At 43.0% G+C, this 70,826-nt stretch overlaps 3 protein-coding genes across 6 annotated transcripts; 2 read left to right on the top strand and 1 right to left on the bottom strand.

The window, feature by feature from the left end:
* The first annotated feature begins 748 nt into the window (after window positions 1–748).
* Mynn (myoneurin) lies at window positions 749–24,719 on the top strand. Of its 4 annotated transcripts, XM_038347523.1 has the most exons (9): window positions 749–1,354; window positions 2,164–2,455; window positions 10,756–11,135; window positions 11,229–11,549; window positions 12,586–12,745; window positions 17,972–18,150; window positions 19,036–19,119; window positions 20,187–20,273; window positions 22,851–24,719. In XM_038347523.1, exons 2-9 carry the CDS (start codon window positions 2,190–2,192, stop codon window positions 23,111–23,113), a joined length of 1,740 nt encoding a protein of 579 aa, XP_038203451.1. In that variant the 5' UTR covers window positions 749–1,354; window positions 2,164–2,189; the 3' UTR covers window positions 23,114–24,719. The 4 variants fall into 4 exon arrangements, with proteins under 4 accessions (XP_038203451.1, XP_038203448.1, XP_038203449.1 ...); XM_038347520.1 differs by having other exon boundaries at window positions 10,756–11,549; XM_038347521.1 differs by lacking the exon at window positions 19,036–19,119 and having other exon boundaries at window positions 10,756–11,549.
* A 7,850-nt stretch (window positions 24,720–32,569) lies between these two features.
* Window positions 32,570–52,354, bottom strand: Lrrc34 (leucine rich repeat containing 34). The gene is made up of 10 exons (XM_038348137.1): window positions 52,245–52,354; window positions 49,967–50,088; window positions 49,803–49,867; window positions 49,247–49,330; window positions 42,756–42,884; window positions 40,410–40,505; window positions 37,194–37,348; window positions 36,326–36,481; window positions 35,413–35,539; window positions 32,570–32,773 (listed from the first exon to the last, which is right to left on the bottom strand). The coding sequence occupies exons 1-10, from the start codon at window positions 52,352–52,354 to the stop codon at window positions 32,570–32,572; spliced, it is 1,248 nt and encodes a 415-aa protein (XP_038204065.1).
* A 3,533-nt stretch (window positions 52,355–55,887) lies between these two features.
* Window positions 55,888–69,877, top strand: Lrriq4 (leucine rich repeats and IQ motif containing 4; the record flags this gene model as incomplete). The annotated part of the gene is made up of 5 exons (XM_038346920.1): window positions 55,888–56,928; window positions 60,885–61,058; window positions 64,036–64,174; window positions 64,975–65,171; window positions 69,749–69,877. Coding segments are annotated over exons 1-5 (1,680 nt in total), but the record flags the coding sequence as incomplete, so codon positions are not given.
* Window positions 69,878–70,826: the final 949 nt, after the last annotated feature.

The following is a 70,826-nucleotide window of genomic DNA, read 5'->3' as shown; positions in this document are numbered from 1 at the left end:
TTGCCACCTGAGGAAATACGCTAAGAAATCTCTTTTTACTCAACTATTTTAATGTTGAAAACAAACACCCCGAGAACACCAAGCAAAACGGACCGATGAAATGGCTGTTGATCCACAAGCCAAACAAAACTATTAGCTCTATCGCCTCTGGAACACTTTTGTATTAGCCACTTACTTTTTCCTCTCGAGATTCCGCTTTCCCTTCCATACCAAACTGTGTTTTAATCTGTATGACAAGTTCACTATATATTTCAGAATTAACCCGTTATCAAAAGGAGCCCGACAAAAGGGCAAAATTAAAAATAAATTTAAACTCAGAAATATAAAATAAAGTAACCTCAACATTATTCTTATTAACACGTCTATGGTTTTATTCACGAATTCTTACAGAGATGTTATAATGCAAAGATTCCGGTAGGGGAAAAGTCTCAGGTTTTCTGAGACTGTCTTTTAAAATAAGTCATGGGTAAATTCCGTAAGGTCCAAAAACAACTTTTTTTTAAACCACAAAGTTGTGGTTTTTAAGATTTAAAACGTCCGCAGAGTCTAGGGAGGAATCTACCCGAAAACATCAAAACTTGCTGTCACTTTCGTGCAGTGCAGCGATAACTGTGCGCTTCTTCCTTTGCTGCAGAAAATCTGAATTCTATGTAAATAATTGTGCTAAAATTGTCCTGGTTCAGACGCTGGAAAACCTTTTTCCGGTAGAAAGCCCACCTTCCTCTCATGTTGCGCATGCCCAGCGCGCCCGGCTGGTTTGGTTGGCTTTGGTGCTTCTCTGCCTTCTGTCTGCAGGTAAGGGCCTCCTGGAAGATGAGCGTCAGCGGGCCGGCTCAAGCAGAACTCTGGGGGTCCCAAGAGCTTTCGGGTATGCAAGAGAGGAAGGAGTGATTGGTCTCGACTCAAGCACATCCCTCCCACCGGCCACAGTCAAGAGCCAGGGTGCACAGCGCCGTAGTCGCCACTGGAGGGGCGCTAATGAAGAGAGGATGACAGGAGAGGAAGAGAACTACAAGTCCCAGCATGCAGTGCGCAGCGCGGCTTCCGCAGAGGCCGGCTGTGCAGTGGAGCCGGGGGTCGGCCCAGATGCTGCGGGCTGACCAGGTGAGCGTCTGGCGTAGGATGTGAGTGAACACTGGAAGTGTGCCCCGGCGGCCGGGCATGCCGGGACGGTAGGCCTCTGAGAACCAGCTCGCCCGCCCTGGCGGACCTCTGGAGCCCGTGTCCACCCCGGACCGTACGTCCGGACGTGACGCCGCAGCGGAGGAGGAAGGGAGAGGCGGGGCGCCGCGGTGACGTCCTCCCAAGATGGCGGCGAGAGAGTGAAGAAACTGTTTCCCTTGGGCGGCTACCGGTGAGTGCCGCCCTCTGCCCGGCCCGCGGTCCTCGCGATCTTGGCTCCCGAGGTCCTGCGTGGCCTGGCGCCTCGGAGGTCGAGCGCGTTTCGGGGTGAAGGAGCTGTCCTAGGAGGGGCAGCGTCCGCGGTGGCTGGAGCTGCAGCCCGTGCCGTGGGAACTCGCGGGACTGCGAGCTGGGAGGAGGGCAGGGCAGCGGAGGCCCGGGCGGACTGGCTGGGGCTGTCACCCGGCGGCTGCCAGGCTGGCCGCGGGCAGGCGAGGGGTGTGTCCGCCTCTGGGGAGTGGCGGGGCCTTTGACAGCCCTGGTGTGGTCGGGGCGTTCCCGCCCCCCTAGCACCTGCCTAGCGCTAGGGAGGAATCGCCCCGTCTAAGCCCACAGGTTTCAGTGATCAGAGAGCAATTAGAACATCTCGCATCGCGTTCTTATCCCCGCTGCCTCAAGGAGTCATTTCTTAGTTTATTTGTTTAGGCACCTTCAGGTAAATATTCCTGAGCTTGAAAGTTTGAGGGGTCAACTCTAAAAGTTTAGGATTTTAAGACTTTTTTTTTTTTTTTTTACAATTCATGAAATTGACTTTGTTCGCCATTATTTATTGCATTGGCGTCCTAGTTCAGTAAAACAAAGACAGTCACTGCGTGTGTTTGATGAGGCTGTGCGGGAGGGGGATGGAGGCGCAAAGCAAGAGCTCTCTCTGTTAGTCCTGTTTAGCCTTTGACCCTTCTCCACCCTCCCCTACCTCTGCTTGGGTGGATGTCTCATGAAAGCTGATGCTTATTGACTTCACTGTCTCTTCTTGTCTTTCAGATCAAGGGTAAAATTCTGATACCAAAATGCAGTATTGGCACCACTGTGAGCGCCTTTTAGAGAGACTGAACAAACAGCGGGAAGCGGGCTTTCTCTGTGACTGTACCGTAGTGATTGGAGACTTCCAGTTTAAGGCGCACAGGAATGTGCTTGCCTCCTTTAGTGAGTATTTTGGTGCGATCTACAGAAGCACTTCTGAGAACAATGTTTTTCTTGATCAGAGTCAGGTGAAGGCTGACGGATTTCAGAAACTGTTGGAGTTTATATATACAGGAACTTTAAATCTTGACAGGTAAAGTACACGTTTTTTCCTCAGTTATGAAAGCTAGTCAGATGGTCTTTAGAGCTACAGTGCATTCATAGTTTCCCATTCGCTGCACACTCATCCTCTCAGTCTTGATGTGCACCATATATACATGCACGTATATATGTGCTTATATGTGTGTATGTGTATATATGTGTGTATATACGTATACATAGTATATACAATACTCATACACTCACATGACGTCAGTAGCTCTGTTTAGGATGAAAAGATGTTTGATAATCACAAAAAACACACCTTAACATCAAGAGTTCTGTCCAACGTACTTATTTACTCAAAAAAAGATCTTTATTTGAATTTTGCAAATGTGAATTTTAAATGGTAGATTCTGAGTGAATTTCAGTTTCCCATTGCTTTTGGGCTTCATGGTTCTCAGGCCTTCTGCTTATGAGGTGTTTGGAGTAGAGTGTTGAAAGGACCGCCTCTGGGCTCACATCCTGGCGCCTTCCATTGCAGCTCTAAATAGCCTTGCACAGAGCATCCTGACAGTGGTTCTAGACCATCACTTTGTGTGACGATGAGGAACATGAACTCTGTTGCTGTTGTTAACCTACCCAAAGCCTAGTCAAGCCAGAGGTTTGTGTGCTTCTCTAAAGACTCTTAAATATTGGGCTCCAGTGGCGCCTCTAGTGGTCAGGTGCCAGCCATGCCAGCATGCATAGCTGATTTTGGGTCCCCAGCACCAACACTAAAGCATTTTTGTAAGAACAGTGTGCTAGGGTGGGCACAGGTGGTTCTCTGGAGCCCACTAACCAGCCAGCCTGCCTAGTGGAATCTGTGAGAGACCCTTTCTCTTGTGAAGGTGAGGAGTAGCAGAAGGGGACACACAAACACACGTGCATCTGCATGTATGCGTGCACATGAATGCACAGGTACTGCTGTGTCAGAAGATGCTGCTGCCCCTTCAATAGCAAGTAGGTTCTTTTTTTTTTTTTTTTTTTTTTGTTTTTCGAGACAGGGTTTCTCTGCAGCTTTTTTTTTTTTTTAAGAGCCTGGCCTGGAACTAGCTCTTGTAGACCAGGCTGGCCTCGAACTCACAGAGATCCGCCTGCCTCTGCCTCCGAGTGCTGGGATTAAAGGCGTGTGCCACCAACGCCCGGCCAGCAAGTAGGTTCTTTAGAGTCTTATCGTATAGTTATATTGTGTCCTTCTATACAAATTAGACTAATAGTGATACATTCCTAGTTGTGGGAAAAAAGGTAGAGAGGGCAAAAACAAAGAGAATTTGGTCAGATTATGCATGCTTTCTTTCCTTCGTTTTTTGTAGGAAGCATGAACACGAGTAGAGTATTGATTGACAGAACAGACTTACAAGTCAGTCATGGTGGTACAGGCCTTTAATTCCAGGCCAGCCAGAACTACTAAAAGAAAAAAAAAAAACATTGCCGGCATTGGAATTAGATCTTCCTGGCTGGGTGGTCCTATATCTCCTTTAATAAGCCCTTTCTGGGCCTCAGTCTCCTCGTAGCTGTGAGGTGGTCATTACTATTGGTATTGCTTTAGAGGTGAAATGAAGACTTAACTTGAAGCCCCACCTTGCAACAAGCGTTAGTTTACTTTATATTTTATCTTCTTTCCTCTTGGCCCTGTTTGCTTCTACATTCCTCAAATGAAGATTAGAAGGGGAAGAACTGTGAGATTCTGCTGCCTACTGGAAAGCACTGTTTTTGTACAGACCACCTCTGCAGATGTATGCATGTACACAATTGAGATCCTTTTCTTGTGTCTTGCAGCTTATTATGAGAATGTACTTTTTTTTTTTTTTTTTTTTTGGTTTTTCAAGACAGGGTTTCTCTGTAGCTTTGGAGCCTATCCTGGCTGGCCTTGAACTCACAGAGATCTGCCCCTGCCTCCTGAGGATTAAAGGCGTGCGGGGAGAGTGTGCTTCTTATGTATGCTAGAACCAAAATGCTGTTTAATTTTTTTTTTTCTGAAAAGGAAGTATTCATGTTTTTTACTTGTTTTATGGGAATAATAAGCAGTGATAAATTAATCTCCCACAGTTATTTAAAAGTGGTAAATGGTTAGTTGGACGTTTTGATTGATTGCTTCTGGTTAAAGATTGTAGTATATTTATTTAGTAGTAACTTCAGAGCAGTAGATTTTGACTTTAATTTTTACCTTTTTAGTTTCCTTTTAACTTTTTCTTCTTGTTTTGTTTTTGAGACAGGATCTCATTCTGTGGCTTAGCGTGGCCAGAAACTAGCTCTGTAACTGAGGATGACCCCAAATACGGTCCCTAGAGTGCTAGGATTATAGACACACTCCTCAGCCTCAGTGCTGGGATTAAAGGCATATGTCACCATCACCTGGCTGGTTTCTCTTTCTTGATTAACTATTTATTAAAAAAAATTCAAATTGACTTGAACATACTGGGAGCACCTTTCTTTGTGCCTTCATGCAAAGAACCAGTCTAAGAGAGCAAATGTTTATCTCTCTCTCTCTCTCTTTTTCTCTTTCTTTCTTTCTCTCTCTCTCTGTGTCTCTTTCCTGGTGAGTGGTGTAATATTGTGAACCCGGCCTGAAGTTTAAAAGATTTATGCTAAAATAGAAAGGCCATAATATTTAGCAATTAATTTAACAGGGCTGGAACAGTTAGCCAGGGTTCAGCAGTTAAGAACAGGTACTGCTGAAGGACTCTAGCAGGTCCAAGCATCACAAGGCACCAGCAGGTCTTGACCTTCCCCCTTCTGTCTCTCTTGCTAAATCATTAGAGTACATTCCTAAAGCTAGCCACCAAGGTCCATTCCCTTATTTGGCCACTTCCTTATGCCAAACTCAGTCCTGAGGCTGATCATTGAGATCAGCAATCCAAGTTTATATTTGTCTACACAGTCAGGACTTACCAAGTCACCCTAGTACTAATTTCCCATTTTTTCCTTAAAACCGCCACTGCAGAGACACCTGCTGCTGTCTTTGCCCCATCCTGAGGCAGACACCTCCCCCATCTCCTCAGGGGTAATAAGATCTCCTTTGTACTGAGAATTTGTTCATGTGTTTAGTGCCTACTCTGAGGTCCCCTTTTCATTGATGCCATGACTTGGTCTGGTTTACAAGCTCCCCTCTCCTGAATTAGTTCTCGCACTTTCTGAACCATCTGGCACCTGCCCTCTTCATCCAACAGCAGCCAGTTGGTGAGTTTTTTCTTTTTTTAAAAAAAAAAAAATTTACTTATTTATTTGTTTATTTATTATGTATACAATATTCTGTCTGTGTGTATGCCTGCATGCCAGAAGAGGGCACCAGACCTCATTACAGAGGGTTGTGAGCCACCATGTGGTTGCTGGGAATTGAACTCAGGACCTTTGGAAGAATAAGCAGTGCTCTTAACCTCTGAGCCATCTCTCCAGCCCCGTGAGTTTTTTCTTACTAGCCATCCTGACCGTCTCCAGGACATCAGGTGATGACTGTGGACCATTCTGTGTGCCTGCTCTGCCTTGTGGGGGTGGAAAGATGTACCTCATCATGCTTTTTTTTTTTTTTTTTTTTTTTGGTTTTTCGAGACAGGGTTTCTCTGCAGCTTTAGAGCCTGTCCTGGAACTAGCTCTTGTAGACCAGGCTGGTCTCGAACTCACAGAGATCCGCCTGCCTCTGCCTCCCGAGTGCTGGGATTAAAGGCGTGCGCCACCACCGCCCGGCTCATCATGCTTTCCAATATGGCTGGCAGGCACATTCCATTCAGTTTAGCTTGGCTGGAGGTCATTCTGCAAAAATCCGGTGTCTGTTCCTAACAATTCAACAAATCTGTCGATGGGTCCCTGGATTTCTTTTCAGACCATTGTGCCTCCTTCTTGGTGGCAGAGCTTGGGTGACAATCCCTTCTTCCCAATGACCTCCCTATTAACCACACAAGACCCTGGCTCACCAACCACCATTAGTGATGAGATTGGCTCAGGAATTTCCCGCTCAAACCCAACATTACTGCTGCATCGTAGCACTCAAGAATGGCCCTTATATCCCCTAGATTATCAACAGAAGGGAGCTTTGCAGTCTCTGTGGGATGGAGAGACTGAAGGAGGCTCCCTTTCACTCTTCTCCCTCCTAACCTCCCTCAGAGATTCTGCGAAGCCCTCTTGCCCTTACACCTTCTGTTCCCTGTGTTACATCCTATTGGCCATCGAAACTGCTGCCTCCTACCCAAAGCCAAACTAAACCTTTGGTCCCACCGATAAGTGTTCCCCCCTCCCCACATTCTATCCTCTCTCTGCTTGCAGCCACCTTCTGTCCAGTCCCTTCACCTTCCCCTCTGCCTCTCATCTTGACCCAGGCTGCTCCTCTTGGTTGGCACCCTCCTCCCACTCAGGTTCAATTCTGGATTCTCCTAGATGTCCTGCTTCTTCCTATTCTCTCCCTTTTATCTACAGTAAACCTTCTCTTCCACCATACCTAGGAGCAGTCATGTCCTTCCTTTTTTTTAAAAAAATTTATTTTCATTCAACTGCTCTTGCAGAGGACTCTAGTTAATTAAGTTCACAGCACTCAGGGTGACTCACAACTTTCTGTAAGCTCAGCTCTAGAGAAATCGGATGCTCTCTTCTGTTTCTGTGGGCATCTGCACTCAAATACACTTTCTCTACACATGCACATAATTAACAAAAATATATCTCATTAAAAACCTTATTGTTTCATGTGTATGGGTGTTTGTTTTAGCCTGTGTGTATGTCTGCATCACTTGCATGTCTGGTGCCCCTGGAAGCCAGAAGAGGGCGTTTGGATCCCCTGGAACTGGATGAGCCACTCTGTGGGTGCTAGGAGTGAAACCCAGGTCCTTTGGAAAAGCAATCAGTGCTCTTAATTGCTGAGCCATCTCTCCAGCCCCCCCCCCCCCCCAAAATGAGTGTCTTTCTTTCTCTCTGATAAAAAGGGAGGGAAAGAACATAGTAGAAAATTAAGTGATTGTAAGAGCTAGTTTGCCCTGGTTGTTTCTTGGTTCTAACAAGTTACTTAATTTCTTTGGATCTCTTGGTAGGGGTGGGAGCGACAGAGGGGGGTGCGGGGTGGGGAGTGTGGGGGGGGTCAGCAAGGGAAGGAGGGAGGGCGGGAGAGAATGTGTGTTTGTATTGATTAGGATTGAACCCAGTGCTTCTTGTTAAGCTACCCACGCATTCTCCCACTGAACTTCCCCAGGCACAGCATTGAGAATTGTTTACATAAGTAACTGACCTTCAGTGACTATCCAAAAGATGAAAAGGAGTTTGGGAGCACTGTAGCTTAAAACATAACAAAAACACCTTTAAAAAAAAAAAGATTTGTGCCAGGCTGTGGTGGTGCATGCCTTTAATCCCAGCACTTGGGAGGCAGAGGCAGGCGGATCTCTGAGTTCAAGGCCAGCCTGGTCTACTAGAGCTAGTTCCAGGACAGGATCCAAAACTACAGCAAAACCCTGTCTTGAAACAAACAAAGATTTTTTTTTTTTTTCCCCCGAGACAGGGTTTCTCTGTAGCTTTGGAGCCTGTCCTGGTACTAGCTCTTGTAGACCAGGCTGGTCTTGAACTCACAGAGATCTGCCTGCCTCTGCCTCCCAAGATTTGTTTTACTAATTTTTTTTCCATGTCTTTGTGTACATGTGGATGGCCTTGGAGGCTAGAAAAGAGCACTGGGCCCTTAGGAGCTTGAGCTACCTGGTGTGGTACTGAGAACTGAACTGTAGTCCTTAAGAGCAACAAGAAGATCAGTGTTTGAAGTAAAACTCTTGATTGCTTTTTTTCATCCAGTGTCTTAACTGAGATTATAAGCTGTGGAGTAATTTGTGGAGATTATTGTTTTGGCATTATACAGTTAGTAAGTGACCTAATGCTATTAGTTTTTTTTTGTTTTTAGAGTTTATTTGACCTTATCTGTTTGGTGATTCATTTGATGGAACACAAAGCACAAATATACTTTGAGATTTAGTTAAATTAAGTGGTAAGCTTTGTTTTTATTCTATGGAAATATGTATAATTTAATGAAATGTTTATTGTCAGTGGTGATGCTGTAACATACATATAAAGTACATTTTCTGATATATGTTTGGGATACTTACACTTTTATTTTTACAAATGGAGAATCAATTCATTTGTAAAGATTCATGATATATTCTAAAAATTACCACAATGAGCCATAAGAAAATAATTTCTTGAATAATATTTTCTTATGTAGGGGGGAGACTCAGACACAATATATGCCAGAAGTTGATATGTAATAAGCTTAAAAACTTGAATGAATTTTCCCAAAGAATAAAATATTTTCACTGGGGAGCCGGGCGGTGGTGGCGCACGCCTTTAATCCCAGCACTCGGGAGGCAGAGGCAGGCGGATCTCTGAGTTTGAGGCCAGCCTGGTCTACAAGAGCTAGTTCCAGGACAGGCTCTAGAAACTACAGGGAAACCCTGTCTCGAAAAGACCAAAAAAAAAAAAAAAATATTTTCACTGGGGGAATAGGTTTTCACATTCACTCATACGGCTCTTTAGCCTACAATGAGTTGAAAATAATTGTCATAAAAGACATTTTAAACAGCCAGAAGAACACTAAATGAGGCAAAAGTACAGCACAGTGGAACTCTTGGAGACAGAGTGTGACTAGGTGGTGGTCAGAGATTAGTGCACATGCAGGATAGTCTTGGAGATTCCAGACAGTCAATGCATTGATTATTTTTTATTTTGCTTCAAATTTTATCCCCTCTTTAAAAAGCATTAACAGTACTGTCATCATTATATGTTTTCAACTATACTTGGAGCCCTTTTACTGAGTTACAAGGAAGAAAGCAGAAGAGAGACTATGTTAGTGAACCAAGTGACCCTTGGCACAGTGGCAGGCGGGGAGTTTCCTCAAGGGTGTGCGTATCTGTATGTTTAGATTAGCTTGAGATGTCACCCTTCAACTTCATTAGCAGTTTTTTTTTTCCTTTCGAGACAGGGTTTCTTGTAGTTTTGGAGCCTGTCCTGGAACTAGCTCTTGTAGCCCAGACTGGCCTCGAACTCACAGAGATCTGCTTGCCTCTGCCTCCTGATGCTGGGATTAAAGGCGTGTGCCACCGCCGCCCGGCCATTAGCAGTTATTAATATCAACTAAACTCTTGTTTTTACAACTGAGGAATTTTAAGCCAGCAGTGTTGCCTCACCCTGGTTAATTCATAGAATGCTAGACCCAGTGCTAAATATAGCAGTCACCCTTGTCTTGTACTCCTGGTGGATGGTCAATTTGACTGGGATGTTGAACAGTGTGGCTTGTCTCTCATACAAAGCTAATGTGATACACTTTCCTGGCAGTAAGCTGAGCTAGAGAAAGGTCAGCACATTCAAAACCCTTGTCCCTCCCAGTTGTAGTTCATGGGCCAGCTGCATTAACCTAGCAGGGAGTGCATTGCAGCTGCAGATTCTCTGGCACTATTATTGATGCCCGAATTTTGTCTTCATTAACAAGACCCCTTGATTATTCATATTGACAGTAAAGTGTGAGAAGCATAGTTAAAAATACCTCTCAGAGCAGAAGGGAGAAGTGGGAAGTAGCTTTCACTGAACCCTGTTGCCAGACTGGAATCTGAAGAAGCCTCAGAGGAAATGGGAGGAAGCAATGTATTGTCAACAAAATTAAAAAAAAAATTAGCAGGGCATGGTATGCATGCCTTTCATCCCAGCACTCAGGAGGCAGAGGGAGGTGAATGTTATGAGTTTGAGGACAGTCTGGTCTATAGTGAGTTTCAGGTTAGTCAAAACTACATAGTGTCACCCTGTGTGTGCTTTTGTGAGTGCAGATGCACCCGTGTATGCCACAGCATACTTGTGGACATCAGAGGACAATTCTGGGACTAGTTTCTTTTTCTTGCTGAGGCAGGTCTTGTGTCTGTCTCTGCTGTAGGAGCGCTGAGATGCCAGGTATGCACCATCGCATTGGATCTTACATGGGTTTTTGGGTCTTTGGGCTTGCTCAGCTAGTGCTTCTACCTGTGGAGCCAGCTTGCGGACCACCAACAACCATTTTTTAATTCAAATGTTTTTGTTTTGTTTGTTTTTTGTTTTTTAAGCAGTCAGAAAAATATAACATTTTGTTATTGTATAATGGTTCATCAACATCTATAAGTAGGCATTCTTTTTATTTTTTTAGTATCTATAAAATCAGAGATACCTGTTCAAACATTCTGTCAAATTACATTTTATAAATTTGTTACTTAGTTTAAATCTTTCCAGAATTCTGCTTCATTATTTCTTTAAAAGGCATTCAGGTGTATGTGCAGTTGCTTCAGGTTTTCCTTTTGATGAATATTGTCATCGAGCCTTGTTTCCTTACAGCTGGAATGTTAAAGAAATTCATCAGGCTGCTGACTATCTCAAAGTAGAAGAGGTAGTTACTAAGTGTAAAATAAAGATGGAAGACTTTGCTTTTATTGCTAGTCCCTCTTCTACAGAAATATCTAGTATTACTGGAAATATTGAATTGAATCAACAGACCTGTCTTCTAACTCTTCGCGATTATAACAATCGGGAGAAGTCAGAAGTATCCACAGACTTAGTTCAGGCAAATCCTAAACAACGGGTATTGGCAAAGAAATCGTCTCAAAGTAAAAAGAAGAAAAAGGCTTTCAATCCACAGAAACCAGGACAGAATAAAGCAGCGCAATACCCCAGTGATGTTTTAGAGAGTGCGCCTGTGGAGCTGTTCCTAGATACAGGTAAGTTGTCCTCTCCTGGAGACGAACAAGCTGTCCAGGGAAATGATAATTCAGAACTCGAGTTGACCTCAGTTGTGGAAAATACTTTTCCAGCACAAGATATTGTGCAAACTGTTACAGTCAAACGGAAACGCGGCAAGTCACAGTCACACTGTGCTCTGAAAGAACACTCCATGTCTAACATAGCCAGTGTGAAGAGTCCCTATGAACTGGAGAACACTGGCGAAGAGCTGGATCAGCGGTATTCCAAGGCCAAGCCAATGTGCAACACGTGCGGGAAGGTGTTTTCAGAAGCCAGCAGCTTGAGAAGGCACATGAGAATACATAAAGGTGTCAAACCCTACGTCTGCCACTTGTGTGGAAAGGCTTTTACTCAGTGTAACCAGCTGAAAACACATGTAAGAACTCATACAGGTGAGACCGCTTTGTTTTCCTGCTCTGTGATGGCTTGTGTTGTTTTGGTGTCTGTTCTGTTTGGTACTAGGGATTGAGCCCAGGGCCTCCACTGAGCACACCCTGTGCTACTAAGTTGCATCTCCAGCCGGTAGAGATATTAGCATACAGCATTGATGGCCTTTCCACTAAATTGGCCATGTTCTTTTATTTGTAAAATGTTTTAGCATTAGACTCTTAAAATCTTATTTGTAATTGTAACCAAGTATTAACAGCTCGTTGTTATAGTTGATACTTTAAGTTCTAGTGCATCAGGTTCTTAAACCATTTTCTCTTATAAGTATAAACTTGGTCCTAACTCCAGGCCCTAGCTGGGTATTGAACCTAGGGCCTTGAACATGCTGTGCAAGTACTCCACCACTAAGCTATAGCGCTTCACCCTTCCACTGACGGCTTTTTTATTTGAGACAGTGTCTGGCTAAGTTGTTCAAGATGGCCTTGAACTTGCCTTGTAAGTCTTGGATTTGCAGTGCCCCTGCATCAGCCTCCAGAGTAGTTAGGGTTTTAGAGCTGTGCCATTAGACCTGGCTTGGTTCTAGCTTTTAAAGTATTTAACAGAGACAGTATTAAAACTCAGTCCAATATTTATGTATTAAATACTTCTTTTTACTTGTTCCTAGACTTCATTGGTTTTTGAACATCGTTCTCTATCAGCTTCTCTGTTTATTTGTTTTACATGACCTGCTGGCAAAGTGTGAGCATCAATTAGTACACATAGTACACATTGTGTTTTATACGTTTTTCTTGCCTTTCACTGTTATGATGAATTTCTTTCCTACTAGTTAGTGTTCCTTTCACTGTTATGATGAATTTCTTTCCTACTAGTTAGTGTTTTCAGTAGTCTGGAAGGACATCCCATTTGCTTTTGTTACTTAGAAGTTACCATTTTCTCTGAAGACAAAAACCAGTACTCTTAAAGCCTTCAAAGTTGATAACTTTAGCAAGTTAAACAGGATTTTTTTTTCCCTTCCTAATACAAATGTTATTGTTCTTTCAGGGGAAAGGCCATACAAATGTGAACTGTGCGATAAGGGATTTGCTCAGAAATGCCAGCTGGTCTTCCACAGTCGCATGCATCATGGTGAGGAAAAACCCTATAAATGTGATGTGTGCAATTTACAGTTTGCAACTTCTAGCAATCTCAAGATTCATGCAAGGTAAAAAAAATGAATAAAAAACTCCGAGTTGTTTGATCTTTAAGTAAGTTAGTTAATTATTGTAATCTAATGAGTAATTTTTTTGTTTTTTGAGATGAAGTTTCTCTGATTAACAGCCCTTGGCTGTCCTAGAACTCCCTCTGTAGACCAGGCTGGCCTCGAACTCACCAAGATCCACCTGCCTCTGCCTCCCAAGTGCTAGTATTAAAGGCATGCGCCACCACCGCCCAGCTTGGGTGGGTTTTGTTGTTGTTGTTGTTGGTTGGGTTTTTTTTTTTTTTTTTTTTGGATGAGTACATTTTTATGAGTGCCCAGAGCAAGCCTCATATTACACCATGCTGATGATTTTATGCTTGCCCTACCGAGATTTCACCTTGCTTTCATCTTCCTTGCTTTTCCTCATTCCTCTCTGTTGGAATGGGAGATGTGCTTTGGAATGTGTGTAAGCTGTGTTTTCATTTTTACAAGTGCTCACAACTCAATTGCCCTAAATCTCTGAGGCTTTAGACCTGGACTTCTGAGAGATTCTCTGACTCTTAGAGATAGATGAATGCATTCGCATGGGAGATGGGCTTGAACATTTAGGGCTGGAGGTAGAATTTAGTTTGGATCTGAAATACTTCCCGGATTCTCATTTCTGGAAGGTATAGTTCCAGTACAATGTTCAGGATGACTTTTGGGAAAGTGGCTCTGACCTAATGAGAGATTTAGGGGAGGTGACATTTTAGGTGTTAAGACCTAGCTAAATAACTGAGTCCTAGGCCTATGGGGATTCTGTTTTGCCTTGCCCACCCCCAGAAGCTCTTCCTCTGCTTTTTCCTGGTTGCTGTGATAGTGCCACCATGATCTCCCAAGGGCTACAGTAGACTCTGAATACCTCTGTCTATGGGCAAGGTGCCTAGTACTTTATTCTCAAAGCAAATGAACTTACATTTTCACTTTTCACTCTGTAGCTTTTGATGGGTAAAATTTGACCAGTTTTTACCCTCTTTGTTGTTGTTGTTTGTTTGTTTGGGTTTTTTTGTTTTGTTTTTTTGTGACAGGGTCTTGCCGTATAGCCCAGGCTCATCTCAAAACCCAAATCCTCCTATTTCTCCCTCCTGAGAGCTGAGATTATAAAAATATACCATTGGTTGGAATTTTTGTTTGTTTTGTTTGTGGTGGTAGAAATTAAGCTGAGAGTCTCTAACATGCTAGACACGTGCTTTACAGCTGAGCTCTGTTTCCCGCCATTGACTTCATTCTCTCTGTGCAGGTGTGTTCTTTCTTAGGCCCTACTTATCTGCACTTCTTTTCTAGCCAAACCTCCAAGGTTTTCAAAAGTCCCACTTTGCCTTTACTTGCTGTGCAGCCTCGAAATTTCTTCCAGTAGAATAGTTAAGTCTTTTTTTTCTGTATTTTTTTTTTTTTTTTGGTTTTTCCAGACAGGGTTTCCCTGTAGTTTCTAGAGCCTGTCCTGGAGCTAGCTCTTGTAGACCAGGCTGGCCTCGAACTCAGAGATCCGCCTGCCTCTGCCTCCCGAGTGCTGGGATTAAAGGCGTGCGCCACCACCGCCCGGCTCTGTATAATTTTTTTATTGATATTTATTGAGCTCTACATTTTTCTCTGATTCCCCTCCCTGCCTCTCTCCTTCCCCCTTCAATCCTCTCCCAAGGTCCCCATGCTCCCAATTTACTCAGGAGATCTTGTCTTTTTTTTTTTTTTTTGGTTTTTCGAGACAGGGTTTCCCTTCCCTGTAGTTTCTAGAGCCTGTCCTGGAACTAGCTCTTGTAGACCAGGCTGGCCTCAAACTCAGAGATCCGCCTGCCTCTGCCTCCCGAGTGCTGGGATTAAAGGCGTGCACCACCACCGCCTGGCCGAGATCTTGTCTTTTTATACTTTCTACTTCCCATGTAGATTATACTATGTAAGTCTCTCTTAGTGTCCTCATTGTTGTCTAAGTTCTCTGGGATTGTGGTTTGTAGACTGGCTTTCTTTGCTTTATGTTTAAAAACCACCTATGAGTGAGTACATGTGATAATTGTCTTTCTGAGTCTGGGTTACCTCACTCAAAATAATGTTTTTTAGCTCCATCCATTTTCCTGCAAAATTCAAGGTGTTGCTATTTTTTTCTGCTGTGTAGTACTCCATTGTGTAAATGTACCACATTTTCCTTATCAATTCTTCTACCGAGGGGCATTTAGGTTGTTTCCAGGTTCTGGCTATGACGAACAATGCTGCTATGAACATAGTTGAGCACATGTCCTTGTGGCACGATTGAGCATCCTTTGGATATATAACCAAAAGTGGTATTACTGGGTCTTGAGGAAAGTTGTTTCCTAATTTTCTGAGAAATCTCCACACTGACATCCAAAGGGGTTGTACCAGCTTGCATTCCCACCAGCAATGCAGATGTGTTCCCTTTCCCCACAGCCTCTCCAGCATAAGTTGTCATCAGTGTGTTTGTTCTTGGCAATTCTTGCAGGTGTAAGATGGAATCTCAGAGTTGTTTTCTCTGATGACTAAGGATGTTAAATATTTCCTTAAGTGTCTTTCAGCCATTTTAGATTCCTCTGTTGAGAGTTCTCTGTTTAGGTCTGGACTCCATTTTTTTTTTTTTTTTTTTGGATTATGTGATCTTTTGGCGTCCAATTTCTTGAGTTCTTTGTATATTTTGGAGATGAGACCTCTGTCTGATGTGGGGTTGGTGAAGATCTTTTCCCATTCTGTAGGCTGTCGTTTTGTCTTGTTGACCGTGTCCTGTGCTTTACAGAAGCTTTTCAGTTTCAGGAGGTCCCATTTATTAATTGTTTCTCTCAGTGTCTGTGCTGCTGGGGTTATATTTAGGAAGTGGTTCCCTGGGCCAATGTGTTCAAGTGTACTTCCCACTTTCTGTTCTATAAGTTTCAGTGTGGCCGGCTTTATGTTGAGGTCTTTGATCCATTTGTACTTGGGTTTCGTGCATGGTGATAGATATGGGTCTATTTTCATTTTTCTACATGTTGATATACAGTTATGCCAGCACCACTTGTTAAATATGCTTTCTTTTTTCCATTTGATTTTTTTGCTTCTTTATCAAAGATCAGGTGTTTGAAGATGTTTAGGTTGATATCTGGGTCTTCTATTCAGTTCCATTGGTCCTCCTGTCTGTTCTTATGCCAGTACCAGGCTGTTTCCAGTACTGTAACTCTGTAGTTGAGTTTGAAGTCAGGGATTGTAATGCCTCCAGAAATAATTAAATCTTTTTTTTAATTTATTTATATTTTCTCTATGAGTGCTCTGCATGCCAGAAGAGGCCATTAGATCCTATTATAGATGGTTGTGAGCCAGCATGTGGTTGCTGGGAATTGAACTCAGGTCCTCTGGAAGAGCAGCCAGTGCTCTTAACCACTGAGCTATCTCTCCAGCCCCTGAAATAGTTAAATCTTTAAACCCAGTTCAGAGTCTTACAGCATGGATAAAATGTACATAGGTTATTTGCCAGTCCTGGCAGCAATGTTTTCTTCTACAACTCGTGAACACGGTCTTTGTTGTCATTTTCCCTTTGCTGTTTCTCTCCTCCCCAGCCCTTTCTAAAAATTGTGGTCCAGTGGACCTCAAACTTTTACTATTTCCTCCTCAGCCTCTTGAGTGTTGGAGTTATCAGTATGCATCCCTCAATCTACTTGTCCACATTTCTGTGAGAATTATGGTCTTCTGAATTTGTATCAGAATGACCCACTAAGCTCTTCTTGTGTCTTCCTAGAACTTCCCTAACCTGTATCTCTAAAGTTTCCCTAATTCCTCCTAAAGTCAGCTCTAAACGCTTCTGGACCACATTGTGAGAGACAGTCCCAGTGAACTCATCACTGGGACTCTTGTTTTCTGTATACCCAGCTGTTCCTGAGGCAATGTCTGAGGCAGCTACCCTAAGATGGAAAGATTTCTGTTGGCGGATAGTTTATTGGCTTCATAACTCTGGGCCTTAGGTAAAGCAAACCAGTATGACAGAGAGGGTGTGGTGGAAGCCACTGCTCATCTTATGGCAGCCAAGAAGCAGAAGCTAAAGAGGGGACTTGGAACAAGATAGATCTTTCAAAGGTATAATCTCAGTGACCTACTGCTTCCAATGAGGCCATACCTAATATCACCACAAGCTGGGAACCAAGCCTTTGCACTTGGCCTTTAGGGAGCATTCTAGATTCAACTATTATTAACACTTGGAGTTGGGATTTGTTTTAGTTTAGCTAAAACAAATTGAACATTCAAATGACAGAAGGAAAACGAGATATATATGCACAGATGCTATAGGTAGGGTGCAATGATATGGAGCTTTTCTTTCTTTAAATTACATTTTTATTTTATGTGTGTTTGTGTATACCTTTATTACAATGGATGGCATGCCTGTGGAGGCCAGAGGACCACCCGAGGGAGTTGGGAACCCAATGATCATACTTAGGTTGCAGCAGGCCCCTCTGCCGACTGAGCCAACTCCCTGGCCCCAGATTTCTTGTGATTTAGTAAACTATGAGGCAGCTGTCGGCTGGGTGTGCAGGTGGATGAGGAAGTGCTGGACGTGAGGAAGAGCTCTCAACCAGTAAGATGGACTGGCAGAGGAACTGCTGTGTTTGGGTTTTGGTAATAACTGTTGTGCTGCTAGTTGCTTTTTGTCAGCTTGACACAAACCTAGACATGTAAGAAGCTGGAATCTTGGTTAAGAACATTGCCTTCATCAGGTTGCTTGTAGGCAAACCTATAGGTCATTTCCTTGATTAACCATTAATGGGAGAAGTCTGTGACCAACCAGATGACTGTGGTTGGTGCCATCCCTGAGTGTGTAAGAAAGCAGGTTGAACAAGCCATGAGGACCAAGCCAGTAAGCAGCTCCCCTCCATGGCCTCTGCTTCAGTTCTTGCCCTGTCCTCCCTCAGTGATGGATTGTGATATGGAATAGAAGCTGAAATAAACTCTCTCCTCCCCAAGTTGCTTTTGGTTATGATCTTTATCACAGCAGCAGAAACCCTAAGACAACTATATAATGATGATGGCAAAAGTTTTTTTTAACTTATTTCAGAACTATTGTTTTGATAACTTAAAAAATGGGGGGTGGGTTTTACATAGAAACAACTATTGAATTTAAATGTGTAGTCTTAGCCTGTTAAGATGAAATAAAATGCTGCATGAAAAACTATGTAAAAAATACTTGATGTATGTACTGACCTCTAGATTGCTCTACTTACCATTGTATTACTTTCTGTTTACTAACAGGAAGCACAGTGGAGAGAAGCCATACGTGTGCGATAGATGTGGGCAGAGATTTGCCCAAGCCAGCACACTGACCTACCATGTCCGTAGGCACACTGGAGAAAAGCCTTATGTGTGTGACACCTGTGGAAAGGCATTTGCGGTCTCTAGTTCTCTTATTACTCATTCTCGGAAACATACAGGTAAGAGTTACATACGGAGAGACTGGCTGCAGTAAGCATACAGATAAAAGAATGGGAATTGGGCTCTTACCAAAGGTAGATTATAGACCTCTTAGATATCTACATTGGTATTTTTGGAGCTATGTTCATGATTTTCACATAACTCTTAGATTAAATACAAGGTAGGTGACAGTTTTATCTTGTAGCTTAGGCTTGTTGAAGTAGGATAATTGTGAAGATAATATATGAATTGAATTGAGACATGTTTTTATGAGAAGAGAAAACCTCGTTAACCTTTTTTTTGAGAATTTATCTCCTTTGAATAAGCGTGTGAAGGGGGAATTAAGCTGGAGGTGGGTTAGACAACTTGTTTTGTGACCTGGGACCTCCTTTGCATAGACACTCTGAGATGTGGAACACAGACAGATGCATCAAGTGTGAATTACCAGCTCTGAAACAGAGGGACCCTGAGTTTGTAAGGTGCACTGCTAATGATCTTCCTTCTGAAACTAAGGGAGCCTGCGTTTGTAAGGTGGAATGCTGATGGTCTGCCTCACATGTTTATATTCTTGGATAATAAAGTAGAAGCAAGATTTGAAATGTGGCTTACATTTTTTTTATATATTTTATTTTTTTGGTTTTAAGAAACACATTGCCCAGGAGATCTCTTCCAGGAAAGATAAGACATTTGCAGAAGTAATGTTTTAGTATGGGAAAAATAATCAAGCTAGATAGATGATATAAAACTATAGTTTGTTATGTTGGATTACTGAAAATGCCTCTAAGATACAATGTAGAAAGGCTTTCATATAGATGATATTGTAAAAGCTTACTTTAGATCACTTGTAATTGATGATATTACATTGGTATAGTACGCCACTTCGCTATCTTTTATTTTCCATCTAGGTGAAAAACCATACATATGTGGTATTTGTGGGAAAAGTTTTATTTCCTCAGGAGAGCTCAACAAACACTTTCGATCCCATACAGGTCTGTGTTTAGGGAGAACGTATCATTTTTTTGTTCTCTCTTAATTCCTTTGTATGTAAACCTTGACTTTGAAACCATTGTGGGCTATATAGTTTCTAGTCATAACTTTGTGATAATAAGGTTTTAATGTATACATATCAGGATTTTATTTGTTCATTTCTTTATTTTTTAAAGTTGTTTAGAGTATAATTTAAACTTGGTTAAGAATTGTGTAGATTTTCCAAGAAATATGCCAGATGTCTATTAAACAATAATGTTTGTAGTAAATAAATAAATATATAAAAAAAATGAATAGATAACACCAGGGAGCTGTCAAAATTAGAAAGTGGTGTTCTTATATGCAAGTTTCCAGAATAGATTATAATATCAACATGTTTATTTTAACATGTAATATGTAAATAGTATGAAGAAAATGTAGACTATTAAAAATTAAAAGAAAAGAAATGCTACTTTTAAAACATACTGTTCATTTCTTTTCAAAAATTCTTGTCCAGAGTAATAGGAGGGTGTTGGTGAATTCATTTCAGCTCCTGTATCCTCATGTTCCTTGGTGTTGGGGTAAGGCATTACGTGGTTCTTCAGCTATCGCCCGACTCCCATAGTGCTGGAGAGCAGCCTCAGAGCCTTACAGGTGCTGGGATCACAGCCTACCTCTCCGCTACATCCCAGCCCAAAAAGTTCTTATTTGAAAGTACCTATATTGTAGAATATCACCAGTCTTTCTTAGAGGACTTCCTCACTGATGAGGTGTATGAGAGCAAAAATCATAGCTATACTTTTTCCTAGTTCTGTACCCAGATTTTAGCATATGAATGACATCCAGTATGTATCTGATAGCAGTAAAAAAGATGATTTTTTTGAGAATTTGAGATAATGAACATGCTTAATTTCCCTGAAATTGGCTTATACTTCTATAAAGTGTACCTTTGTGTCTAGGGTTCTCATCTCACTGTCACAACAAGTGATTAAAGTGACTTTTTCGCTTTATTTTTATAACATTTGATAGTTTTGTGTCTGCTGGCATGTTGAAAATACTGAGTTTTTAAAGTTCTTATCTTGTTTTTCAGGAGAACGGCCATTTATCTGCGAATTATGTGGAAATTCTTACACAGACATTAAAAATTTGAAGAAGCACAAAGCAAAGGTCCATTCTGGTGAGTGCATGTGCTTAAAGCCTGCGCTGCCCTGTGGTGGGGCCGGAGCAGGTCAAGAGAGGCATTTCAACAGTGTAAGTTAGACAGGTATTTAAACTAGATGTGGGCAGATGTGCTGGTTCATGCTCAGCATCTCAGCAGTCAGGTAGCTGAAGCAGAAAGATCTGAAAGTGAAGACCAGCCTGACTACAAATCTAGTGAAACCCTGTCTCAAACAACAGATAGAAATCCCAAAGAAAACAGGGCTCAAGGCTCCTGTGCTTAGGCCTAATAACCTAAATTCTATTCCCAGATCTCACAGAACAGGAGAGAACAATTTCCTGAGAGTTGTCCTCTGACACGCATATATACACTAACAAACACACACACACACACACACACACACACACACAAAACAAACAAGTAAATAAACTGAATTTTAGAAAACAAAACAGCAAAACATAGATATATACCTATAAAGTAGCTTTATAATTTACAGAAAATTTGTCTTTCCAGTTCTTTTGAAATATTGAACTTCAGTTTTTTAAAAAGAAAACATAAAATCTCCAGGGTCTGGAGCGATGGCTCAGCACTGCTGCTCTTGAGAGGACTGGGTTAGAGTCGCAGCACTGACATGGCAGCTCACAACTGTCTGTAACTCCAGTTCCAGTAGAGGGTTCTGATGCCCTTCCTCTAATGGCCCCACAGGCATCAGTTACACGTGCAGGCAAAACACTCGTACATATAAAATAATAATAATAATAAAATACTTCAACTATTTTCTCCTTTAAAAATATGATTTGCCAGCCAGGCAGTGGTGATGCACACCTTTAATCCCAGCACTCAGGAAACAGAGGCAGACAGATCTCTGAGTTTGAGGCCAGCCTGGTCTACAGAGCAAGTTCCTGGACAGGCTCCAAAGCTATACAGAGAAACCCTGTATCTTAAAACAAGCATATATATATGTATATGCATACATATGTACACACACACACACACGATTTGCTGCAAAGCATGGTGGCACATTTATCACACACTGAACTTAGGGGACAGGCAGGAAGATTGTGGTTCAATGTGAGCTACATGGGCATCCCTGCCTCAGAACAAACCATGACTTCTAAGTAGTTTCAAAAATGAAAGTTAATATAAGCAAGCTAAGTAGCATTATTCTCCAGAATGCAGTCTGGGTGATTCAGACAGTAGTTAGGAAGAAAAGAGCTATCATGAAGAAGAGCCTAGAAATGTGGAAGGAAATAGAACTCTGGTAGCTCAAAACTGCTCCATCAGTGTAAGCAGCCAGAGTGCAGACTTGTAGGCCTGTGACTCACTGTTCTTATGGCATTCTACCAAGATGAAAAGTATCGCACTATGGAGATGATGATAATGGGTGTGATAGAATACTTACCTAGCATGCATGAAGCCCTAGGTACAATATCCAGCTCCAAAAACTAAACATTGACAACCGCAGTGAGTGTTCAGCAGTCTATTTAATATCTATGGAGTACACATAACTGCAGGGCAGACAGAACTGAGCAAGAGCCTACAACCTGGATGTAACTCCAGAGATCTGACTAAATAAGATTGTCAGAATGGTAAATACAAGTGCTAAATAAGAGTTCTTCTGAAGCATTGGGATGAGCTTAAGTTTAACCTAGACATGGCAGCCCATGCCTACAGTCCCAGCAGTCAGGATGCTGAAGGAAAAAGCTGCTGAGTGTAAGTTCAAAGCCAGCTTGGGCTGCATGACAGTATCTAAAAAAGGGGAGGACTGTCAGAAAAGAAAAAATTTATTCTTACGAAGTTGAAGAGAGAAAAGTTCAGAGAATGGAGATAGCAGGATGGGTCAGTTCAAGTAGAAGACATTGTGATGAGTCACCAAGATGAGACAGCACAGGTTGTTTGTTGGCTGAGAAGACAGAATTGCAGCTTAGTGAGACAAGCGATGTGCTGTTAGCTGTCTGCCGAGGCTGCTGGAGTCCTGTCAGCATTTCTGGGGTGGCAGCAACATGTTAAAAGCAGTAGTAAAGTCAAGCAAAGGTGCATCTTTAGTCAGTGTGACAGTTTCTCACCTCAGGAGAAATGATAAGCGCAGTACTGCAGACTTAAGCCACAGAATAACAGGAACTGCTTGTTAAAATAGCCAGTGTACCAAGGTTTATTTACTTTAGTGCTCATGTTTGGAGGGAATTAGAAAAGTTTAGCTGAGCATTTAGCCTCAAGGAATGTCTAACCCAGTTAAGGATTTGAGGCATGACTGAGTAGAGTGTTAAACAAAAGTAAGAGGAATGGGTGCCACAGGGACGAATATGTAATTTGACAAATATGTAATAAGGTAGATGAGAAAAAGTTTACTCAGGTTTCAAATGGTTAAACCTATTTATGTACTGGTATTTGTGCTTGACTCTGCTCTTGAAGCCCAGATATGCCCAACACTAAGTATCAATACAAGCTTAAATCAGGCACATTGGTGAGAGAGAAACAGGTCGCACATGGGTTTGGAGACTAAATGTAATTTCTAGGACTTGTAAGTAGATTAGCCCACCTCAGACAAGTCTTTAGTTTTGTTAACAACAGGATACTTTCTGACTTCCATTTCAGGTGCAGATAAAACTCCAGATGGCAATGTAGAAGAAGGCCATGCTTTACGTGAACAGGATCCCACACAAAGAAGTCCTTTGTCAGAAACTCTAGACGTGAAGCCTTCAGAGATGACTCTCCCCTTAGCGCTTCCACTGGGAACTGAAGACCATATGCTTCTGCCTGTCACAGACAGTCATTCTCCAACGTCTGACACACTGTTGAGGGCAACTGGGAATGGATATTCAGAGCCACAGTTGATTTTTTTACAACAATTATATTGACTTTGAGAGCGTGGAACTGCTCAGACATCCCTGGTAGTAAACATAAACATCTTGATAATGTGCATATTCATATTACTCCCCATTCTTTTGAGCTGTGTGGCCATCATGTTATGTGTAGAAGTAAAAGCACCTGACCCTGCATCCCTCAGTGCTCATGTTGGTGTTGGCTCTCATTGTAAACAGCCTTTCAGGGAGAGACTTCCACTGTGGCAGCACTGTTTTGGGTGGTAAGTTTTAGACACTGTTAAAGCTGCCTTAATTCCATTCTTATTTTTGACTTCTTTGTTCCTGAGGTAAAATCTGACCTGTGGATTTTTTTTTATTGTTCTTTCCTAACTGTTTAAGCAAAATCTACAGTACTATCAACTTCAAAGTGTTTCTGTTTGTAAACCCTGTGGACCAGTACATAAACTGTTGGGGGGGGGGTTAAATTTCATATTTATACCTATGAAAATTTAGATACTAAGGAAGAATTGTGCTATTTATTAATATATTCCTTTAGAGGTAACTTTTCTAATAGAGCCAAAAAAAGTATTTCTCTTAAAACTCAGAAAAATGTATGTACATTTTTGTTCATTTAGAATGAACTTAGTACTCTGGACAAAGCCAATAGTCAAATCAGTTTTTGTTTTGAGTTGAGACTATATTTTTTTAAATAGATATTTGGTGTTTTTAAGTGGTCAAAAGACGGTTTTGAAATTTGATTCATTTTATATTTTATTAGATTTGTAGATTATTGGAAGTGAATATATAACAAGTTTGAAAATTTTGATAAGCCTATCTTTTATCGGATATGCACTTTTTAAAATAAATGTTCTAAAAAGAATTTTCTAGATATAAAACACATACTAGAAATCACTTGGCTTCTCAATTTGATATTATTGCATAGAAAAATCAAGAAACTTGAGTAGCTTGCCTAAAGCAACATACACACACACAAATAGGATTACTATCCTAACTTCAATTATAAGCTACACTTTTTGATTATCGGTTTATTTACCATTTTATATTTGAGTTTTCTACAAGTATGGGCTTTTAAATTTTATAAATCAAACTACAACTTTTGGTTGTTGGCTCTAGCTTCATAGTGGTCCTCTCATTCCAGGAGGACGTAGAGAATTCAGTGTCGCCCCATCCCAGACGCTTGCTGCCACTTTCCTTCATGTTAATTATTTCACTGCCTCACCCTTGTATTTTAAATTACAGTTTCAGAAGGTTAGTTCCCGTAGTGCTGATAAAAACCGCAGCTATTTCTCATTTCTGCCATGAGTTAGTTATGCTTACTTGTTTTCATGATTTAAACTACACTGAAATAAATTCAGTATGTTTACCAATATTGAATTCTTTAGTCATAATTCCCTGTTTGGGTCCAAGTCTCAGAAATGAGAAAGACATAATCAAAACACTCAGTTCTTATAGACTGAAGCAGCAATACCTTTTCTAGAGCATCCAGCGTTTTCACAGTAAATCACCACCAGCGAACAGACTTAACTGGGGAGGGTGAAATAACCACCTTGGGTAATGAACTTACTAGTTTACTGTTAGCTCAGAAATCTGTGTGTGTGTTAAATGAGCATTCCGAGTTTGAATAAAATTTGTAAGGTTATGAAATGTTCAGCTAATTATTCTGGTTTAAGATCTATAACAGTTTGCTGGAATGTAACAAAACTAAAGAAAATTTGAGAGTCAACCCCTTTTAACAAGTTTGCTCAAGTGGAGAGGTTATGTTTAATTCACATTTTCATTCATCCAAGCGTCTAATTCTTGGGGCCACCAACCAGCTCTCAAATAAAGACATGGAGACTTATTTGAATTATGAATCCTTGGCCTTAGTTTAGGCTTGTCCCACTAGTTCTTAACTTAATTCTACACGATTCCACGCATCTACGTTTGCCTCGGGGCTTTTTACCTTTATTTCATTCTGTGTGTTCTACTCTTCTGCTTCCTCCATATCTGTTTGTCTGACCCCTGGCATCTCCCTGCCTTCTCTCTGTCTCTTTCTTCTCTGCTCCCCTAGCCTAAATAACTTCCTACTTCCTCTCCCTGCTGGGAAGTCCTCTCCCTCCTCCCTTGGTGTTGGCAGTTCAGCTTATTAGACCAATCAGGTACCTCAGGCAGGCAAGGTAAAACAGCACACATTGTAACATAGTTAACAAATGCAATACATCTTTACATAGTTAAACATTCTGCAACATAAACAAATACATCTTTGCATTTTTTAAAGAGCTATAGTTAACTGACATAGTAGCACGGATGTGCAATCACAGCATTCTGGTAAGTTGAGACAAGAAGACTAAAAAGATTCTAAAAGCTGCTGTGATGATGTCATAGTTATATAAGGGCAAAAATTGCCCAGTTTTCTCAAATGTAATGATAGTCTTTGTATTTATTTATCTTTTTAAATTTTCAGCTAGTCTCACTTTATAGTCCAGACTGCCCTAGCTCGTCTGTGCAGCCCAAGGTGCCCTCATTCTCCAGACAGGCAACGCAATGGCTAACCTGGTAATTAGCATTTTGAAAGCTTCCAAATTTCTCATTTTCAGTATTATTTTATATGACTGCAATATGGATTAGGTAAGTTGTCTTTTTAATTTGCATTACCTGCATAGCTAAAAATTTTAAGTTGATGTGGCTTTAGTTAACATTTGCTCTTCCAGAATTTCATGTGAAGAAAGCCGAAAGCCTGGGTGTTCTCTCTTCCTTTTTCAGTACTACACTTACTTATTCGAGCCTGTGTGTGTTGTAGGTGTATCTGGTCGTCACTCTAAGCGCTTTGTTTTGTTGTGATATGGTGTTTTGGGAAAGACCCGTAAGTATTACAGAGGGTTTTGAAAGTCTTTAAAATGCTGAATATCTTAGAAGCTATGTTCTAGTTTTGTATTTGTATTATTTAACTCTAGTGTTAGCTTTTAGACTTTTTTAAAAAAGAAATTGTAGATTATATATTGTATGAATTTTGCTGTTTATCAAAGTTTATTTTGGGGTTAAGCCCACCAAACCTCTCAGGATCCAAAAAGATTCACTACAGCAGGCGAAAACTGGCTGGGGAAGAACAGCCCGACTGACTTGTGCACCGTCCTCCTGCATGTTTCTTTATTCCTTGGGGGAAGGAAGGGAAGGAGGAGGAAAAGGAAAAGGGGGCTGTGCTCCACAAAAACTTTCAATTTTATAGGCGTACAGACAAGTTAGCGGTTCCGTAGGCGGTAACAGTAGTATCAAACATGCATTTTACAGAATAAAAAAAAAACAAAACAAAACAAACCCGTGGGCATCTTACACCTCAGAGCGGGGGAGCTGTGAAGCTCCCCGACTGCTGGGAACACAGCCTTGGTAGCCAGGGCCTGGGAGGGAGGCAAGCAAGGTGCCTGATTTCCCTCAGTGTAGTTGGCTGAGTTAAAAGTAATCTCTTTTGAGGCTTGATTTTGACTCCAGCAGGATGTCCAAGTGAGAATTCTCCTCTCTGAAGCTAGTTTTAGCAACTCAGGCCTTTTTCCTTGTATAAGCAGTTCATTAAAATGTTAAAACCAAGATAAAGGGTAGTAACAGCATATTAGCGGTTTGTTAAGGTAGAGCAGACCAGTAGATTACACCTTTCTGAGTTTCTGTTAGAGTAGACATATTGCCTCCTGTTTAGGGCTCCTTTCTTATCAGTGAGTGCTGTCAATAAAGAAAGTTATGGGGACTAGTTTTATGTGGATTTTGGCTACGAGAACAAAGGTTTGACTGAGTGAATGCTTTCACACCAGGGTTTCGCTGTGTGGGGAGGTGTTCTGCTGCCCTACAGGAAAAGTCAGCTATACACTGCTGGGGTACTGTAGGAGGGAGAAAGGCCGTAGGTGTCTACAGAATTCACAGTGACTTATCCCAAAGACAGGTGTTCCCACAGCTCTGTACGTATACACTTGCCGTGGGCCTGTCTATTGCTGTCAGCTGTACATTTGCTCACCACAGCTGTTGAATAGTATTTGTGTTTAATTCCATAGGATCATTTCAAAAGACCATTTTAGAAAGCTTTTTCAACATGGAAAGTTCGTCAGTTTATTGCAAAAATAGTTTATCGTTTCTATACATTTTAATCCTGCAGGAATGACACTACCAGAGTAGTTAAAGCAGGTAGTTAATTATATACACCAATTTTTAAAATATCCTAGGCCAATAGTTGTAATGCCTTGACTCTTATCAGAATGGCATTTAAGAATAATGACATCCATACCCATTCAGCTTCATCCACTGAGTCAGACGGTGCTGGGGCAGAGGTACTAGAAAAGCCCTGCAGCTGATCTCAGCACGTCCCATAACCCTGGAGCCGTCATCCTGAGCACTCCTGGTGCTCTGTCTTTGAGAAGCACTTAAAATGGAATTCTTGAAATACAATTTTCTATCTTTTACATGGAGAGTTTAGTCTATTATTTGGCTGGAAATACCACCAAATAAAACAATTAAAGTTGTGTTTTTCACTTACTCATTTGAACAACAAGGAAATTGAGTTATCAGAACATTGTGTTTTTGTTTGTTTGTTTGGGACAAGGTTTTACCATGTGTAACTGTGTTGAGCTTGGATGCATCAAATAGCCCAGAGTAGCCTGAAGTCACAGTGATCTTCCTGCCTTGGACTCCTGTCTTGGGATTATAGCTATGCATTCATCTCTTGAGACACGGTGCAGCCTGTTCTTTTGCCCTCTTCAACCCTTTCCCCCATTTACTGATGAAAGATTTGCTGTATTTAAGGATTTATCATATAAACATAGTAACCTTCCCGAAAATGTACGAAAACAACTCTGCCCACCTTACAGTAAGGTGAGAAAAATCAGCCATGATGCTGAGTACAGTACAGGAGGTTAAGGAAGGAGGTGTGAGTGGTCAAGAGCAGTGGACTGGAGAGAGAAGGCCTGTGTTCACAGGCAGACAAGTGGAATGATTGGCGGGAGTGGCATGCGACTGAAGAGGAGCTGGGTAGAACGCAGAAAGTGTCCCATGAGAAGAAGGTAGCAGTCGGCTCTGGCTAGCACGGCACCCATACTGACTTATTTGAAATAGTTTTTGGACAGGGTGACATAGCTAGCCACATTTATAACCCACGATATCACACCCTCTGGTGGTTGACTGCTGGTTTGTGACATGATTCCATACTAGTGACCTCAGTTGACCCAGTGCCTTACCAAGGAGAAGTGCTCCTTAGGCTGGAGCTGGTCGCATCCCCAAAAACTCGGGTCATGAAGTGCAGCAATAGTAAGTAAGAAAGGGAAAGGAAAAGGCCCTTCAGAATTGGCCTGGAAGTCAGTGGAGAAAGTCCACGTCTACAGGAAGTGAAGTGTACTGGAGAACGCTGGAGTTTTAACCAAGAGATCACATCTCAGACGAATTCACAGAGCATAGAGCAGCATGAAAATGAGGATGTGGAGGGTAAATAAGGTCGGCATTATTAGGTTTTGCTTTGTTTTTTTTCCTTTTTTTGCAATGTATTCTGATCATTGTTTTGCCCTCCCTCTAATCCTCCAAGCTCCTTCACGCTTCTCTCTGCCTATATCCAACTCCAGGCCCTTTGTTTCTCTCTTTAAAAAAAAGGAAAAAGACACACAACTGGAAGCCAAAATATACAGCAAAAGACCAAGTAAGACAGAAAATACCCAAAATCAATTTGAGACAGTCTACCAAAAAAAAAAAAAAAAAAAATTCGAGTGTTTGTTTATTTGTATTTTTAAACAGGGTTTCTCTGTTAAAGGCACTGGCTGTCCTGGAACTTGCTTTGTAGCCCACACTGGCCTCAAACTCACAGAGATCCACCTGCCTCTGCCTCCAGAATGCTGGGATTCCAGGCGTGCACCACCACCGCCCGGCCTCCTGATAGCTTTTTGTGTCGGCCATCTAGTACTGGGCGTGGGGCTTGTCCTGAAGTGAGGGGTGTTGGTAGTGGATAGCTTCTTGGTTAGGGGTGTGAGCCCATCTACCGCCTCTCAGCACCGGGACCCTGTCTGACTTTAACTGTGCAGGCCCCTGTGAGTGCTGCCAGCCTTTGGATTCTTGTGTGCACCAGACCTGTTGCATCTGGAGGATACTGTTCCCTGCGGAGTGTCTTCCTCCTGAGGTGGTGTGCAGAGGATGTTCTAGTGCCATGAATGCTCAGCAGTATGGGGGAAGCCTCCAGCTAGGAGTGTTCCATGACAGTGAGAGCTGTCTGCAGCAATAGGACCTCACCGTCAGTCTGCAGTAGCTTGAGTTGTTTGGGGGTCTCCATAGGACCCTCTGGCCAGCAACTGAATTGTACCTAATCCATTCCTAGCACTGGAAGTTTCACTTGGTGGTGGAATGTGTCTAGTGGGGCATTCTATCCCTGCTGTTTGGTGACTTCATTTAGACTTCTTTCATTTATGTATATGTTTTAGGAAGTTTCTATAGCAGTGAGGTTCTTAGTGTTAGCTGTCCCTCCTTCACCTCTCTCTTCCTCACCCCCCCCAGCCAGTCCTCCCACTCTAGGCCCCTCCCACTGCCATCTCTTGATAACAGTATATTCTATTTCTCTTTCTTTGGGAGATCCTCTCCGCCCCACTAGTCCCTTACTTGGTACCTAACCTCTGGTTCTCTGGGTTGTAGCACGCATATCACAGGCTTTAAAGCTAAATTTCACTTATATGTTCTCTAGGAAAACTCCCGATAGAATGAATATATATATGTTTCATATGTATATCAAAATATATATTTGGGATTTATTTGAGTGCTTACAGACTGTGGCCTGGCTAGTTCAACAATGCTGTCTCAGAATCCTGAAGAAGTACACTCTAATACCAGTGAAGGAATGAACTCTTGCCTGTAAGAGTGAGGTCAAGCAGGCAGAAAAGCAAAAGTGTCCTTCTTCCGTGTCCTTTATATAAGCTGTGGCCCAGATTTAAGGTGGATCTTCTGACTTCAAATGATATAATTAAGAAAAATCCCTCCTAGGGTGCCCAGTTGTTTGAGGTTTAGTTAACTCCAGATGTAGTCCAGTTGACAGTCCAGAACAGCCATCATAACATGTAAGATAAAACATACCATATTTGGTATATCTTCTGGAAGTCTAGGTTTATCTCACTCAGGATGATGTTTTTCTTAGCTCCATCTGGTTACTGAGAATTTTGTGATGTTTGTCAGCTGAGTGGTACTCTGTCGGATGGATACACCGTGTTTTCATCTGGTTACTGAGAATTTTGTGATGTTCGTCAGCTGAGTGGTACTCTGTCGGATGGATACACTGTGTTTTCATCTGGTTACTGAGAATTTCGTGATGTTCGTCAGCTGAGTGGTACTCTGTTGGATGGATACACCGTGTTTTCATCTGGTTACTGAGAATTTTGTGATGTTTGTCACCTGAGTGGTACTCTGTTGGATGGATACACCGTGTTTTCATTATCCATTCATCTGTTGATGGACGTCTAGGCTGTTTTCAGTTTCTGCCAGTTATGAATAGAGCAGCAGCAAACATGCTTGAGCAAGTGTCTCTGTAGCAGGATGTAGAGTCCTTTGGGTATATGTCCAAATGTGGCATAATCAGATTTCCAGGTATAGCTTCCTGAGGAACCGCCACACTGATTTCCATGGTAGCTGTACAAGTTTGCACTCCCTGCAGCAGTGACTATCCCACACCCTCAGCAGCATGAGCTGTCGCGTTTTATTGATCTTAACTATTCCGAGTGGTAGCAGATGAAATCTCAGAGTTGTTTTAATTCGCATCTCTCTGATGACCAAGGATGTTGAAACGTTGAAGTGTTTCCCAGTCATTTCTATTTCGTCTTTATTTTCAGATTATTTTTAAGGTGCGACACTTAACTTTTCGCCTTCAGAGTTAAATCATGATTAGTATAATGTGACTCGTGACTTTAGCTATATTTAAGCAGGCTCTCAGAAGACGATTGCTAGAGGGAAGTAGAAGTTAATGATACGTTGTCATTTTATTCAGTATAAGATGGAGAGAGGAAGTGGATTTCTCCTGCGGAACTTGTGTATCTCCTCAAGCCCTTGCCTGACTAAGGCAACTAAGGGTTAGCCTAGAGGGAAGCAGCAGCTTAGCCTGCTCTCACTAGCCTGCTCATCTTTTGGAAGAACGTTTTCTGTTTATCTCTCAGAGGGTATCCAGATGTAGAAAGGGGCCTAAATGGCAATCATCAGAATAAATGGGTCTGAGCATTCTGCTGGCCTCTGAGGCAGTAAACAGTGACTGGTGTGGGATTTCCCTGTGTGTGCTGTGATTACCACTAATGAAACTGCTTTGGACCTATAGCAAAGCAGAATTTAGCTAGGCGGGAAAAACTAAGCTGAATGCTGGGAGGAAGAAGGGCGGAGTGGGAAAGATGCCAAGGAGCCGCCACCAGAGATAGACGTGCTGAAATTTTGCTGGTAGGCCCACAACCTCATGGTGATATACAGATTAATAGAAATGGGATGTAAGAGTTATTCAATAAGAAGCTAGAGCTAATGGGCCAAGCAGTGATTTAATTAATACAGTTTTTGTGTGATTATTTTGGGTCTGGGCAGCCGGGAACCAACAAGCGGCTCATGCCTTCCTCCAACAAATAACCTATAAAATTGCATCATCAAAACTTTCCTAAAAAAAAAAGATAACTGGTTCCTTCCCAGAACCAGTAGATGTGTGCTGAGCTGGCCTCACTCCAGTGAAGTGTGGCTTGCTCATTAAGATGCCATCTTTAGTAGCTCAATCAATATAGGTCCAAATGCAGGTTGTTCATCTTCTGTACCCATCTCATAAGAGCATGCAAACACTTGGGCCCTACTGTAGCACCTAGGAGTAGACCGAGACCTGAGAAAGCAAACTGCATTGCTAAGGGATTTAAATATCTAACCCTGAAAGGCCATCTCTTGACTGACTCTGTAGATCCTCACTCGGCATCTGATGGAATGCTTCTCCAGGACAGTAAGATGGGTTACAGTTAACACTGATAATGTGTGTGAATTGTACTAATATGGAATGAACAAGAGCCAGACACAGAAAGAGAGTATAAACCCAGGATAGCCACTGTCTATGCGAGGAAGCTTTCTATTTTCAGGTTTTATTGGTATTACCACCTGTCTGCAATGCCTAACAGTCTGTGTGGAATACTTTTGAACTTTGAACTTGGGAATCTCCTGAAATCCATTGGGAGTTTCTGAGCTGCATCTTTTCTGCCATACCGTTTGGTTAAGATGTCTTTAGTGATCTTTGCTTATTATTCTATTGTCTGTGTTTTTTTGTGTTTGTTACTTGTTTTTCATTATAAAAAGAATTAGAATAGCTCCATGGTTTCTTCGGATTAACTGTTTAGTCTCTATATTAAGAATCAGTTTTTTTCTCAACAAGGGGCAAGTACACAGTTTAACAAATTTGGTAAAAATAACTTGTTCTAATTTATAGAAGAAAAAATAGACTATAAAATATTAGTCTCTCAAAATGATGAGGCAGTGTGTGAGAACGATTTTCTTGCTTTTTTCTTATAGATGTTGCCCAACTGGAACAAGAGCAAAGCCTGCGTTAGATGAGTGGTCGTTAGCATTGCCATAAGTTGGTGTCCAGTAGTAATGCCTTTTAAGGCCATTGGAGACCTCTGCAAGGTAGACACGTCCATCCACCACATATGGCTCCACATCTGTACTGTCTGGCTTTAGCCGGCCACTCTCCATCAAATCTGAATATGCCTAGGATTTTCAGAAAACTGTCATTAGTAATATCATTTATTCAGTTTACAGTGGTTGTGTAAACACGTAATCAATTTAGATGTGCTGTTTTGTAGATTAAAATAAAATATTCTTTGCTGGGCGGTGGTAGTGCACACCTTTAATTCCAGCCCTCAGGAGGCAGAGGCAGGAGGATCTCTGTGAGTTCAAGACCAGCCTAGTTTACAGAGTGAGTTCCTGGACAGGCTTCAAAGCTACAGAGAAACCCTGTATCAAAAAAACAAAAAATAATAAATAAATAAAATATTCTTAATAACATTGCTGAATTTCAGTATTATTCCTGATATAAGTAAATTGTATTATTTATACATAATGAAAGTATAATGTTATAAAACAGATTTCTCAGTTATATATAAGTATATAAGTTCTTTTTTTTTTTTTTGTTTTGTTTTGTTTTGTTTTTTCGAGACAGGGTTTCCCTGTAGTTTCTAGAGCCTGTCCTGGAACTAGCTCTTGTAGACCAGGCTGGCCTCGAACTCAGAGATCCGCCTGCCTCTGCCTCCCGAGTGCTGGGATTAAAAGCGTGTGCCACCACCGCCCGGCAAATCTATGTATGTCTCTCTTTTTTTTCTTTCTTTTTTTTTTCTTTTTTTTTTTCTTTTTTTGGTTTTTCGAGACAGGGTTTCTCTGTAGCTTTGGAGCCTGTCCTGGAACTAGCTCTTGTAGACCAGGCTGGCCTCGAACTCACAGAGATCCGCCTGCCTCTGCCTCCCGAGTGCTGGGATTAAAGGCGTGCGCCACCACCGCCCGGCAAATCTATGTATGTCTCTCTTTTTTTTCTTTCTTTTTTTTTTCTTTTTTTTTTTCTTTTTTTGGTTTTTCGAGACAGGGTTTCTCTGTAGCTTTGGAGCCTGTCCTGGAACTAGCTCTTGTAGACCAGGCTGGCCTCGAACTCACAGAGATCCGCCTGCCTCTGCCTCCCGAGTGCTGGGATTAAAGGCGTGCGCCACCACTGCCCGGCTTCCTTTTCTTTCAAATGAGAGATTTTTGTCACTATGCTTTCTGTCTCTAAAGGAGCATGATTCTCAGCAGCTCATGGAACTTTTTCCAAAGCTGACCACATACTCGAACACAATATGAGCCTCAACAGATATGAAAAAATTTGAAATACCATCCTGTGTCCTGCCAGACCACTATGAATTACTGCTATATCAACAACAATAGAAAGTTTGCAAATTCATGGAAACTGAATAACTTGCTACTGAATGAAAAGTAGGTCAAGATAGAAATCAAGAAGGAAATTAAAAACTTTTTAGAATTGAATGAAATGAAAACACACCATACCCAAACCTATGGAACACAATGAAGAAGAGGTTATAAGAGGCAAGTTCATAGCACTAAATGCCTACATCAAAAAAATTGGAGAAATATTATTAGTAATTTAACAGCACACCTGAAGGCTCTAGAACAAAAAGAAAAAAAATAGCATTCAAAAGGACTAGGTGGCAGGAAATAGACTCAGGGTTGAAATCAATAAAAGAGAAACAACCAACACAAAGAATCAATGAGACAAAGAATTGGTTCTTTAAGAAAATCAGTAAGACTGACAAACCCTTGTCTAAATTAATTAAAAGGTGGAGAGGAGATCCAAAGTAATAAAATTAGAGATGAAAAGATACTGATCCCAAGGAAATTTAGAGAATCATAAGGACACACTTTAAATATCTGTGCACCAGTAAATTGGAAAATTTAAAAGAAGCAGATAAATTCCTTCATATGTACCATATACCAAAGTTAAATCAAGATCAATTTAAACAGACCTATAGCCCCTAGTAAAACAGAAGCAGTAATTAAGTCTCCTAAGCTGGACCTGGAGAGATGGCTCAGCAGTTAAGAGCACTGGCTGCTCTTCTAGATGTTCTGAGTTCAATTCTCAGCACATGCACAGCAGCTCACAACCGTCTGTAACTGCGGTCCCACGGTAACCAGGGTCCTCTCCCAGTGTGCATACATGCAGACAAAACAACCTTAAACACAAAATACATAAACCAGTCTTTTTTAAAAAAAAAAAAAATGTCCCCTAGCAACAACAACAACAAAGCCCAGGGCCAGATGGATTCAGCACAGACTTCTACCAGACTTTCAAGGAAGAATTAATGCCAATACTCTGTCTCACTAAATAGAAGGGCCACTGTCTAATCCTTTTCTACAAGGACACATTTACCCTGATACCTAAACCACACAAAGAACCAACAAAGAGCACAAAGTCCACCCGTCAAGATCAAGCAGGTGCCATTCCAGAAACGCAGGGATGGTTCGCGTAGGGAAGGAGTGTGAAGGACTTGGGGTTCACACGCAGGACACTAAGCGCGACACCAACACCGCTTCTGCAGTGCCCTACTCCTTACGTTGTCACAGGAGGGACTTTGCTGCATCAAATCAGGTGTAATTTCCGTTCTCATTTGGAGAACCGGAAACTGTGACTCATTGATCCTTAATACCTGTACAGAGCATCTGCTCTCTTTCCGAGCAGTGACTTTGTTAGGGTTTAAGTTACAAATTGCCCAAAGTATAGTGTGACGCCATTCTTTGCAACCACTTATAAAAGGAACTTATAGGTATTGGAGAGTCCAACAAAAGTCCGAATTGAAAACACTTACCACACATGTAGCTTCATCGAATTTATTCCCCCAAATGTAGATATGCGATAATACAGGGTTTGTTTTCATTGACCGTGAAAGCGCAACAAGCCCTTCGCCTTCTATCTTGTTGCTGACTACGGACAATCTGTAGAAAGGAAACAGTCAGGAATTCTGAAAGCCCACGAAGAATCTTAAGTAAGCATCAGCACTTACTAAATCCATTTTGTTAACAGGTTTTAATGTGGTCATCCAAATATTGGCTGTTTAGGTCCTTTAATCCAGGGAACCCATTTTCTATTAAATGTGTCATGGACCCAGGAATGGTCCCAACATTTTGAAATTAGCCTGACGCCCCACCCCCTTCATTAAGATTTATTTATGCATTTGGGTGCTTTGCATGTATGGCTGTACACCAGAAGAGGGCACCAGATCTCATAGATGGTTGTGAGTCACCCTGTTGCTGGGAACTGAACTCAGGACCTTAAGTCAGTGCTCTTGACCACTAAGTCATCTCTTCAACCCCTATTTGGTAAATGTTTGACTACATTGATACATTACATATGTAAGTATCGTGTTAAATGCTTATGAATTTTTTTGTTAGAGTTCAGGACAGATAAGAGTTTTGGGGGCTGGAGAGATGGCTTAGCTCAGAGCATTTGCAGCTCCTGAAAGGACGGAGGCTCTGTTCCCAGCATCTGCCTCGGGCAGCTGGCACCAGGTCTGACTCCAGGTCCGGGGCTGTGATTCCCTCTTCCGGCCTCTGTGGGCACATTCGGTGCATGTGAGTACACATATGCATAAATAAAAGGAGAAATAAAGATTTTTTCTCATGAGTTTGAATACACAATTACCCTACTAGATTCACCCAATTTTTAAAAGATACTTCTTAGAATTTTTACTTATTTTGATTAAATAAAAAAGCCATACTAACGCTTTAAGACTCCTGTTGTGGGAAGTTAGAGTTTCACTGAGGTACTTTGCACCTGTGTTTTCTATTCTGTTAAAAGAAAGATCTATTACTTCCAGGGTAGTATTGATTTTCAGTACATCGGCCAAATACACCATTCCATCACGAGTTATTTTATTGCTGGGGAAGGAAGCATATTTAGCAATATTTTAAAAAACACAAAGTATTATTCTTATATTCATAAGATACTTGACACCATATAGTAAGCTTTTTATTTTCTGTTTGCTGAGCTTCGGAAAATAAAAATTCCCCATGAGGGGCCAGAGAAATGGCTCAAAGGTTAAGAGCACTGACTGCTCTTTCAGAGGTCCTGAGTTCAATTCCCTGAAACCACATGGTGGCTCACAACCATCTATAATGAGGTCTGGCGCCCTCTTCTAGCGGGCAGCCACGCACACAGGCAGACCACTGTATATATGATTGATAAATAAATAAATAAATAAATGAATCTTTAAAAGAATTAAGAATCCCAAAATTTAAAAAAATCTCCATGAGGGCTGGAGAGATGGCTCAGCCGTTAAAGGCTAGGCTCACAACCAAAAATATAAGAGTTCGGTTCCCAGCACCCACGGCTGTCTCTCCAGCCACTAAAAGAAAAAAAAAAGAAAAAAGAAAAAAATCTCCATGAAATAATGTTCCCACCTATCTAGCAATCAAGTTATCACAGATATATTACAGTATAAGCTAACCTAATATATCCTACAGTCTACAATAAAAGTTCACCAACAGTTATGATTGATAGTCACTGAAAACAGTGTCTAACATGTATGAACATTTGTGTAGAGTATCCCCAAGACTGAATCTTTGCATTATCATGGAAAGTAACGCTTACCAGCTGACATCAAGGTAGCGTAGGCTGCTGTTCAGAGTCAATGCATTGCACAGCTGCTGCATGCCAATATTTTTCATGCCATGTTTACACATGTGCAGTTCAACAAGGAAGCGATTTTCTTTCAACATGTGGCCCATGTGAACTGTAGACTCTTCCTAAAAATAGGTAAGATCTTTTCTGAGTTTGAAATATTACTTTTCCATCTCAAGAGCATATATATTCTTGAAGTTAGGCAGAATTTTGTTTTGTTTCTTGGTATAGGGTGTCATTATATGGCTAGGGCTGGTCTCAGCCTTTTGTCTCTGTTGCCCAGCCTCCTGAGGACTGGTGGTTACAGGTGTATGCCACCACATCTGGCCTTAAATTAGCTTGTTAAAAATATTACATTAAAAGCAAAACTAGGCCGGGCGGTGGTGGTGCACGCCTTTAATCCCAGCACTCAGGAAGCAGAAGCAGGCAGATCTCTGTGAGTTCGAGGTCAGCCTAGTCTACAAAGTGAATTCTAGGACAGTTAGGGCTACACAGAGAAACCCTGTCTCCAAAACCAAACCAGCAGCAAAACACAAAGAAAAAAAAACTAGGAAGGTTGAGCAGTGGTGGTTCACACCTTTAGTACCAGCACTTGGGAGGCAGAGGCAGGCGGATCTCTGTGAGTTCAAGGCCAGCCTGGTCTACAGAGTGAGTTCCAGAAAAGCCAGGGCTACATGGAGAAACCCTGTCTCAAAAAACAAAACGAAACGAAAATTCTATTAAGACTCTTAGTTTAGTGCTAGAGATATGGCTCACTGGGTAATAAGGACCTGAGTTCAAATTCCCAGTATTCATATAGAAGCCAGGCATGACCATATATATTCCTGAAACCTCATTGTTGGCTGATAAAGATAGGCAGATCATGGGAGCTCATGTCCAAACAGTGAGCTTTGTTCAGTGAGGGGCCCTGTCTGGAGGCAATAATGCAGACAGTAAATTAAGAAGACCTCTGGCATTCTCCTCGGACATCTGTACACACCCTCACAGGCACACACAGTCACATACCACAGACACACATACACACAACAAAAAACAGTCTGCCATATTTGCATTTGACATCTTTTTTTTAAAAAAAAAAAACCATCTACTGCCTCAAATCATATCGTGTGTGTGTGTGTTTGCGTGTGTTCGTGTGTGTATTTGTGTGTGTGTGTGCCTAAGGGTAGCACAGGGAGTGGACCAGGCCTCACGGTGTAGCCTGGGCTGGCCTGGGAACTCATCATCCTACCTCGACCTCCCAAGAGTACTGGGATTGTGACTTGTACCACTATGTGTAGGTTCCAAATGAAATGTGTAGCTTCTTTTTTTTTTTAAGATTTATTTATTTATTTATTTATTTATTAATTATATACAGTGTTCTGCCTGCATGTGTACCTACACCCTACACCCCAGAAGAGGGCATCAGATCTCATTACAGATGGAATTGAACTCAGGTCCTCTGGAAGAACAGCCAGTGCTCTTAACCTCTGAGCCATCTCTCCAGCCCAAAATGTGTACCTTCTTAGATAAGTAGCAGGAACTTGTAAAAGGTAGTAACTAAGTGACGGAAAAAGAGGATGGGTAATTTGGTTACAGTGACAATAATAGTTATTTTTAGAGGAAAACCAACAAAGCAATCTGTGTATCTTGTTTGTTTAAACCTTCCCCGTTCCCGTAGTATTTCCCTGTTCTTTGTTACCGATCATCATCTTGATGGCTCAAGACCCAGATATTTCTCAATCTTATTCTGTTTTGAGACCCTCAGCTCTGCTGCCTGCCTTCCATCCTTTTATAGTGATTTTAAGTTATGGAATAGGTCTGTTCATTTCTAAAGTTTACAGTCTAGATGTCACTAGGCGAAAGGCATGCACGTGCACATATATTTCCTCCTCAGGGATAATCAACACCAGATAATTTTAAGTTTTTATCCAAAGCAAACATAAGCTGGCCAAAGCAATTTTGTTAAGAAGTCCCTGTAACATACTTTGTGACCAAGTCATAGTATTTTCCTCATCTTTTTTAAAAAATTGTTTAGATTTATTTATGTGAGTGCATGCTTTGCTGCTTGTGTCTGTGCACCATGAGTGTGTCTGGGGCTTGCAGGAGCCATACATGAAAAGCAGCACTTTAAAATGTGCTAAATTCTCAGTGATAGAAAGGGGGAACAATGGTACAGGTAATTTTAAATTACGGATGATACTTTGAAAGTTCAAGATTTATTTGAACAGTGGCCCGTAAGTGCATTGTTTGAACCAGATAAAATGCTCCAGGCCTTTCTTTTGTCCTCTGTTGAGACCTGTAAAAGAATGGGTTCTTACCGTTTTTGTTTTGTTTTGTTTTTATTAAGCTATATACTTTCCTCCATTCCCTTTCTTTCTACTCCCCTTCCCTTCTACCCTCTTCCAAGGTCCCCATGCTCCCAATTTATTCAGGAGATCTTGTCTTTTTCTACTTCCCATACACATTAGATCCATGTATGTCTCTATTAGAGTCCTCATTGTTGTCTAGGTTCTCTGGGATTGTGAATTGTAGGCTGGTTTTCTTTGCTTTATGGGTTCTTATTCTTTGTGAATTTTTCATTTTACCAGAGGGGGTAAGCATGCGTGTGCGTGCACATGTCACAGTGCGCATGTGGAGGTCAGAGGACAACAGACAGGAATCAGTTCTGTTCTTCCACCCTGACCTTGAACTCAGGTCGTCAGGTTTGGCAGCAGGAACTTTTTAGTCCCTGAAACAGCTTACCAATCCAAGTTCTTATTTCCTTAAGGAGAAGAATCCCACCCAAAAGGATATGGGAAAAGGCAGCCACACTGACATCTTTCTCCAACAAGAGCCTTAATCTATAGACGGGATCAAGTTCAGACTTGCCAAACTATACATGCACTTGCGTTGAGTTCCAAGACGTAGTGGTTCAGCCATATCAGTACAGCAAATGATTAAACAGTGGACGCTGGGCTTCCAACCTGGGCTTTACGCATACATACTTTCTTTCACCTAACGTCATACACAGGTTTACACAGAACCTAAGTTTCACAAGCTTGCTGCGTAAGTACCAGCAGCTAAATACTTGCAAGTCACCAAGAAGTGACAGAATTTTCCTTTAATACTTTTACAAGTGTTAAAGTTCTAAGAATGCAGTGTATTCATGCAGCATAAACCCCACTGGACCTTAGTCCGGTGCACAATGTCGTCATTTTGAATACTGACCTGTTCTCCATACAGTATAGGTCGGTTCAGGTTTATCGCCTTGATTACTTGGTTCTGGGTCAGCACTGTAGTAAATGCTATCACACTCTGCAGCCCCTAAAACAGGCAAATCGATCGAGGAAGTTGACAGTGTATCAATCTCCTTGCATCACAATCGCAAGCTAATTATCTGAGTTCTGATTAAATGGTTTGTACAAAAGTTAAAACATCCCTTCTCAGAACTGAGTTGTTGCCATATTCCTCCACCCTGCCCTAGAGCCTGCTGTATGCATGTGTTTGTGTGTGTGTGTGGGGGGGGGTCCTAACATTTCAGTGCCCGTTTCCTAGGTGTGACCCTGGGCTTGCCGCTAAGTCCTTTAGGCTCCCCACAGATGAAGAGACAGACCCGTGGACCGCAGCTAAGTCTCATATGTGTACATCCTGTGCAGGCATTTTTTTTTTTTTTTACGTTCTTACAGGTGCATTATGTGAGTGGAACTGGGCAGGTTCCACTCACTTTTTATAGCTCCTGCAGGTCTCTCCAACTCTCTCACTGGAGGGCCTGCCCTCTCTCACCTTTGTGATGGACAACCACACACACACACACACACACACAGCCTGTTTTGCTGGTAAATAGCTTTCTCTCACCGCCTCTCATCCGGATGGCCAATAGTCTGAACACCTGCCCCCGGAAGAAGCCTCTGATCAGCTCATCGCTGAATATCTGCTACTCCTGCCCAAGCGCCCCTTGCCACAAACGCGGACGGCTGCAGCAGCTCTCCTGGTGGCCCACTGGCTTCTCCTTGCTGCCCTCCACTTTCCTCAGAGAAACTGTGTCAGATTATGTCCCTCAGCTTTAAGCCTGCCCAGGATTCGCATTTATGTCAACGTCCCATCCTCTGCCCCCACAACCTTAACTCTGCTCACCCACCCACCTCCCTCGTGACCGCTCATAGCTTGATAAGGGAGGAGTTTAGTACGGTTTTGCTGCTTAATCAATACCACCCTGTTCATTTGGGTTTTATTTACTGCAGTACTGAGGACCGAGCCTAAGCTCTTATGCATGCTATTTGTGGACTCAAACTCAGCCCTTTTTAATTTTTTTTTTTTTTTATTTTGAGACAAGGCCTGGTGAAGCTGTCCAAACTGGTCTTGAATTTATTCTGCAACCCCAGGCTTCCTGACTCCTAAGTCTTACATCCTCAGGTTTCAGACATCCATCTCACCAAACAAAATTACCTCCTCCCCAGCATCGGAGCAGCTGGTGTCCTTTCCAGTACTTTCCTCCGTTGACTGACATTTCTCCCGAGTGAACCACAAAGCCTCACGAGGGCAGAGACTATCTCAGATTCACGGAGGTAACCTTTTAGTATCTCAAGTGACTGGTGTGTAAAGGGTGACCCTCGATTCACTGCTTCCCAGAAGTGTACTGGCTACATTTGCCTTTAAAAACATCCTTCCACTCAGGAGGCAGAGGCAGGCGGATCTCTGTGAGTTCTAGGCCAACCTGGCCTACAAGAGCTAGTTCCAGGACAGGCTCTGAAGCTATGCTAATGTGGCATTAATCATACAACAGTTTTAAAAGTCTCAAGATTTGAAAGCATGATCAAAGAAAGTGTGATTTAGAATTTGAAGGCATGCAAAAAGTGCAGGTCTTATTATCTGGTGGATGAAGCCTCCAGAGCAGCTTTTAGCACCAATGCAGCTTTCACAGGACAGTGTACTCATGGTGAAATATTTTCTGTCAGAAGGAATTTATGTTAATACCATGAAGTGGTATTTGTTGAATGTAAAAGAGCCTGTCTCTTTCTGTAAGTCACATACAGGTTAAGATGAGTTATGCTTAGAGGTTAGACATCTCTTTATTATGCTAGTTATTATCCAATACTGTGTTTACTGTAATATGATTTTTAAAACTTTTTTTATGTACAAGTGTCTTGCCTACATGTATGTGTGTGCATCATGAATATGTAGTGTCAGTGAGGCCAGAGGAGGCACCAGATCCCCTAGAATTGGAGTTAGAGATGGTTGTGAGCTGCCACATGGGTGCTTGGAACAGTCCTCTGTAAGAGCAGTAAACTTCTAAGCCCTGGGCCATCTCTACAGTCCCTGTAATCTGATTAACAGTCCACACCACCATGTGAATAGAAAGCCACATTTCCCACAGGGTAGAGTAACCATGGATAAATATCTTGTCAGGGTAGCAGTACAGTTCCAGCACTTGGGAGACAGGGGCAGGAGAACTGAGTTCAAGCTGGCTTGGGCTACATGGTGAGCCCTTTGCTCCGGTACAAGCCAGAAGAAACCCATCCTCTAGCTTCATGCGCTGTTCCCCTGGGGGAAGAGCCCACGCACGAACTGGCTCACCAGGTCACAGTCACCCAGGTCCAGCTTCTCCAGGGATGAGTTAATCTGCAGCATGGCAGCAAAAAACATGCCGCCCGCATTTTCAATCTTATTTCCAGTCATTCTCAAGTATTTGAGAGTTTTGTTTTTCTGGGGGAAAAAAAAAAACAATCAAAACTTAGTTGCTTAAATTTGAATCCACAAAATTCTCAATTAAATGAGTGAGGAAGTCGTATTACTATTTGCAAATTCATTTTTATAGAGAAAGAATAAGATATATTCTGAAAAAGTAATATCTAATACTCATATCTAATACTCATAATAGCTGAGTATTTTTTTAAAAGATGACCAAGCATCAAACACCCAGGAAATGGGAGATTTTAATGAGCTTTCATGGAAACTCTGCAGGTCTGCTTCATAAGAAAAGCGTATTCCCGAGCTGAAATTTCCTAGTGTTCAGTGCATTGCCTTCAGTCACCAGGCTGTGCAGCTAGCACTCTAACTAGTTCCCGAACACTTCCTGTCGTCCCTTGAAAGCTGCCCTGTATCCAGCTGTCCTTCCCCAAGCCCCACATTACTCGTGTGTGTGTGTGTGTGTGTGTGTGTGTGTGTGTGTGTGTATGTGTCTATGTTTATGTCTGTGTGTGTGTATATCTCTGTGTGTGCATGTATCTGTGTGGATGTGCATGTGTCTGTGTGTCTGTGTGTGTCTGTGTGTGTGTTTGTGTGTGTGTCTGGGTATCTGTGTGTGTGTGTCTGTGTGTGTACGTCTCTCTGTGTATGTCTGTGTGTGTGTATGTGTGTGTATGTGTCTATGTGTGTGCATCTGTGTGTGTATGTGTCTGTGTGTCTGTGTGTATGTATGTCTGTCTCTGTGTGTCTGTATATCTGTGTGTGTGCATGTGTCTGTGTGTGTCTGTGTGTGAGTTTGTGTGTGTGTCTGGGTATCTGTGTGTGTGTGTCTGTGTCTCTGTGTATGTCTCTCTGTGTATGTGTCTGTGTGTGTTTGTGTGTGTATGTCTCTCTGTGTGTCTGTGTGTGTGTCTCCGTGTGTATGTGCCTGTGTGTGTCTGTGTGTGTGTGCGTGTGTCTGTGTGTCTGTGTGTGTTGAGGATCGAAACCAGTGCCTCACATGTGCCAGGCCAGTCGTTCTCAACTTGTGAGTCGAGACCCCAGGGGGTAAAAGACCCTTTCACAGGGTTCATATATCAGATATCCTGCATACCTGATGTTTACATTGTGATTTGGCAACAAAATAACTTTATGGTTGGGGTCACCACGCCATGGAGTATTATTAAAGGGTCACAGCACTAGGAAGGTTGAGAACTGCTGTTTGGCAAATATTGAGATAGATCCCCAACTCCCATTTTTATATTATGTGCATGGGTGTTTGCCTGCATGTATGTACTTGCACCACGTATGTGCCTGGTGCTCATGGAGACCAATAGAGGATGTTGTATCCCGTGGAACTAGAGTTAAAGTTAGTTATGAGTTGCTATGTTGGTGCTGGGAACAGAATCCAGGTTTCATGAAAAAGCAGCGAATGCAGGCAAAATAAAATAAAAACAAATAAATCTTAAAAGCAAAAAGCCAACTGTTGTCTGAAAGTAGCTCACCTTGTTAGGAATGGCACAAGACTGAATATACTCTAAGAAGCAAGTACACACTGAAAATAATGTCGGAAACAGTGGCCCTCGTGCCAAACTTAGAAGACAGAAGACCCCACATAAAGGGAACACTCCACCAAGAAGATACAGTGAGTCAAATATATTGTATAACAAACACTACTGGACATAAAGTGGAAGGCCCAGATACATTGAGCTCTAGGCTCAGAAAACCTATCTCAGAAAATAAGGTGGCCAGTGATAGAGGAAGACATAACATCAACCTCTGGCCTTACACACACACACACACACACACACACACACACACACAGCAAGAACAACCCAAATCCAAAAGTGATGAAGTGGACACTAAGAGGATAATCCATAAACTCCGCTAAACAAAAAGTCGATTCTTTGAAAAGAGGAGCAAACTCTTAGCCAGACTAACGAGAAGAGAGAGAACACTCTATGACGCTAGTGATGGAAAAGGTTTGTTACGACAAGATGAAAGCTAAGATTCTTAAGGAATATGCTGAAAGCATATTCCAACAAATTGGAAAGTCTGGGGGAAAAAATGAATGTTCCTAGGCACATGGGAACCACCAAAATTAAATCCAGAGGCTGTAAGTAAGGAAAGGATCCACATGGTCTCACGCCATACACGGAAAGTCTTAAGTGGTCCACCCCCAAAAGCTGTTCAAACTGATAAGTCCAGGGAGAGCAAAATGCAAGACTTACCTAAAATCAATTCTATTTCTATATTCTAGAAATGAATGACCCCAAGTAATGTTAAGAAAATAATTCCTGGGAGCATGGGGACCATGGGAGAGGGCTGAAGGGGAGGGGAGAAAAAGAGGAAGGAGCAGAGAAAAATATATAGCTCAATAAAACCAATAAAAAATTTAAAAAATAATAAAAAACTAAAAAAATAGAAAAGAAAAGAATTCCAAGCCAAGTGTGGTAATAAGCACCCTTAATCCCAGCACTCAGGCAGCAGAGGCAGGCATATTTCTGCATTTGAGACCAGCTTAGTTTATATAGTTCTATGGTGTAGGAGGTCCTTCTGTCTATGTGTTGCTTTCATTGGCTAATAACGGAACTGCTTTGGGCCTATAGCAGAGCTGTAGGGGAACAGAGCGAGGCAGAGAAAACTAAACTGACTGCTGGGAGGAAGAAGTGGGGAGTAAAAGACAGACACTGTGGAGCCGCCAGAGTCAGACACTGCCACATGGTGATATACAGATTAATAGAAATGACTTAAATTAATATAAGAGTTAGCCAATAAGAAGCTAGAGCTAACAGGCCAAGCAGTGCTTTAAATAATACAGTTCCTGTATGATTATTTTGGGGCTAAGCTAGCAGGGCAGCTAGGAACCAAACAAGCAGTTCCTTGCAACAGTTCTAGGCCACCCAAGGCTACATAGTGAGACCCTTTTAAAAAATGAAATTGTTCCATTTTAGTAGAATCAAACACATAAAATATAATGGATATAGTTAACAAAACAAGGACAAGACTTGCATACTGAAGGATGTAAACCACTATATATTTCAAAGGAGATAAAGAGCCAAGGAGTCAGAATATCTCATGTTCATGGACTGGAATAGTTAGCATTGTTAAACTGACAGGATTCCCCAAACTATCTACAGACCTAACTAATCAAAACCCTAGCTGCTTTTCTTCTTGAAATTGACAAAGTGCTCTTAAAATTTGTATGGAAATGCAACTGACCCAGAAGAATCAATACAATCTTGAAAAATTATTACAGATATATGACTCCTATCTTCATTTTAAAAAGCTATAATTTAGAATCAAGATAGCATGGTATTAGAGTGGAGACAGACAGTGGATTCTCAAAGTCTGAGAGTACTATAGAAACAAGCCTCACATTGATGCTCAACCATTTTTCAAATTTATTTTTTATTTGTTGCGATTATGTTATAATTATATTGATTCCCCTTCTTGCTCTCTTTCCCAAATGTTTTGAAAAAGATGCCAAGACAATTAAATGGGAGAAGGAATAGTTTTTAATGTGTGTCTGTGAGCTAACAAAATATTCACATATAAAGAATAAAGTTAGACTCCTACTGCTCACTATATACAAAAATTAAGTCATGATGGGTGAATGAAAGAAAACTCTAAGAATCAAACAAACATGTAAATCCTTGCAACTTTTGGTTAGCCAAAGCTGCTTTAGATAGAACACTTAGATTAAGGCATAATAATCCTACCAATTAAATAAATGTAAGCTTTGTTGAGACGAAATGTTTTGTTTAAAAGAGCATCAAGAAAGTGAGGGAAAATATTATCAATCATAAACCTGATGGGTTTTTAATCTAGAATATATAAAGAACACTTACAACTCCAAACAACTGCCAGCCAGTTACAGGGTGCACTGCTGTAGTCTGTGTGCTCAGACACCTGAAGCCAAAGGATGACTTGGGCAGAGGTTCAAGATTAACCTGAGCAAAATGGTGATAGCATCTCAAAATGGACAAAGTCCAAGCTCTGAAAGGCGGCAAATGATTTGAACAAAAGTTCCTCCCAAGGAAGAACACATGAGAACCATGGGAAGATGTTAAGTCCATCAGTAACTGGGGGCCCTCCTCACACATACTCAGATGGTTAAAAGGTACGACTACTTTGGAAAACAGTTAGGCAGTTCCTCAATATATTTTACAGAACTATCACATGGCCCAGCAATTCCACCCCTAGGGATATACCTTCTGTGGGATATTTGTACACTGTGTGAAAACGTGTTGTTGTGATTGGTGTAACAGGAAGCTGAACGGCCAATAGGTAGGCAGAAGAGAATAGGTGGGACTTCCAGGCAGAGAGAGAACTCTGGGAAAAAGAAAGGTGGCATTTTGCCAGCAAACTCACAAGCCCTGTTTCCCTGTCCTCATTCCTTTTTCTTTCCTTTTTATATTTAATTTTTTGTATTTTATAGTTTGGCCTGTGTACATGTCTGTGCAGCAGTTGTGTGCCTGAGGCCCACAGAGACCACAAGAGGATGTTGGTTCCCTGGAACTGGAGTTAGAGGCAGTTGTGGGTGCTGTGAACTAAGCCTGGTTCCTCTGGAAGAACAAGTGTTCTTAACTTCTGAGCCATCTCCATCATTATCATCGTGTGTGTGCGTGTGCATGTGCGTGCGTGCATGCATGCGTGCGTGCGTGCGTGCGTGCGTGCGTGCGTGCGTGTGTGTGGTGTGGAAAGCAGAGAACAACTTTTCCAGACTTGGTTTTCTCCTTCACCATGGATTCCAGAGAATAAGCTCGGGTCATCCAGCTTGCATGCAAGCACTTTTACTCACTGAGCCATCTCAGTGTCTGATGGGGAACCTCCTTCAGCCAATGGCCTTTGAGAGGCTGGACCAGGTTGGGTGTGGCCTTGGGTACCAAAAAGGCATGGCCTGCCCACTCCCCCGTCCCCCCACACCTGGATGCTGGTTTCCATTACTGTTTCCCCCTTGTGATCTGTGAGTTCTCCTTTAAATAAAGAACATCTTATTATACCCTATTCAGAGCTAGTGTGGGGTTCCTTTATTCACGTTCCCCTTCATCTGGCCCATTCCTCTTCAAATGTCCACATTTCCACCCGCACCCTGGGCTTTCAAACTCTCAACACATGGCTCACTAAACCCCATTTACACCTGCTCATGATAACAAGTGCTTCTACATTCCTTCCCCAAACTAGTTCTAAAGACCTACAGCCTACAGAGGTTTGCTCCAGTACCACTCTCTCAGTGGCAGTTTCCTGTATCGCTTACTCTCTTTTTGCTGTGACTGAATACCTGCCAAGAAGCAACTTGAAGGAAGAAAAGGTGATTTCTCATTCACGGATCGGGAAACAAAGCCTACCATGATGGGGAAGGCATGGCAGGAGGGACGAAAGGTGACTGGGTCAGTGTACTGCAGTCAGGGGTCAAAGAGAAACAGTGCATTCCTTTAGAGACAAAGTCTTACCTATGTAGCCTGGACTAGCCAGAAACTTGGTCACCTTCCTGCTTCTTCCTTCCAAGTTCTGATGTTACAAGGTTGTACCAACATAACCCAGTAAAGCTGTTTAGTATTTTTAAAAAAGATTTATTTACTTATTATGTGTTCTGTCTGTATGTCTTCTGCAGGCCAGAAGAGGGCACCATATCTCATTAAGGATGATTATGAGCCACCATATGTTGCTGGGAATTGAACTCAGGATCTCTGGAAGAGCAGCCAATGCTCTTAACTGTTGAGCCATCTCTCCAACCTGTTTAGTAATTTTTAATGAGTCTAAAGCTCTTAAGTAAGAGCCACACTTTTATAAACTGAACTACACTAAAACTATATATTTAAGGAGCTAAAGAACGGTCTCCACGCTTAAGGGCTATCACTGCTCTTACAAAAGACCTGGGTTTGGTTCCCAGCACTCACATGATGGTAACAGTCACCTGCCATTCCAGTTCCAGGAGATCGAATGCCCTCTTCTGACCTCTGCAGGCACCGTATACACATATATGCAGGCTCATACACATAAAAAATAAAATAAATAAATTTTTAGGACTGGTGAGATGGCTCATCAGGTTAAAAAAAAAAAAAAGCTCTTCCACCGGACTCAGGTTCGATTCCCAGCACCCACAGGCATCTCACAACCATATGTAACTCTAGTTCCTGGGGATCTGACTTCCTCTTCTGGCTTCTGCAAGTACTAGGAATGCATGTGGCGCATAGACATGTATGCAGGCAAAACACCCATACAGAGACATACATATACACACATGCTCACACGCACGCATACACACATGACTGCACACGCATGCACACAGTCACAAACCTCCACCTGAAACTGAAATAACATAAGCTCACATTAACTTTGGTTATGCTGTTTCTAAACGACAATCAAATACAACTCTGCGGTATATAAATGCTTACATGGAGTGCTTTAGCAATCAGTTCTCCACCTTCAGGTCCAATATCATTAAACATAAGGTTTAAGTAAGTGATACGTGGGTGTTTCTATAAGAAGAAGAGAAAGGAGCTATTACATTTTTATTACTGGAAATCAATTAATCTATGCGCACACAATTTATTGAATTAAAAGTATCTCCATATAAAATCTAACAGAATTCCAACAAAGGCAATCACCATTTAAGGAGAAAAGCAAAAGGAAGTCACTCTCATCTTTCAAACACTGCATTATTAAAAGGAAAAGACTCAGTTTAGTTTCCCCAACAACTGAACATATGGACATCTTTGAGTATTTAACCAGGGTGTACAAACAGATTTGCAAAAGACAACTCAGAAGTTCCAGGCATCAGCTCTTCTGAGCCCAAACACAAGTGGACTTCCATGCATCCCGAGAGTTAGACATATAGCTGAGACTTAGGGTCCTTATGTTTCCATGCTTAGTGTTTGCCTGGGTACCACTGTCTATATGGTTTTCTCTCAGCAGAATGGCGGATGAGGCTATTTGGTGGCAATGTAATACCTGAAGCAGTTTTGCAGCGTAGTAGGCACCGACATCACCTATGAGGTTATACTTCACATCTAGACCTGAAACACACGGGTGAACAGAAACCTGTGTTCCTTATAAAGAATGCTTCAAATCAGGAAAATGAAAAGCAGACGCTGTTCATTCTTAAGCAAACGTACCGGTAATACATGACTGGTTACTTAAAACTTTGGAAAGAAGCCAAAAATCTTCACCTGTCATTCTTTGTGTTGGGACTAAGCGGTTATTACCAGCAATATTTACTGTGATTCCTTCTTCTGGTCTGCCAAAATAAAAAAGACAGAGAAAGTATAGACAATGTTGACAATGAGACAAGAGTTTAAAACCCTTCACATGAGAAAAGTAGTATCTCAGAAAGTCAGAAATCAGTTTAACATAGCTAAATTCCCCATCATTTAATTTCTCTCATACACCCCACTGTCCAGCTTTTTATTTCTCTTGTAATAAAACATCCCCACAAAAAGAAACTTAAGAGCCAGGCTCTGTTGGTGAACACTTTTTTTTGGCTTTTCAAAACAGGGTTTCTCTATGTAGCCCTGGTTCTCCGGTCTGGCATCTAACTCACAGGCTCCTGCCACTGCATCCTGAGAGCTGGGGTTAAAGGTTTGTGCTGCCACTGCCCCAGCTGGTGCACTTAATCCAGCACTCCAAAGGCAGAGGTTGGCAGATCTCTGTGATTTGGGGGTCAGCCTTTTCTATAGAGCAAGTTCCAGGACATCTAGAGCTACAAAGAGAAACCCTTACTCAAAACAAAACGAAACAAACAAAGAAACAAAAAAATGAAAGAAGTGGGAGCCAGATAAAGAAATTTAAGGGAGAATATGTTGGTTTCAGCATTTGATTCCAAGTCATCTACCCTTGAAGAGAATTTGTAGTGGAAGGGGCATTAAGCAGCTGGTTACATCATACCCACAGTCAAGAGCAGACAGAAGCCAGAGGTGGCGCATTTGTTTTTAATCCCAGCATTAGGGAGGCAGAGGCAGGTAGATCTCTGAGAGTTTGGGGCTAGCCTAGTCTACAGAGGGAGTTCCAGGACAACCAGGACTACACATAAAAACCTTGTCTCACACCCCCCCCCCCCGCAAATAGAGAAGACAAACAAACAAATGCTTCTCAATTGTTTCATGTGTTCAGCTTGGTTTCCCCAGGTTTATCTGTAATGGTTTAAAAACAAAAAGGCGCTGTAGGTCTCCAAGTGGCGCCAGTGGGCAGGGGAGCAGCAAGTCCCAGGCAGGGAGCCCCTGAGTGGCCAGAAGCCGCTTGGTGGATGAGAGACAGATGGATAGGCACACCATGCAGTGAGGTTGGATATTTATTTAGTGGGTTATGGAAGGAAAGGGGAGAGGGAAAGAGAAGGGGGACAAGGAAAGAAACGGTGGGTGGGGGGAGTAGCCATAGCAGCAGCTACTTCTTTTTGAGAGAGGAAAGAAAAGGGGTTCTGGCTGCAGGCAGAAAGGAAGATCTGTAAGCCTTGGCAGTGGACAGGGAAGGGAGTGGGTAGGGCTTGTCTCTTAAAGGGACAGGGCAGACCATTACATTATCCAGTTCAGGACCCTGTCTAAGACATGACGCTGTGCACAGTGGGCTGCGTCCACCCATGGTAATTAACTTATTAAGAGAATGCTCTATAGATGCGGGTATAGGCTAACCAAATGTAGAAAATTCCTCATTGTTCCCACGTGATCCTCTACTGTGTCAAGTTGACAAAGCTAAGCATCAAACCCACTTAAGATTGAACATTCCAAAGAAACTTTAGGTTTCTGCTGTGATAAATACCACTATGGAATCAATTTGGGAAGGAAAGGGTTTATTTCATTGTATAACTCTTGGGTCATACTCCGATATTGAGGGAAGTCAGGCAGAAACTCAAGGCAGGGACCTGGAGACAGCAACTGAAGCAGAGCTGCCGAGGGATGCTTACTCGCTTGCTCCTTAGGACTTGCTCAGCCAGCCTTCTCAAGACCACATGCCCAGGGCTGGCTCCGCCCACAGTGGGCTGAGCCCTTCTACAATTGACTATTAATCAAGAAAGTCCCCCCCCCCTTTGGTACAGGCAATCTGGTGGGGGCATTTTTCTCAATGGTGGCATCTCTTTCCAGGTAAATCTAATGTGTTAAGTTGACAAAACAAAACAGAAACAAGAGCATCAACTGGAACAAAGGATATGCCTGAATTCTCCCTGCCACAGGAACCAAGATAACTACGGGGGCTCTGGCTTGAGGGCTGCTGGTGCAGTGCTCTCCCGAACGTCAGATATCGCACCTGGGACTTCAAAGTGCCACACGTCTACCTAGGTCCCTAAATCAAAAGCTACGTCTACGTTACCAAGCCATCTTCAGATGGGAATAAAGCCACTCACAGACAGGAGGGTCAGTGAGTACTTTTGACTATTAACAGCTGAATATTTATCTTCCTTACCCCTTTTTAATTTCTTCATCCAGTTTTTCGAGTATACCCAGTATGAAAGGGTTAGCTTTCCGTATGTTTTCTGAACAAAACTGACAGTACAGTTCCTGGAGGGAATCCATAGACCCAGGAGCTCTGGAAACACAAATAATGCTTCATCATCACGGATAAATTAGGAGGCTCTAGAAACTACAGGGAAACCCTGTCTCGAAAAACCAAAAAAAAAAAAAAAAATTATCCCCAAAGTTTCAACAACTAAGTTTCTTTCAAAGGAATGTGTGTGTGTGTGTGTGGTGTGTGTGTGTGTAGTGAGGGTGAGGAAGAAAGAGAGAGCTTAGGATGGAGGGAGGGGTCCAAACAGGCTATAAATCCACCAGAGAGGGTGGAAAGACTGTGGTTACGGGGGAGGGGCAGACTATGCACGTGGGGGGTGGGGTGGGGAGGGAGAAGACTGTGACTATCTGAGGCAGGTGGGCAGACTGTGTACCAGACCAGGGGGTATTGTGGTTATCTGAAAGAGGGGGGCAGACTATGCACCAGAGGCGGGGAGACTATGGTGTCTGAAAGGAGGTATGGGCAAATTATGGCTCCAGTTAGAACCCTAGCTGAAAAGGAGCGCGGGGGTGGGGTGGGGGGGAACTCTACCATGAGTTGCTCCTAGCGAGGAGAAAGAGAAGCCAGAGCAGGGCTCCCTCTCACTGAACTACTTTCCTCAGGCTACTAACTTCTTGAGATGGAATTACCAGCGCTTCTGGTGACTGCTCCTACCAGAGCCAGGAAGCAGAGCCAGGAGTTGAATCTCTAAGCTGGACCTTTGAGAAGGCAGCAGCTGCACCCTTGGAAAACAAACAGCCTTATTCTCCCCCTGCGGGGAACCGGATGCGAGCAGTCGGGCGGTCAGCCCCGCCCAGTCCTGCTCCATCAGGCTCCACCGCTGAAGGCTGAAGACGCAGTGTCAGGACCTCTCCCTTTGTCATCTTATTTCCCTTATTATCCTTTCTTCAGCCAACCCCCAACACACGCTTTAAAACAAACATCCCAAGCCAAAGTGGTGGCAGGAGCTCTGATTTCTGTGGGTGCCAGGCAAACGCTCATTGAGTACATCCCTAATCTTACGCTTTATTTGTTAAATTCATGGATGCAGACATACTCAAAGTGCATGCGGAAGTATGGTATGCATGAATAAAAATATCACGATGAAACCCCTTCTTCTATAAGCTAACTTAAAAATAAAAAAAATAGATGAAGAAATTAAAATAAAAGAAAATGTGGGTGGTCTAGAAGTGGGAACCCAGAAACCTCTCAGGAGCCTCCTGCTTGTCTGGGATGGTTTCTTGGGGCTTCCACATACTCGGGGCGCAGAAGAGACCACACCACCTTCCCCAGACCCTAAAAGCAAAGCCACATATACTACTCTGCTACCCTCCTCACAAAGTCAGGAGGATCGGTGGCGGTCGAGGGCACCCCAGAGTTCTGCCTGTACCTGGGGCTTCTTGCAGGTGGGATCCGCCGCCCTTTGTTTGGCCTGGAGCTACAGGGCCGGGTTCCTCTTACCCAGCTCGCCCTGCCGGTCTGGACCCCTGTAGAGTAAGGTTGCGGCTGGACTTTCTCAACCGGCTCCTGCCAGGCCAGCAACCCGAGTTGCTCCCATGGCAACCACAGAGCTTCCTGCAGAAGGAAGGGGGAAGAGGCGGGGCCACAGTTGAGAGGGCGGGGCACACTGTTATCGGTAGACTGTGATCACTCACCTTAAATTTACCCACTCTGGATTACAGACACTGAGGGAGAGCTTGGAGGGCTGGGAGCCTACCCTGCTGGGCTAGGGACCAGGGCTACAAATCCCGGTAACCCAGCCCTCCTCCCCCAAAAGGACGCAAAAGGTTAAGCTCGGAATCCGGTGATAGAACCTTCAAGTGGGAAGGGCACGGGGTTGTAGTAGCTTAAAGGATTTTGTAAAGGAGTGAAGCCTCCTGGAGGGGTTTCCTGGAGAAGGTGACTTCGGGACTAGTCTGAGATAGTCCGCCCAAGGGCCAAGCTGCAGAGGCACAGGTACAGACAGTATCTAGACTATCGAGGCAGGCAAGGCCATATCCGTGTGGAATCTGAGCATCTTCTTTATAGTAAGGCAGTGAGGGTGTGGAGCAGGATGTTAGAGACCTTTAGGTGCCAATTGCAGACCCACGGATGGAAGGTGAATTTGGAGCATCTAGCCCGGAAGCCGAGCCTTGAAATAGCCCCCAGAAGCCCAAGAGAGGCTATAAGGCCTCAGCTAGCATTGGAGCCAGGAACTCCCAAGGAGTATTGCAGGATGGCACGGTCAGGGAGCAAGCGACACAGAAAGATTGAGACTAAGATCCCTCTTAGCCCAGTTTGCACCTTCCTCAAAGACCTCTTGGCTCTATCCAGTGGAGAACTGACCCTGCACTTGAGAGCGCTCCAGACCGAAGGAACTGCCCTTCTTGACCCACACGTGACTATCACAAATCGTTTTCATTGGCAGGTTCTCCTGTCCTAGGCATAGTTTTGTTCCCTTGGTTGGCTTTTGGTTTGCCTAAGGAAGGCTGGCTTCTCTGTCTACAAGCCTCACTAGGCTGGAGGGAGACTTCCCACAGGCCTCCACTGATAGAGAAAAAGTGCCTGAGCCCTAGATTTTTCACCCCTCAGCTTGATTTGCAGTAACAACTCTGATGACTTTATGAAGATATATATATATATATATGAAGATATATATATATATATCTTCATAAAGAATATATATATAAATTTCCCCAATATTTTCAGAAGGTGATGGCAAGAGCAATGATCTTTTGCAAATTTCCACAATTCATTTGAGACTAAATTAAAATAAGCATCTTAAAAGTTAATTTGTTTCTTTTGTTCTGTTGTTTTCGAGATAGGGTCTCACTGTGTAGCTCTGGCTGTCCTGAAACTCACTATGTAGACCAGGTTGGTCTCAAAATCACATAGATCCACCTTCCTCTGCCTCCCCAGTGTTGGGATTAATGGTGTGCCCCACTATGGCCAGTTTTGAAAGATTTTTTTTAAATTATGCATATATGGTGGGGTAGGGGAAGGTATGTATGTATGAGGACAGGAGAGTGTATGTGATTTCCCTAGAGCCTCCTACTGGGTGATGGGCCACCAGCTGAGTTCCTCTACCAGAGCAGTAAGTGCTTTTAAAGGCTGAGCCATTTCTTTTATTTATTATGTATACAACATTCTGACTGGATGTCTGCCCGCACGCCAGAGGAGGGCGCCAGATCTCAGTACAGATGGTTGTGAGCCACCATGTGGTTGCTGGGAATTGAACGCAGGACCTCCGGAAGAACAGCCAGTGCTCTTAACCTCTGAGCCATCTCTCCAGCCCCTGGTGAGCCATTTCTTTAGACCCCAAACAAGCAATTTAAAAAAAAAAAAAAAAAAGAAATTAGGTGGTCTGTGTGTTAACACACGCACACAAACTTACTAGAAAGAGGAGTTTGCGCTTTAACTCTTAACCTAACATGAAATGCAAGAAAATATAAATTTTGTGTTGTTTCAGTCATTTAACCATTTGCCCATCGTCGCCATCGCCCCCGCGCCCAGTTATTAAATCTGGTTGTCAGGGAAATCTGTTTTTTTCCCCCTCCCTTTCACAGTATTTTAGATTTGGATCATGGAACTTTTCTTAAAAGTCTTGTCCAAAGAAGTACTGAAACCAGAACAATTACCCAAGGTTCTTCAGAGAAATGACTTCCAGCTGGTCACTGATAGAACCTATTTCATTGATGGTTCCAACCAGGGTATGAAAACCATCCCGTCCGAGATCTTGGCACTGAAAGAATTAGAAGAACTGCATCTGGAGAACAACCAGATTTCAGAAATCCCCCAGGACATCCAGAATTTAAAGAATGTCAAGGTCCTCTACCTGCACAAGAACAAACTGCAGTGTCTCTGCTCGGAGATGGGGTTTCTGAGCAGCCTGGAGTCGCTGGACCTGAGTGGCAACCCGCTGCTCTACTCCTCGCTGCGGATACTCGGTTGTCTCCGCGCGCTTCGGGAGCTGCGGCTCTACCAAACCGGCCTGAGAGAGGTTCCCTCCGTGATCTGCAAATCGCTGCACCACCTGGAGCTGTTTGGGCTGTCGGGGAACCACCTGGAATCGCTGCCCAAGGAGATCGTGAACCAGAGCAAGCTCAAGGAGATCTACCTGAAACACAATCAGTTCTCGGCTTTCCCTGACGACCTCTGTGCCCTTTCCCACCTGGAGGTGGTCGATCTGGACCACAACAAGCTTAAGGCCATCCCGGATGAAATCGGGAACCTGGTGAGGCTGCAGAAATTCTACGTGGCGTTTAACAACCTGCCTCTTATACCGGAGTCTCTGAGCCGGTGCAGCAAGCTGTCGGTGCTGGATTTGACCCAAAACCTCCTCCACTCCCTCCCGCCCACCCTGGAGCAGCTCACAGAGCTCACGGAGGTCGGGCTGAGTGGGAACCGCCTGGAGAAGGTGCCCCGCCTCCTGTGCCGCTGGTCGGCGCTGAACCTGCTCTACCTGCGCAACACGGACCTGTGCGGACTGCGGCGCTCCTTCAAGCGCCTGATCAACCTGCGCTTCCTGGATCTCAGTCAGAACCACATTGACCACTTCCCCGCGCAGATCTGCGCGCTCAGGAACCTGGAGATCCTGGCGCTGGACGATAACAAAGTGACACAGGTACTACTTCCTTCCCGCTGTCACTCTGCTCGCCTGTCCTTTACGTGGCACTTTGTCCAGCCAGTATATTGAACCAGCTACCGCCAAAACAACAAACAAACAACACAGGCTTATCAAAGATAGATATTCCACAATGATAATTCTAACCTCCCTCTAGTGTTCTCTTAGGACGTGGGCTGCAGCCACTAGGGTGTTTTCATTCTCAAGGGCATGTGAGGCAAAACCGAACTGAGTTGTTTTAAGGATCAGAGTGCCAAGATTCTAGCCCAGGTTTTGGATTCCAGGGTCTCTCCTCCTAACACAGGCCACCCGACAGTTTCCATAAAAACATGGGCTTTAGCCCCTGGCGTCTGAAAATACTTTAGTCCTTCACTTTCCATCCCCAGGACACTGAAGAACAGGCTGGGGTTTGGTTTGTTCGTTTGTTTTCTCCTGGAGAAACTGTCCCATGGGTGTGGAGACGCACTTTGGAATTGCTCACCACAGCGTTGTTGAGCATCTGAAGACCCGCGCGGAGCACTTGAATGTCGGTGGTGGCATAGGCAGATAAGCTGCAGAATCCTCATAGAATGTGATATAAACAATGAAAGCTACCTGAAGCTGTATGTGCCCGCGTGGAGCCAACGCAAATGGTGATGCTTATAGAACAAGGGGGGAAAACCCCGATAAACAATATATTCATTGTTGAACTGCACAAAATTACAAATATGGAGGCCAGAGACATGGCCCATTGGGTAAAAGTGTTTGCTGCTGCCAAGCTTGGAAACTTGAGTTTGATCCCGGAGAGGCAGGAGGAACCTTGTGGAAGGACAGAACTGACTTCTGCAAGTCGTCCTCTGACCTCCACACTTACTCTGAAGCATACAGGCTCACAGGCACACACACAGAAATAAATAAACATAATAAGCTTTTTAATATTACACATATAAAATAAACAAACCCATATATACCACCCACTTAATGAATTTTTATAACAAAAGTATAAAAAGCAATAAAAACATAAAAAATATGAACTGGAAGGAGAGTAACCAAGTTCCCAAGAGTGGCTGCCTTTGGGAGGAGGGATCAAGAAAGGCGTTAAGCCCTGTGCTTGTCTGACATGTGGAAGTTCCTAGTTCATTCACCAGGGCTATAAATAAGCAAATAAATAAATAAGCACAATAAGCTAGGGGATTTGGAGACAGGAGAACTGTCTGCATGCTAGTGGGTGGCTAGCTGGAAACACACAATTCAGTGGAAACAAGAGAGACTCTTTAGAAACAAGGTGGAAGGTGAACACTCACTTCTAAAAGCTGCCCTCTGACCTCCACACACATGAACTGAGCCACAAGAGAAGGATAACACTGTCCTAATCATGACTGAGTCATGAACGATAGCTAACCTTTTTCTTTTTCTTTCTTTCTTTTTTTTTTCAAGACAGGAGTTTCTTTGTAGCTTTGGAGCCTGTCCTGGAACTAGTTCTTGTAGACCAGGCTGGCCTTGAACTCACAGAGATCCATCTGGCTCTGTCTCCTAAGTGCTGGGATGAAAGGCATGGGCCACCACCACCAGCACTAACCTTTCCTTGAGAGAAACTTTAAATTCTCAAAGGAGAGACTTGCATGAATTCTGCTTGCTAACAAGAGAAACCCCAGCTTACCCCATAAACCAAACTGTGCTGGAGAGTAGACATTTAGGCAAATAGTATTGGACTGAATGTGAAACTCTTTATGACCTGTTCCTTACGGTTTTCGGTTACTCAGTTTGTATTGTTTGCCCTTTTGTCCCCTCCATGATGCAGGAGATTTGAAATAACCAAAAATAGTCCTTTTAGAATAAATCAGTTTTAATAAAAGGAGAAAGAGGGGCACACTTACAAAGCCAAAGCTCCAACGATGCAGAGAGTCAAGCTGGGTGGGGGAGGGAGAAACAGGGGCGTCTCTCCCCAACCCAGTTCTTTTTAAGGTACCTTTCTCCCCTGGGGCAGCCACGCCCCTGAACGCAGGGATTGGGCCAGCTGCCCCAACACCTCCACTCTCAGTTTGTCTGACACTATGACTTAGAATCACAGGCTTGTTTTCCTTCCTTGTTATACGTGCCCTTGAGACCCATCTGATTGGTTTCTGGCTCTGAAAGCTTGGCAGTAGCTTCTCACCTTGCCTAGCTGAGTGTGAAAATAGCATTCAATAGGTACCTAAACTGATTTTACCTCTGTAGTAAATTATGATTAAAAGAGAAAGCAAACACAGAGTATTCAACCTCAAAATGTTCAACTATGGTGTCATAAATAATTGCTCCATGTTGATACTCTGCAGATTCTGTGTGCAGATATTTCAGTTTTTATAGTTTTTTATGTGCATATGGATGGATGCATGATATGATGTGTGTGCATGGGGCTGTGCACCACAGCAGGCACATGACAACTTTGTGGAGCTGTGCACTCACCAAAGACCAGGGAGATGCTAGGAGGAAGACAGGGAAGTGAGGGAAGATTTCCCACAAAGAATGAAATCAGACAAAGGCGTGTGCAAGTCAAGAAATGGCTGAGTATGCATCTAGAATTTTCTTTTTAGCAGTAAGGGGGAGCACCTTTGATGCACAGTGAGTAGGGTGGTTACGTAAGTCAGAGGAAGGTTTTCCATGAGATTCTAGAGGCCCAGAATGAGAGAGTAGTGAACCTGATAGCCATGTGGCTTAGTGAGGATGCTCCGAAGGTGATGCTCTTCTGTCTGGGAGGCGGCGAGGAGAGGGCTGCAGAGCTGAGCCGGCAACACACTCAGCCACTGTGCTCGGGTTAGAACACGGAATCTGCTTAAGGCGTTCCTTTAAGTTTGGTAGTCTGTAAAATAAAACCTAACTTCCAAATAAGGTGCAAAATCCTTGGTGTTCAATAGAAGGCAAAACATGAAGAGACAGATCCCAGGATCTACAGGGAGCATCCTAATGAGAAACACTCTGAACATGATCTGCTTCCAGTGGAGTTCAGAGAAGTTTCAAAGCTGTCTGGGAAAGACTTCTGGAGCTAAAAGCACGTGTCACCAAAGGCATCAATTCCAAGAAATGACTGTATTACGATTATTGTTGTTATAATAGTCCATATAATTGTAGTGCTCTTTCTTCCAACATTATCAGACACTCTCTAGGTAGCACAGGTACAATGAAGCAACATTAGTTGACCCAGGTTGTGAGTAGCAGAGGAGAGGCATCATTACCCACGGACTGAGGCTGGCCCTATGCTTTCAGAGACTTGATTTCTCATCTGAAGAGTTGACTATAAGATCCCATACCAGTTCACAAAAGAAGCAAGATGATGTTATTCAAGGACAGTGATAGCACATGTTACAGACAGATACGCTGTCCAGATCAATAGAACACATGAGTAAGGATGCTCATGGGCCCCACTCACTGTTCTATGCTTCATCCTGTGGGGTGTAGATTAAGCGGTGGGGCTGTGTCCCGCCACTCAGCTAGCTTTACACCTGAAATAATTAAATGGAATCTGTATTCTTTTAAACACTGCCTGGCCTATTAGTTTCAGCCTCTTATTGGCTAATTCTCACATCTTGCTTTAACCCATATTTAGTAATCTGTGTAGCACCACGAGGTGGTCGCTTACCAGGAAAGATCTTAACCTGCATCTGTCTAGGAGAGGAGAGGCATGGCGACTGCCTGAGGTGTCTGCCTGACTCTGCTTTCTTTCTCCCACAATTCTGTTCTGTCTACTCTGCCTACCTAATTTTCTGTCCTATTAAAGGGCCAAGGCAGTTTCTTTATTAACCAATGAAAGTAACACATAGACAGGTGACCCTCCTCCATCAATAAAGCCTGTTAAATTCGGCACTGCGAGTTTGTATACAACTTGGGTGGCACTAACTTCAATACTGATCACCCACTACTGCTAAACAACCCAGAAAACTTAGTTTTGAGTGTTTAAAAACAGTCTCAACCTTAACTGTAGCTTTCTGGAATACTTCCAGTTACCATCGACCATGGGCTCACTTTTAAAACTGAAGGTACTTGGACTCACAGGGAATGACTTTTCATCCTTCCCAGAGGAAATCTTTCCCTTAACGTCTCTGGAGAAATTATACATTGGACAAGACCAGGGATCCAAGTTTACCTACCTGCCAGAAAACTTCAAGAAACTGAAGGTAAGCCCTCTCAATGAACAGACAAGAAGTGCATGCCGCCCTCCTCCACAGCCTATGCTGAGAGAACTTGAGGCAATGTTTCCAACACTGCAGAAAACATGCATCTGTTTTAGATTTCCAGTCCCAAACCATGGGTTTCACATTTTGAGGCTCTCACTGTTCCTGAATAAGCCCTATTACACTCTACTGTCATAGTTACTCAGTATGTTTTGTAAAAATTCACTTTTTGTTCTGTCAACCAGCTCCCAAATAAAAACACGGAGACTTACAAATCATGACAGCTGGGCCTATAGTATAGGCTTGGTTCTAACTAATTCTTAAGACTTAAACTGACCCGTTTATATTAATCTATGTTCTGCCACATAGCACATGACTGTTACCTCTTGTCCTGTACTTCCTGTATGTTCTGTGTCTCCTGGTATCACTCACTGCCTTTCCCAGAGTCCCCTCTGTCCCCAGAAGTCCCACCAAAACTCTTCCTATCTAATTATTGGTCATTCAAATTCTCATTTAAACAATCAGAGGCACCTTGGCAAAGACACATCTTCACAATGTGAAACAAATATTCTGGCAACTTGGCAAAGATACATCTTCACAATGTAAACAAATATTCTGCGACAAATAATCTGTTTTTTAAAGGAGATGTCATTTATTTATTCTCTGACAATTTTATACACTTATGCAATGCATCTTGATCATAGCCACCTCAACTTCCCTGCTTATTACGCAAGATACTCCCCCCAAACATCTGCCTCTGTCTTAGGTGACTATGGCTGTGATGACAAACCATGACCAAAAGCAGCTTGGGGAGGAAAGGGTTATTTCACTTACAGTTCCATATAACAGTTCATCATCAAAAGCCGTGAGGGCAGGAACCTTGAGGCAGGAGCTGATGCAGAGGCCATGGAGGGGTGCTGCTTACTGGCCTGCTCCCCATGGCTTGCTCAGTCTGCTTTCTTATAGAACCCAGGACCACCAACCCAGGAATGGCACCACCCACAATGGGCTAGGCCTTCTACCATCAACCACTAATTAAGAAAATGCCTCACAGCTGGATCTCATTTTCTTTCTTTTTTTTTTTTTTTTTTTTTTTTTGGTTTTTCGAGACAGGGTTTCTCTGTAGCTTTTGGAGCCTGTCCTGGAACTAGCTCTTGTAGACCAGGCTGGCCTCGACCTCACAGAGATCCGCCTGCCTCTGCCTCCCGAGTGCTGGGATTAAAGGTGTGCGCCACCACCGCCCGGCTGGATCTCATTTTCTTAATCGTGGTTTCCTCCTTTCAGATAACTCCAGCTTATATCAAGTCGACATAAAACTAGCTAGCACACCCTCCACCCTTCATGTCCATTCTTTTTCTTTAAAAATCTGATGGTGTCCATTACTGCTGCCTGCTAGAATGTTGACTGAACTTTGTGTGGCTTGAATTGTGCAGGCAACCACCTCTTCTCCTAGTTCATAAGTCATGTCATGTCCAGAGAACAGCATTCCACAGCGTCCCGCCCCATCTTCTGCTTTTCTTTCCACATCTTCTTCTATTGTATTTCCGGAGTTTGATGGGATCACTATCGATTTCATACATGGACTACTTAAAATGCACTTATTTTCAGCCATTTTACCATTTATGCTAAAACTCCATTTACCATTTATGCAGCAGTTAACTCCACATTAACTGCTGCCTAACATAGGAAGAAGCTTCTCTGGCCAAGGTTGAAGGCAGAACTAGTCTATGGGTATAAATGTAAGTATTATAAAGGCAGTTGACAACATGAGCATTCAGCAAAACCACAGTAATAATTTCTTTACTGGCACTATGACCTCCCCAGCCATGGGCTTTTGACCAGGTACACATTCCCTCCGGTGTAGGCCTCAAATCCTAGCAGAGACTGATTGGTTACCCCATACCTCACATGCCACTATTGCATCAGTAGCTCTTCAGCATGTCTCTCTACTGTTGTATTTTGGTATGTTCTGCTGTAGAGATTGACTCATACCATTTTCTATTTAATTTATATTTTTCATAGGTTTCCCCTTGAAAATGACATTGTTCAGAAGTTAAAGTATCCTATGAGTAACATGATTGGGAGCCTAAATTCTGGTACCTGGGATTCCCTGCAAGAAACAATATGACCTGACTTTCTTGTTTAGTGATAGGTGATCCGATGACGGGTTCATAGTTCTCTGCTGAATCCTAGCAGGATAACTCCATTTATAGTAGTGTCTTTATAAAGTATGCCTATATGTAGTTTGTCTTTATGTCTTTATGTAGCTTGGCTAATTTAACCTCTATGATTTGGGGCACTTAGTTGAAAAATTATAGCCATTTCCAAAGATAACTAGCTACTGAAAGGGAGTAAATGGTACGTGCTGTAATGATCCAAGTTACTTTTTCCTGAGGTTCTGATAAAATTTAGTCACAGTATTCTCATTTCCTCTGCAAGTCCAATAGCTTTATTCAAAAGCAATTGTTTTTCTTGATATTAACTCTGCAAATATTTATTAGTTATTCTTCTTGCCATGGGAACCAGTACACCTCACTAAACCCATCCAAGGAAGGATGGTTTATTTGGGCTCCCATGGGAGGGATTTCAGTCCATCACACTGGGGAAGACATTGTGTCAGGACTGGCTTTGCGTATGGCAGCAAGAATATGTGGCAGAGCTTCCTGAACTTTGGCAGTCCAGGCAACAGTGAGGTAGGCCAAAGCTAGGCCAAGTATGACCTCCCACGGTCTGTATTCTGCCAGTCAGGCCCACTTAAAGGCTCCACCAGCTTCAGGAAGCACCACAGATTGGGGAGTGAGCCTGAAAACATGAGCTTTGAGGGACAGTTCAGATTCAAATTACAACAAACATGCTTCTCCCATTGTTCAAAGGCATAACTTCCCTCCTGCACACGAACGGGCACTCACAGGTAGGTCTGGTTATTGTAATGCACTTATTAAGATGAGTGTCCTCACCACACGCTCTTGTGTTATGACAGAAGCTTAAAGAACTATATATAGAAAACAACCAACTGGAGCAGCTGCCTGCATCCTTGGGGTTAATGCCAAACCTGGAAGTTCTCGATTGTCGGCACAATCTTCTTAAGCAACTCCCAGACACCATTTGCCATGCACAAGGTGAGGAACTTGCCAGGTCCCACAGCCCAGTAGCATGAGTCCCACTCTGTTCATGAATGGCTTCCTTGCCTTAAGAAAGACCAATATCAGAGTTCGTAGAGCTTTGTCCTGTACCAGCCAGCCACTGACAGGCTCCCTAGCAACACGAGGGAAGCTAGGCACCTCTATATTTGTATAGCTAAGATCTTGCAAAGGTATTTATAAACTATTGTAACAATTATAAACAATTATACATTTGAATGAAAAAGCGAGGCAAATAGTGGTTGCTATGAAAGTTAGCATACATCAATACTTACTTTCATTATACCAGTACCAGCAGTTATCGACTGAACACATACGATATGGCAGCATTTAGAGTTCGTGTAATTATTTAATTATGTAATTTTGTTTATGCAAGTATGCAAGTTTATGTAATTATGATGTAAATGTTTATCTAGATCACTAAGTCATTGGAAAAACCCAGAATGATGAAATCAGGGGATATTTAGAATTTTTAGATTGACTTGGAAAGAACAGTTACACTTGATTCCTAAACACTCAAGTATTGCTTGGCGGAGTCACTCCTTATCCGTATAGCATCCGTGTGCCCTCCCATCCAGCAAGTCTTTGCTGAGTCCTGGCTGGGTTCTCTCGATGCGCTGGAAGAGCAGACACAGACAGACGTTTGATTTGGTGGTACTAGACACCAGGGATCTGTTGTCTCCCTCCTCTCTAGCCACTTACCAGTGGATCTCAGCTGGGTGACTTTAGGCATGGCAATCCTAAGCTACATCGACCAATTACAATGAAAATCTTTGTAGGTTTGAGAGAGCTGCTGCTGGAGGACAACTTACTCACCCACCTCCCGGAGGACCTGGACCGCCTGGTGAACCTCAAGGTCCTAACACTGATGAACAACCCCATGGAAGACCCTCCAATGGCAGTGTGTGCCCAAGGCAATGATGCCATATGGAACTTCCTGAAGGAAAATAGAATGAGGAAAATAATGGCCACGAAGGTATGCTCAACACAGGTTCCTTTCTTTTTCATTTAAAAAATTTTATTCTTGGACGACTTTATGCATGGATATAATGCATCTTGATGATGTTCCTTATTCCCCTCATCCCTGCCCTCAGACCTCTCCCAACCTGTCCCCCTCCCACCTCATGTCCCTCTTCTCCATGCCTCCCTTAATAACTTATCAAAGTTAGTTAACGCTGCCTGCACGCCTATGGATGTGGGGCAGACCCTGGAGCACGGGAAACCTACCAGCACTCACACCCTGAAGAAAATTGATTCTTCCAGAAGCCACCAGCTGCCAATAACCCCTCAGCTAGGGAGGAGCTGTCCATGCTGGATTTTTGGTGGTTTGACCTTGTGCAGGTTTTGGGCAGGCAGTCACAGCTGTTCTGCCGTGAGAGCTCATGAGTGTGAAGGCCATGTCGTGTTTAGAATGTGACCCACCCTCCTTGGGTTCTTACGTTCTGGCCACCCCTCTCTTCTGTGATGTTTTCTGAGCACAGGGACCAGGGACTGAGGGCTCAACAGTCACTTGTTCTCAATTCTTTGACCAGTTCTGATTCTCTGTATTGACTGCTACCCACTGCTGAAAGAGGCATCTCCAAAGAAGACTGGGTGTAGCACTAACCCATGGATAATAGTGTCTCCTTCCACTGTGTGTGTCTGGGCATTAAACATGGCTTGTTGGGGTTGGCGGCAAGTGTCCTTACCCACTGAACCTTCTCAACAGCCCCCTTAAATAATTTTATTGGAGTGAAAAAAAAACTTGCATTAACTAAAGCAATGAGATGAGATTAAGACACCAGAAATAGAAGCATTCATGGATCAGAAGACTAGAGACCAGGATCTTGCCATGAACTAGGGTCAAAGGGGGAAGAGCCTTAGATCTTGCTCTCATCCAGTGACTCCGTGAGACGTTAGAGACCTCAGACAGGCAGGAACATGTCCTTTTCAGTCAGCATCTTCTGTACTTCAGTCAGTCCAAGCCAACATCATTTCATACCCAAACAACGTTAGCTCCCCAGCTGGCACCCTGCTTCCCCACTTGCTTCCCCACAGCATCCCTTCTCCTTGGTAATCCCACGGAAGTGGGTCTCAGTAGTCTCTGGTGAAGTGGACACGTCTTTGTCCCTTCTGGAATAACAGTCAAGTTCCTGAGTCAATCAGATTCCCGATCATAAATCAGCCATCCACTTAAACTAAATATCACAAATCTCCAAACAGCCGTCCACTTATACTAAATAGTAATACTTCCTTTTCTTTGTCAAAATTAAACTAAAGCAATCATCATTAAATTTTAGTAAATCAAAACAATACCTAAGCTGCAATATGGAGGGAATTAAAATTAGATACATTTTTGTACAAATATGTACTTAAAATGACTGTTCTAGAAGAATGAAAATGGTATTTTATTGGTTATTTCCTAAAAGCATTTTGAAAGGTCATTGCTCTTCTTGCACATTTTAAAAATGGGTATCCAAATATTCTTGCCATAAAATTGAAATAATTACAAAGAATTCAGTTTCCAAAGCATTTTAAATGTTGACGTTTAAATATGGTTGATATTTTAAATATAGTTCACTATTTTAAAAGTCCCTGGTGGGATCTCAGTGCCCCTATAATACCATTATCAATCTATTCATAAAAATTTGGATAAGCCTGTTTTTCATAGGTAGAAAGTTTGTGCTATGTTTTATTTTCTTTCTTGAATATGGATTATACCATCCGCCTGCCTCTGCCTCCCTCTGCGATTGTTCATGCATCTCAGTTCTTGAGAGGCAGAGGCCAGTGGATTTCTGAGTCTCAGGCCAGTTTAATCTACATAGTTCCAGGCCAGCCTTATCTACATAGTCAGTTCCAGGTCAGCCAGGGATAACTAGTGAGATCTTACCTTAAAGAAAAAACAAAGAAGGAAGAAATGAGTGTTATTATGGGGAAAAAATCAAGGTAAAGGGAACTGAGATTGCTAGAAGCTAAGCCTTATTTATTCAGGGTGGGTTGGCGGGTGGATGTGTGTGAAGGCACATGGGTGCAGTCAGAGGGAGTGGGAGAAACAGTCTAATACCAAACAGTCAGCTCTGAACACTCATAGGTCACATTATACAGATTGTGTAGGTTATATTTAGGAATATCTCCATATATGCATATATATATGTATATACATGTCACAACAATTAGGGAAAAAATAAGACATTAATTTGAAAAAGAGCAAAGAGAATATATGGGCGGGGGGGGGGGTGCTGGAGAGATGGCTCAGTGGTTAAGAGCATTGCCTGCTCTTCCAAAAGTCCTGAGTTCAATTCACAGCAACCACATGGTGGCTCACAACCATCTGTAATGAGATCTGGTGCCCACTTCTGGGCTGCAGACATACACACAGACAGAATATTGTATACTAAATAAATAAATAAATATTAAAAAAGAATATATGGGCGGGTTTGGAAGGAAGAAAGAGAAGGGAGAAATGATGTGATAATATTATAATCAAATATAATCAAAAATCAAAGAAAAAGAATTAAAAGAAGAGCAGAGATCAGACAAGAATCTGCAGGGGTATGTTCTCTTTTTTCTAGTAAGTTAACTCAGGTCACCAGCTTGGCAGCAGCTGTCTGTACCTGAGGAGTCTCTCGCACCCCATTGTTCCTTCCTTTCTTCTTTACAGTCCTCCCCACTCTCTCTTTCCCGTTCTTGTGTGTGTGAGTGTGTGTGTGTATGTTTGTGTGTGTGAGTGTGTGTGTGTATGGGAGTGTGTGTGTGTGTGTGTGTGTATGTGTATGGGAGTGTGTGTGTGTGTTCACTGAGAGGGTGTTGATTTGCCTGGGTGATCAGTTATCTTTGTGAAGATGACTGTCTTGGCTTGGGCTGCAATAACAGATACCACAGAACGAATGGATTAAAGGGCCGGATTTTACTTTCTCCTAGTTAAAGAGATGGGGACTTTGACATCAGGCTCCAGCCTGGCTGGATTCTAGGGTTCTAGTGTGGTCCATTCCACTGGAGGGCAGGCAGGGCTTCAACATAAAGCGGGAACACAGGTTAGTCTACAGCAATAAATGAGCAATCTCTGGAGAGGGCAAGCTGCCTGAATACTGGACAGAGAACTTGGGGCAGAGCAAACAGCTGAAGCAGAGGCCCTGGGTCAGCATGGTGCCTGGTGTATCCAAGCAAGAGAGCAACCCATGTGTCTAGGCCAGATGTCAGGGAAAGAGCAGATAAGAGAATCAAGAGATGAGAGGGTACGGCCAAGTCAGATTGAGCCTTGAAGCCATGGTGAGGAAGTCGGCTTTGGTTTGGAGAGAAATGAGGAGCCATCATTGGAGAGTCTGAGCAGAGTGCACCGTGGGACGACAGGTGCTCTCAAGTAGGTGGGCAACAGCAGGGTCTGGGGAGCCGTGGGGGCTGCTTTTATCTCCTTCAACGAGAATGAGCAGAGGGCACACTCAAGGTCTCTCAACTGTCCATACTCTATGCTCTCAGCATTGGTGAAGTCAGACATTTCCTTATTTATTTTAAGGCAGGGTCTCATGTAGCCCAGGCCAGCCTGGGACTCAGTGTATAGCCAGAGATATCCTTGAACTTCTGACCCTCATATTTCTATCCCCCAGGTGCTGTGATTTCAAGCATGGCCACCAAAACAATTCACGTGGCATTGGGTCTCAGACCTAGGACTTCACACATGCTTGGGTCAGCCAAGCTCCACCTCAAGCCCCTGTCATACACTTAGTAACCCTCCCACCACTGCACATGGCCTTCAGAATCCATGACCCTGTGGAGGCCCAAAAATGTGAGCCTATTTTCACCTTGTCTGAAGGTCAGAGAGTTGGAGGTTGCTCAAAACTGTTGACAACCAGGGTTACACATCCTGACCTAGGGTGTGGTTACTTGGTTCTTTTGACATTAAGAGGGTCCACTTCACCCTGACCAGTGGTCAGGAAATTCAAGCGTACTTCTGCTCCTTCTTTTGAAATAGGAGGTTTGACCTTGGGAGTGACTGCCTATAGGATACTTGGTCCAGGGTGGGTTCACTGTAAACAACAGAATGCTAATGACTTGATATCTCCAACTATTGAAGCAAGTAACTGTTCTAGTTACTTTTGTCTTCTTCCCCTTGGGGTATAGAAGTATGTGGGAAATTAAATGCAGGGATTTCACTGTTCACTGGAACTCCCCTCTGGGAGTCCTCCCTCCTATATTTTCTGTTTTCTAATTTTCACTCGCATCTTCGTCCTCCTTACCATTTTACTGATCCCCATTCCCTACCCCTGTAAGTGGTATAGTTGTCAAAGTTGGACTCTGACAGGCCCTCTACCTGATTGCCTTGAGACACGGTCTCTCACCCAACTGGAGGATACCATTTCTTTTAGCCTAGCTGGCCAGTGAGCTCTTAGGATCTGCCTGCTTCTCCCATATGCTGGAGTTACAAGCATATGACACATAAAATGTTGAGGATTTGAACTCAGGTTCTCACACTTGCTTAGCAAGTGTTCTTATCCATGGTGTCTCCACAACCCTTCATGTAAGCTGCAGTCAGACCATGGGAAACTAACACTGAGTTTGGGTCTACCTTGTTTTCAGATTCAGGCATGGTGGCGTGGAACCATGGTGAGGAAAGGATATGGGAGTTTTGAAGAGCTACTGAGAGCCCGAAGAAAAGGGAAAAACTCTCCAAAAGATAAGAAAGGGAAAAAGGCTGCTGCCAAAGGAAAACCCGCAAAAAAGAAATAAAAAATAATTGTGGAAATGAATGAATAAGATGAAGATTGTTAACAGAGCAGGAAGGCCGCGTGTCTAGAGCCCAGACACAGCCGCAGGAAAATTATCCACCAACTTAAGGTTATCTGTAATAATAAAAGACTCTTAATTTTGCTGAAATGTTTATGGGAAGCATGACATAACACCTGACAAGTGCTTCAAGATAGCTTGCTAGAGGAGAAAGAGGACATGGGTTCAGATGAAGCCAGACAGGGCCAGCTGTTAGCGACAACCATGGAAGTGGGTGATGAGCATGTGGGGGCCTTGCATTCTTCTGTCTACTTAAAAGCATTTGGGGAAGTCACGTATTTACAAGAAGTTCCGGGGAAATATACATCAGTTCTCCCCCACCATCACCACCCAGGTGAGCTCTCCAGCACTGCCTCGGCCAGCCCACCCAGTGCAGCCTACGCAAGAGTGGGGCCAGTTCTCCTGTTCTCAGGTCCTCGGATCCTGGTCACCCTCGTTCACACTACCGGGGCCAGGGGCAACGTTCCTGCTCTCATACCCTCAGGGCTGGCTCCTTGTTCCACCACCAACAGGATCAGCTCCAGTGTGCTGCCCTGGCAGGTGCCGGGTCCACTTTCCTGTGTGATGCAGCTGGTGAGGGACAGGGCTAGTTCTCCCACTCTGATGACCCGGGGGCCAGCTCTCATGCCCGCTCTGGGTAGCAAGTGGGGGCACTTTTCCCTCATCCATGGCACGAGATGGCAGACAAGGGGGGACAGGGCCAGCTCTGCTGCTCTCTTGCCCGCAGGGCTGGCTCACTTGTGCCCCCCCAACAACAGGGTCAGATCTAGTGTGCTGCCCAGGTGAGGTGCACACCCATGGTGAAGAGTGGGACCATCTTTCCTGATTATGGGGTTCAGCTCTCCTGCCCACCTCCCCATGGTAACACAGG

Source organism: Arvicola amphibius, chromosome 11 (genome assembly GCF_903992535.2).
Source record: "Arvicola amphibius chromosome 11, mArvAmp1.2, whole genome shotgun sequence".
In the NCBI taxonomy this organism is placed as follows: domain Eukaryota; kingdom Metazoa; phylum Chordata; class Mammalia; order Rodentia; family Cricetidae; genus Arvicola; species Arvicola amphibius.
Note: the sequence above shows the minus strand (reverse complement) of the source record. Positions and strands in the feature narration are given on the sequence as shown.

Bases quoted from the DNA above. Each gene is read 5' to 3' on its own strand.
- Mynn (XM_038347520.1), top strand. From the start codon at position 2,190: ATGCAGTATTGGCACCACTGTGAGCGCCTTTTAGAGAGACTGAACAAA. The intron at 12,746-17,971 runs GTAAAAAAAATG...GTTTACTAACAG, and splicing joins AATCTCAAGATTCATGCAAG to GAAGCACAGTGGAGAGAAGC. The intron at 18,151-19,035 runs GTAAGAGTTACA...TTTTCCATCTAG, and splicing joins TCATTCTCGGAAACATACAG to GTGAAAAACCATACATATGT.
- Lrrc34 (XM_038348137.1), bottom strand. From the start codon at position 52,354: ATGGATTCCCTCCAGGAACTGTACTGTCAGTTTTGTTCAGAAAACATA. The intron at 49,331-49,802 runs GTATTACATTGC...TTCTTCTTATAG, and splicing joins ACGCTGCAAAACTGCTTCAG to AAACACCCACGTATCACTTA. The intron at 40,506-42,755 runs GTGAGCCAGTTC...TGCCTGTTTTAG, and splicing joins ACCTGGGTGACTGTGACCTG to GGGCTGCAGAGTGTGATAGC.